Source organism: Nerophis ophidion, linkage group LG05, assembly GCF_033978795.1.
Source record: "Nerophis ophidion isolate RoL-2023_Sa linkage group LG05, RoL_Noph_v1.0, whole genome shotgun sequence".
In the NCBI taxonomy this organism is placed as follows: Eukaryota; Metazoa; Chordata; class Actinopteri; order Syngnathiformes; family Syngnathidae; genus Nerophis; species Nerophis ophidion.
Genome location: NC_084615.1, coordinates 77,043,673 through 77,115,761, shown reverse-complemented (window position 1 = coordinate 77,115,761; position 72,089 = coordinate 77,043,673). Strand labels below are relative to the sequence as shown.

Below are 72,089 nucleotides of genomic sequence, written 5' to 3'. Positions count from 1 at the left end.
TTACATGGCGATTTCAACACAGAAACCCGTGGCTCTAGAGCAGGGGTGTCAAACTCTACCATCAATCAATCAATCAATGTTTACTTATACAGCCCTAAATCACTAGTGTCTCAAAGGGCTGCACAAACCACAACACAAACCACTACGACATCCTCGGTAGAGCCCACATAAGGGCAAGGAAAACTCACACCCAGTGGGACGTCGGTGACAATGATGACTATGAAAACCTTGGAGAGGAGGAAAGCAATGGATGTCGAGCGGGTCTAACATGATACTGTGAAAGTTCAATCCATAATGGATCCAACACGGCCGTGAGAGTCCAGTCCAAAGCGGATCCAACACAGCAGCGAGAGTCCCGTTCACAGTGGAGCCAGCAGGAAACCATCCCAAGCGGAGGCGGATCAGCAGCGCAGGGATGTCCCAAGCCGATACACAGGCGAGCGGGTCCTGACTCTGGATGAACCGTTCATCCTGGGTCTGGACAGCCAGTACGTCATCCATGGCCACCGGATTGGACCGGACCCCCTCCACAAGGGAGAGTGGGACATAGGAGAAAAAGAAAAGAAACGGCAGATCAACTGGTCTAAAAATGAATTGATTAACATGGAAATGTGCGCCACACTGTGAACCCACACCAAACAGGAATGACAAACGCATTTCGGTAGAACAGCCACAACGTAACACAACGTAAACACAACCATGAATTGATTAACGTGGACCCCGACTTAAACAAGGGGAAAAACTTATGCGGGTGTTACCATTTAGTGATCAATTGTAAGGAATATGTACTTTACTGAGCAATCTACTAATATAAGTTTCAATCAATCAATCAATCAATCAATCAATCAATCAATCAATCAATCAATCAGCCTTCCCTTTCCTTTAGCACACATCTATACTTTCGGTCATTCTAAGCCAGTCATTTTCAAGCGTTATCTCTCCCAATGAGAAGCTACAATTTTACTAATGTTTTCCAATGTAGTAAAAATGTGTAGAACAGATATTACATTTGAACGATTCTGTCAAATAAGTTTTGCATCAGATTTGCGCCCATATTAATTTTATTACACCCAATAATACATTACCGACTCATGTTTCTTTCAGCACCAGGCAGGTGGCTGTCGCAAATAAAACAAATACCCGTGCAAAGAGATGCTCTCAAACATGAACAACATCAAATCCTAACACCGCACCCGCCTCACAGGTAAGAGCTTGCAGTCTAATAAAACTAATATAGACACTTACATCATGTGTTGCTTACATTTTAAGACTTATAAGGCTTTTATTTTTGAGCGGCTCCTGACAGATTAGTTTTTTTGTATTTTTGGTACGATATGGCTCTTTCAACATTTTGGGTTGCCAACCTCTGTCCTATAGTAGACATATAGTCAATTCAGCATCCAATCCATCTTCTTCCGCTTATCCGAGGTCGGGTCGCGGGGGCAACAGCCTAAGCAGGGAAACCCAGACTTCCCTTTCCCCAGCCACTTCGTCTAGCTCTTCCCGGGGGATCCCGAGGCGTTCCCAGGCCAGCCGGGAGACATAGTCTTCCCAACGTGTCCTGGGTCTACCCCGTGGCCTCCTACTGGTTGGACGTGCCCTAAACACCTCCCTAGGGAGGCGTTCGGGTGGCATCCTGACCAGATGCCCGAACCACCTCATCTGGCTCCTCTCCATGTGGAGGAGCAGCGGCTTTACTTTGAGTTCCTCCCGGATGGCAGAGCTTCTCACCCTATCTCTAAGGGAGAGCCCCGGAAACTCATTTCGGCCGCTTGTACCCGTGATCTTATCCTTTCGGTCATGACCCAAAGCTCATGACCATAGGTGAGGATGGGAACGTAGATCGACCGGTAAATTGAGAGCTTTGCCTTCCGGCTCAGCTCCTTCTTCACCACAACGGATCGGTACAACGTCCGCATTACTGAAGACGCCGCACCGATCCGCCTGTCGATCTCACCATCCACTCTTCCCTCACTCGTGAACAAGACTCCTAGGTACTTGAACTCCTCCACTTGGGGCAGGGTCTCCTCCCCAACCCGGAGATGGCACTCCACCCTTTTCCGGGCGAGAACCATGGACTCGGACATGGAGGTGCTGATTCTCATTCCGGTCGCTTCACACTCGGCTGCGAACCGATCCAGTGAGAGCTGAAGATCCCGGCCAGATGAAGCCATCAGGACCACATCATCTGCAAAAAGCAGAGACCTAATCCCGTGGCCACCAAACCGGAACCCCTCAACGCCTTGACTGCGCCTAGAAATTCTGTCCATAAAAGTTATGAACAGAATCGGTGACAAAGGACAGCCTATTCCGTTTATATTTACATCTAACACAATTTCCCAACTCATATGGAAACGGGGTTTGTAAATCTGGAGACCCCGAGTCGCTGATGTCAATGTCTCAGGTCTTCTGCGGATCACATTGTGCTGAAAAATTTGCATCTGTTACCTTAGTCTCCTGGAGGCAGACCGCTCCACGACTCATCTGATCTCGGTGGTGTAGAAATTCCCTGTCTTTAATCCATCCACAGATACCCCTGAGTCGTAAACTGGTCTGGATCTGGAAATTGTTAGCGAGTCAGCCAAAATGCTTCGCTCCTTTTCTTCCACATGCTCTGTCTGAGAGTCTTTTGAGAGAAGAAAGCAGCTGTGAGAAGATGTATTACCATCCCGCCCAAAAAGAGAGCACATGTATTTAATTGTTCTCATGATTTGACATTCCTTTTGTTTTATTTTAGCCGGCTAGCCTATTGGAGCTTTTCCAGGTAGCGATAAGGTTTCAACTTCATGCTTCAGTGCTCGGCTCCCTTTTAAAGCCGACGTCCGTATAATGAAGGAAAATACGACGTCCTCCCATCCTAGCATCATGGTGTTACTCTCACCTACCTCTTCTCCATTCCACTGCTTCTTCACGTCCTAATTACATTTATATTTTAATAAGCTGCACGTCCATCCATTCACATTGTAGAGCAGGGGTCACCAACCTTTTTGAAACCAAGAACTACTTCTTGGGTACTGATTAATAAGAAGGGCTACCAGTTTGATACACACTTAAATAAATTGCCAGAAATAACCAATTTGCTCAATTCACCTTAAAACTCATTTGTATACTCTAGCCCAATGGTTCCCAAACTTTTGCAGGCTGGCGCCCCCTTGGCTCCCCAGTGAATTCCTAGCGCCCCCCCCCCCCTCCCCCCACAGACACATATGGAAACAAACACCTCTTTCTTGATATTTGGTATGCTGCAATTTGAAAAGAGAAAGGTTAAACACAAATGTGTATTTCACAAATAAAACTCAATTTAGTAAACCAATTTATTTTTTAGCAGTTTTAACTGTTTCAGCAACATAGAATGGTAAATAAACATTCCACCAGTAATCTTCATTGTCCATCCATCCATCCATCCATCATCTTCCGCTTATCCGAGGTCGGGTCGCGGGGGCAACAGCCTAAGCAGGGAAACCCAGACTTCCCTCTCCCCAGCCACTTCGTCTAGCTCTTCCCGGGGGATCCCGAGGCGTTCCCAGGCCAGCCGGGAGACATAGTCTTCCCAACGTGTCCTGGGTCTTCCCCGTGGCCTCCTACCGGTTGGACGTGCCCTAAACACCTCCCTAGGGAGGCGTTCGGGTGGCATCCTGACCAGATGCCCGAACCACCTCATCTGGCTCCTCTCCATGTGGAGGAGCAGCGGCTTTACTTTGAGTTCCTCCCGGATGACAGAGCTTCTCACCCTATCTCTAAGGGAGAGACCCAAACTCATTTGGGCCGCTTGTACCCGTGATCTTATCCTTTCGGTCATGACCCAAAGCTCATGACCATAGGTGAGGATGGGAACGTAGATCGACCGGTAAATTGAGAGCTTTGCCTTCCGGCTCAGCTCCTTCTTCACCACAAAGGATCGATACAACGTCCGCATTACTGAAGACGCCGCACCGCATCTTCATTGTCTCACACTTAATATTAATGGGATGGATGTGCTTGGTGCAGGGACATAAGCTTCTCAACATCAGGCTGGAACTCACTAAGAAGAAGTCGTAGATCCCCGCGGTCAGTAATTTTCAGTCGGTTTCTTTGCTTGGAAAGAAGCAAGGCGACTGCACTGAAGCCCCGTTCTACTAAATATGATGTTGGCGTGTGGTAACCGGACCCTGATGCGTCGTCCACTGACTCGTCCTGCTTACAAATCGTCAAACAAACGTTCGAACTTCTGACTTCGACTTCGGACTGCCGACCCCCTACCGCCCCCTTCTTCCTCACCGCCCCCCCAGATCTTTCCACCGCCCACTTTGGGAACCACTGCTCTAGCCTTTAAATAGACTCCCTTTTTAGACCAGTTGATCTGCCGTTTCTTTTCTTTTTCTCCTATGTCCCACTCTCCCTTGTGGAGGGGGTCCGGTCCGATCCGGTGGCCATGTACTGCTCGCCTGTGTATCGGCTGGGGACATCTCTGCGCTGCTGATCCGCCTCCGCTTGGGATGGTTTCCTGCTGGCTCCGCTGTGAACGGGACTCTCGCTGCTGTGTTGGATCCGCTTTGGACTGGACTCTCGCGACTGTGTTGGATCCATTATGGATTGAACTTTCACAGTATCATGTTAGACCCGCTCGACATCCATTGCTTTCCTCCTCTCCAAGGTTCTCATAGTCATCATTGTCACCGACGTCCCACTGGGTGTGAGTTTTCCTTGCCCTTATGTGGGCCTACCGAGGATGTCGTAGTGGTTTGTGCAGCCCTTTGAGACACTAGTGATTTAGGGCTATATAAGTAAACATTGATTGATTGATTGATAAAAAAAAAAGGGTATTTCTGTCCGTCATTCCGTCATACATTTTTTTCCTTCTACGGAAGGTTTTTTGTAAAGAATAAATGATGAAAAAAACACTTTATTGAACTGTTTCTAAGAGGAGAAAACAGGAAAAAAATGAAAATTCAATTTTGAAACATAATTTATCTTCAATTTCGTCTCTTTAAAATTCAAAATTCAACCGAAAAAAATGAAGAGAAAAACTAGCTAATTCAAATCTTTTTGAAAAAATTGACAAAACAATTCATGGAACATCCTTGGTCATTTTTCCTGATTAAGATTAATTTTGGAATTTTTGATGACATGTTTTGAATAGTTTAAAATCCACTTTGAAATAAGATTTAATTTTGATTCTACAGATTTTCTAGATTTGCCAGAATATTTTTTTTTTATTTTAATCATCAATCAATCAATCAATCAATCAATCAATCAATCAATCAATGTTTATTTATATAGCCCCAAATCACAAATGTCTCAAAAGACTGCACAAATCATTACGACTACAACATCCTCGGAAGAACCCACAAAAGGGCAAGGAAAACTCACACCCAGTGGGCAGGGAGAATTCACATCCAGTGGGACGCCAGTGACAATGCTGACTATGAGAAACCTTGGAGAGGACCTCAGATGTGGGCAACACCCCCCCTCTAGGGGACCGAAAGCAATGGATGTCGAGCGGGTCTAACATGATACTGTGAAAGTTCAATCCATAGTGGCTCCAACACAGCCACAAGAGTTCAGTTCAAGCGGATCCAAGACAGCAGCGAGAGTCCCGTCCACAGGAAACCATCCCAAGCGGAGGCGGATCAGCAGCGTAGAGATGTCCCCAACCGATACACAGGCGAGCGGTCCATCCTGGGTCCCGACGAGCGGTCCATCCTGGGTCTCGACGAGCGGTCCATCCTGGGTCTCGACTCTGGACAGCCAGTACTTCATCCATGGTCATCGGACCGGACCCCCTCCACAAGGGAGGGGGGGACATAGGAGAAAGAAAAGAAGCGGCAGATCAACTGGTCTAAAAAGGAGGTTTATTTAAAGGCTAGAGTATACAGACGAGTTTTAAGGTGAGACTTAAATGCTTCTAATCATAAGTTTGAAGAAATATTTCACAAATATTCTTCGTTGAAAAAACAGAAGCTAAAATGAAGAATTAAATAAAAATGTATTTATTATTCTTTACAAAAAATAAAAAAAGAAATTTAACTGATTTAAATTGTCAGGAAAGAAGAGGAAGGAATTTAAAAGGTAACAAGTGTTTAAAAATCCTAAAATCATTTTTAAGGTTGTATTTTTCTCTAAAATTGTCTTTCTGAAAGTTATAAGAAGCAAAGTAAAAAAATAAGTGAATTTATTTAAACGAGTGAAGACCAAGTCTTTAAAATATTTTCTTGGATTTTCAAATTCTACTTGAGTTTGGTCTCTCTTAGAATTAAAAATGTCGAGCAAAGCTTGCTAGTAAATAAATACAATTTAAAAAAAATAGAGGCAGCTCACTGGTAAGTGCTGCTATTTGAGCTATTTTTAGAACAGGCCAGTGGGCGACTAATCTGGTCCTTACGGGCTACCTGGTGCCTGCGGGCCCCGCGTTGGTGACCCCTGTTGTAGAGGAACTCTCTCTCTCTCTCTCTCACAGTGAGTTGATATTCTAGGCATGTTTTACCTTATTCAACCCCATAACTGACCTGCAATATTTAAATCCAATTCCTATCAGCACAAGTCCCCCACCACGCAACAAAGGTATGGCTAGAGACCACACCGGTGGTATTAGAGATGATCTCTGCTCAGTCAGCCCTGATCGGTGAAAATACTCAGAATGATTGACAGGCCAATAATGTCAGCGTGTCCTAAGAATAAGCAATCAGTAGCAAAGTATGCTCATTACCTACATTTTAATACAGCTTTTGCATTGAATGTGATTAGATTGTGTCAGTGCAACCCGTCATTGTTTTTAATGAAGGCACCTTTATTTACTATTTCCGTACTGCTGACATTTTCAAATACAAGACTACAACCAATACAACATTTCCAAAAGACCCATCCGTCCATCTATCCATCCATCTTTTTCGGCTTATTGAAGGCCAGGTCGCGGGGGCATCAGTCTAACCAGAGAAGCTCTGTGTCCTGACGAAGACCAGAAGGCGGGCTCACATTACACCAGTTTTAAAATCTCTGCATTGGCTTCCCGTGTGTTTTACGATCAATTTTAAGGTTATTCTTATGGGTTATACATGTTTTTTATGGTACTGGGCCTTCTTATCTTTCAGATTCGCTTTTACCTATGAACCTATACCGGTCCCAGAGATCCTCCGGCACTTATATACAGTATATATATATCAATCAATCAATCAATGTTTACTTATATAGCCCTAAATCACTAGTGTCTCAAAGGGCTGCACAAACCACTACGACATCCTCGGTAGGCCCACATAAGGGCAAGTAAAACTCACACCCAGTGGGACGTCGGTGACAATGATGACTATGAGAACCTTGGAGAGGAGGAAAGCAATGGATGTCGAGCGGGTCTAACATGATACTGTGAAAGTTCAATCCACAATAGATCCAACACAGTCGCGAGAGTCCCGTCCAAAGCGGATCCAACACAGCAGCGAGAGTCCCGTTCACAGCGGAGCCAGCAGGAAACCATCCCAAGCGTAGGCGGACCAGCAGCGCAGAGATGTCCCCCAGCCGATACACAGGCAAGCAGTACATGGCCACCGGATCGGACCGGACCCCCTCCACACGGGAGAGTGGGACATAGAAGAAAAAGAAAAGAAACGGCAGATCAACTGGTCTAAAAAGGGAGTCTATTTAAAGGCTAGAGTATACAAATGAGTTTTAAGGTGAGACTTAAATGCTTCTACTGAGGTGGCATCTCGAACTGTTACCGGGAGGGCATTCCAGAGTACTGGTATATATATATATATATTAGGGCTGAGAATCTTTGGGTGTCCCACGATTCGATTCAATATCGATTCTTTGGGTCGCGATTCGATTATATATCGATTTTTTCCATTCAACGCCATTCTCGATTCAAAAACGTTATTTTTCCGATTCAAAACGATTCTCTATTCATTCAATAAATAGGATTTCAGCAGGATCTACCCCAGTCTGCTGACATGCTAGCAGAGTAGTAGATTTTTAAAAAAAAAAAGCTTTTATAATTAAAAAGGACTATGTTTTATCAACAGATTGCAATAATGTAAATTTGTTTTAAGTATTAAACAAACCAAAAACATGACTTATTTTATCTTTGTGAAAACATTGGACACAGTGTGTTGTCAAGCTTATGAAATGCGATGCAAGTGTGACATTATTGTTCTTTTTTTAATTTTTATAAATGTCTAATGATAATGTCAATGAGGGATTTTTAATCACTGCTATGCTGAAATTATAACTAATATTGATACTGTTGTTGATAATATTCATTTTTGTTTCACTACTTTTGTTTTGTTCTGTGTCGTGTTTGTGTCTCCTCTCAATTGCTGTTTATTGCAGTTCTGAGTGTTGCTGGGTCAGGTTTGGTTTTGGAATTGGATTGCATTGTTATGGTATTGCTGTGTAGTGGTTTGTTGGATTGATAAAAACAATAAATACATAAATAATTTTTAAAAAAACAATTGAAAAAAATATTTAAAAATCGATTTTTGAAAAAATGAGAATCGATTCTGAATCGAACAACGTATTCGATTTGATTCGTATTCGAATTGATTTTTCCCACATATATATGTATATATATGTGTATGTGTGTGTATATATGTGTGTATATATATATATATATATATATATATGTGTGTGTGTATATATATATGCATATATGTATATGTGTATATGTATATATATATGTGTGTTCATATATATATATATGTGTGTGTGTGTGTGTGTATATATATATATATATGTATATACATATATATATATATATATCTCATATATATATATATATATATATATATATATATAAGAGATAGGCGCCAGCGCCCCCCGCGACCCCGAAAGGGAGTAAGCGGTAGAAAATGGATGGATATATATACATATATGTATAGGCTTCACGGTGGAAGAGGGGTTAGTGCGTCTGCCTCACAATACGAACTTCCTGCAGTCCTGGGTTCAAATCCAGGCTCGGGATCTTTCTGTGTGGAGTTTGCATGTTCTCCCCGTGAATGCGTGGGTTCCCTCCGGGTACTCCGGCTTCCTCCCACCTCGATGAGGTGGCGACTTGTCCAGGGTATACACCACCTTCCGCCCGATTGTAGCTGAGATAGACGCCAGCCCCCCCCCCCCCCCCCCCGCAACCTCAAAAGGAAATAAGTGGTAGAAAATGGATATATATATATATATATATATATATATATATATATATATATATATATATATGTCATGGCCATCTTGGGTTTCCAATCATTTTTACAACTCTTATTTTTTTGTCGTGATCAAAAGTTTACATACACTAGTAAAAAACATAATGTCATGGCTATCTTGGGTTTCCAATAATTTCTACAACTCTTATTTTTTTGTGATAGAGTGATTGGAACACATACTTGTTGGTCACAAAAAACATTCATGAAGTTTGGTTCTTTTAGAAATTTTTCATGGGTCTACTGAAAATGTGACCAAATCTGTTGGGTCAAAAGTATACGTACAGCAATGTTAATATTTAAATACACGTCCCTTGGCAAGTTTCACTGCAATAAGGCGCTTTTGGTAGCTATCCAAGCTTCTGGTTGAATTTTTGACCACTCCTCTTGACAAAATTGTTGCAGTTCAGCTCAATTTGTTGGTTTTCTGAATTGAACTTGTTTCTTCAACATTGTCCACACATTTAAGTCAGGACTTTGGGAAGGCCATTCTAAAACCTTGATTCTAGCCTGATTTAGCCATTCCTTTCCCACTTTTGATGTGTGTTTGGGGTCATTGTCCTGTTGGAACACCCAACTGTGCCCAAGACCCAACCTCTGGGATGATGATTTTAGGTTGTCCTGAAGAATTTGGAGGTAATCCTTCTTTTTCATTGTCCCGTTTACTCTCTGTAAATCACCAGTTCCATTGGCGGAAAAACAGGCCCCGAGAATAATCAATCAATCAATGTTTATTTATATAGCCCCAAATCACAAATGTCTCAAAGGACTGCACAAATCATTACGACTACAACATCCTCGGAAGAACCCACAAAAGGGCAAGGAAAACTCACACCCAGTGGGCAGGGAGAATTCACATCCAGTGGGACGCCAGTGACAATGCTGACTATGAGAAACCTTGGAGAGGACCTCAGATGTGGGCAACCCCCCCCTCTAGGGGACCGAAAGCAATGGATGTCGAGCGGGTCTAACATGATACTGTGAAAGTTCAATCCATAGTGGCTCCAACACAGCCGCGAGAGTTCAGTTCAAGCGGATCCAAGACAGCAGCGAGAGTCCCGTCCACAGGAAACCATCCCAAGCGGAGGCGGATCAGCATCGTAGAGATGTCCCCGACCGATACACAGACGAGCGGTCCATCCTGGGTCTCGACTCTGGACAGCCAGTACGTCATCCATGGTCATCGGACCGGACCCCCTCCACAAGGGAGGGGGGGACATAGGAGAAAAAAGAAAAGAAGCGGCAGATCAACTGGTCTAAAAAGGAGGTCTATTTAAAGGCTAGCGTATACAGATGAGTTTTAAGGTGAGACTTAAATGCTTCTACTGAGGTAGCATCTCGAACTGTTACCGGGAGGGCATTCCAGAGTACTGGAGCCCGAAATGAAAACGCTCTATAGCCCGCAGACTTTTTTTGGGCTTTGGGAATCACTAATAAGCCGGAGTCCTTTGAACGCAGATTTCTTGCCGGGACATATGGTACAATACAATCGGCAAGATAGGATGGAGCTAGACCGTGTAGTATTTTATACGTAAGTAGTAAAACCTTAAAGTCACATCTTAAGTGCACAGGAAGCCAGTGCAGGTGAGCCAGTATAGGTATATATGTATGTATATATGTATATAAAGGTATATACAGTATAGGTATATATGTATGTATATATGTATATAAAGGGTATATACAGTATAGGTATATATGGTATGTATATATGTATATAAAGGTATATACAGTATAGGTATATATGTATGTATATACGTATATAAAGGTTATACAGTATAGGTATATATGTATGTATATATATTGTATATAAAGGTATATACAGTATAGGTATATATGTATGTATATATGTATATAAAGGTATATACAGTACAGGCGTAATGTGATCAAACTTTCTTGTTCTTGTCAAAAGTCTAGCAGCCGCATTTTGTACCAACTGTAATCTTTTAATGCTAGACATGGGGAGACCCGAAAATAATACGTTACAGTAATCGAGTAATACTACCATCACCATGCTTGATGGTAGACCTGGTGTTCCTGTGATTAAAGGCCTCATTTTTTCACCTCCAAATATATTGCTGGGTATGGTGGCCAAAAAGCTCAACTTTCCTCCAGAAGGTCTTATCTTTGTCCATGTGATGGCCTAAGTTTAGTCCTGGTACTTAGATCTTCGTCGATCAGGCCCTATGTGTATGTAATAGTAAATATGTCAGACTTTTTTTTATTTTTTTTTCATCGGTTTCTTGCAGGCTACTGCAGGTTTGTAAACCTTAAATCATTTTCACTGCAAGTTTAGATAAGTTGTTTGCTTGATAGACATTTTTTTTTTCGTCAGCCCCCTTCCAAAGATTATGGTTGCCCATAAAACTGTTTCAAGATGTGAAATAAATGTATGCTTATGATTAAAAGTCAACCTTCTGGTAAATGTTCTGGATACTAAATATCCTCTGTAATGACTTCACAAGGAAGGAAAAAGCTTCAAGCGTCAACCTAAGTTGCGTAATGTCCTGTATTTGCTTTTCCTTCAAGCTTTTCCACCTATTTCTTTCCTGCTCGGAGTAAATGTGAAGTTTTCTTGCAACGTGACTCCTCCTCCTCTTCCTCCTCCTCGCTAAGCTTTATAAGTCAGACGGCCCGTGTCAGCCGACAGAACCGCCTTCACCCTGCTCTTTAGTTCTTCTCCACAATTGTGCCTCCATGACCTCAGGAGTGACTGCAGGTGAGTCCAGCATCTACAGTTTTTGAGTCACTAGTATCAAGTAGTGCACGGAAACAGCAGCTACTAGTAAAAGTGCTTTTTAGAGCGGCTATTAGTGTTGGAACGATACCAATATTTCGGTACAGGTACTGGTACTAAAATTATTTCGATACTTTTCGGTACTTGTCGGTACTTAGTGATTCCTAGAGCTCAAAAAAAGTCTGCGGGCTATAGAGCGTTTTCCGTTCGGGCTCCAGTACTCTGGAATGCCCTCCCGGTAACAGTTCGAGATGCTACCTCAGTAGAAGCATTTAAGTCTCACCTTAAAACTAATTTGTATACTCTAGCCTTTAAATAGACTCCCTTTTTAGACCAGTTGATCTGCCGCTTCTTTTCTTTCTCCTATGTCCCCCCCTCCCTTGTGGAGGGGGTCCGGTCCGATGACCATGGATGAAGTACTGACTGTCCAGAGTCGAGACCCAGGATGGACTGCTCGTCGGGACCCAGGATGGACCGCTCGCCTGTATCGGTTGGGGACATCTCTACGCTGCTGATCCGCTTGAGATGGTTTCCTTTGGACGGGACTCTCACTGCTGTCTTGGAGCCACTATGGATTGAACTTTCACAGTATCATGTTAGACCCGCTCGACATCCATTGCTTTCGGTCCCCTAGAGGGGGGGTTGCCCACATTTGAGGTCCTCTCCAAGGTTTCTCATAGTCAGCATTGTCACTGGCGTCCCACTGGATGTGAATTCTCCCTGCCCACTGGGTGTGAGTTTTCCTTGCCCTTTTGTGGGTTCTTCCGAGGATGTTGTAGTCGTAATGATTTGTGCAGTCCTTTGAGACATTTGTGATTTGGGGCTATATAAATAAACATTGATTGATTGATTGATTTTCTTAATAAAGGGGACCACAAAAAATTTGCCTTATTGGCTTTATTTTAACAAAAAAATCTTAGGGTACATAAAACATTTTTCTTATTACAGTTAAGTCCATAAATAAAATAGTGAACATACAAGACAACTTGTCTGTCATTTATCATTCTATTATTTTGTCCAAATTAGTAAGGACAAGTTGTCACGTCTATGGGATCATGTTTTGTTTTGGTCATGTTGGGTTTAGTTTTTTGGACAATAAGAATCTATTTTTGCACTTCCTGGTTGGTTTTGTTGCCATAGCAACTCATTCGTTTCACCTGTCATGTCACGCACCTGTTCAATCACCTGTATTATTTAAACTCAAAGTTGCCAGGGAGTCAGCCTGGCGACTTTATCTCTACTCCCTTCTGCCCATGCCGTGTAAGTTTTTTTTATTTTTATGTCACAGTTATTGAGTTTTGTCTGTTGTCCATAGTCATGCCTTTGTGCTAGTTTTGGTTTTCAGTGGTCAAGTTTGTTCTCCGCCACTGTGTGCGCCTTTTGTTTGCCTTTTGTTAGTTATAGTGTTAAAAATAAAGGATGTACTTACATTCATGTCTTGCTCGTGCCAACTTTCCTTTGTTTTATGTCACAGTTATTGAGTTTTGTCTGTTGTCCATAGTCATGCCTTTGTGCTAGTTTTGGTTTTCAGTAGTCAAGTTTGTTCTCCGCCACTGTGTGCGCCTTTTGTTTGCCTTTTGTTAGTTATAGTGTTAAAAATAAAGGATGTACTTACATTCATGTCTTGCTCGTGCCAACTTTCCTTTGTTTTATGTCACAGTTATTGAGTTTTGTCTGTTGTCCATAGTCATGCCTTTGTGCTTGTTTTGGTTTTCAGTGGTCAAGTTTGTTCTCCGCCACTGTGTGCGCCTTTTGTTTGCCTTTTGTTAGTTATAGTGTTAAAAATAAAGGATGTACTTACATTCATGTCTTGCTCGTGCCAACTTTCCTTCGTTTTATGTCACAGTTATTGAGTTTTGTCTGTTGTCCATAGTCATGCCTTTGTGCTAGTTTTGGTTTTCAGTGGTCAAGTTTGTTCTCCGCCACTGTGTGCGCCTTTAGTTTGCCTTTTGTTAGTTATAGTGTTAAAAATAAAGGATGTACTTACATTCATGTCTTGCCCGTGCCAACTTTCCTTTGTTTTATGTCACAGTTATTGAGTTTTGTCTGTTGTCCATAGTCATGCCTTTGTGCTAGTTTTTGTTTTCAGTGGTCAAGTTTGTTCTCCGCCACTGTGTGCGCCTTTTGTTTGCCTTTTGTTAGTTATAGTGTTAAAAATAAAGGATGTACTTACATTCATATCTTGCTCGTGCCAACTTTCCTTTGTTTTATGTCACAGTTATTGAGTTTTGTCTGTTGTCCATAGTCATGCCTTTGTGCTAGTTTTGGTTTTTAGTGGTCACGTTTGTTCTCCGCCACTGTGTGCGCCTTTTGTTTGCCTTTTGTTAGTTATAGTGTTAAAAATAAAGGATGTACTTACATTCATGTCTTGCTCGTGCCAACTTTCCTTTGTTTTATGTCACAGTTATTGAGTTTTGTCTGTTGTCCATAGTCATGCCTTTGTGCTAGTTTTTGTTTTCAGTGGTCAAGTTTGTTCTCCGCCACTGTGTGTGCCTTTTATTTGCCTTTTGTTAGTCATAGTGTTAAAAATAAAGGATGTACTTACATTCATGTCTTGCTCGTGCCAACTTTCCTTCGTTTTATGTCACAGTTTTTGAGTTTTGTCTGTTGTCCATAGTCATGCCTTTGTGCTAGTTTTGGTTTTCAGTAGTCAAGTTTGTTCTCTGCCACTGTGTGCGCCTTTTGTTTGCCTTTTGTTAGTTATAGTGTTAAAAATAAAGGATGTACTTATATTCATGTCTTGCTCGTGCCAACTTTCCTTTGTTTTATGTCACAGTTATTGAGTTTTGTCTGTTGTCTATAGTCATGCCTTTGTGCTAGTTTTGGTTTTCAGTAGTCAAGTTTGTTCTCTGCCCCTGTGTGCGCGCCTTTTGTTTGCCTTTTGTTAGCCTTTTGTTAGTTATAGTGTTAAAAATAAAGGATGTACTTGCATTCTTGTCTTGCTCGGTGCCAACTTTCCTTTGTTTATGTCACAGTTATTGAGTTTTGTCTGTTGTCCATAGTCATGCCTTTGTGTTAGTCTTTGTTTTCAGTAGTCAAGTTTGTTCTCTGCCCCTGTGTGCGCCTTTTGTTTGCCTTTTGTTAGTTATAGTGTTAAAAATACAGGATGTACTTACATTCATGTTTTACTTGTGCCAACTTTCCTTTGTTTTATGTCACAGTTATTGAGTTTTGTCTGTTGTCCATAGTCATGCCTTTGTGCTAGTTTTGGTTTTCAGTAGTCCAAGTTTGTTCTCCCGCCACTGTGTGCGCCTTTTGTTTGCCCTTTTGTTAGTTATAGTGTTAAAAATAAAGGATGTACTTACATTTTGTCTTGCTTGTGCCAACTTTCCTTTGTTTTATGTCACAGTTATTGAGTTTTGTCTGTTGTCCATAGTCATGCCTTTGTGCTAATTTGGTTTTCAGTAGTCAAGTTTGTTCTCCGCCACTGTGTGCGCCTTTTGTTTGCCTTTTGTTAGTTATTAGTGTTAAAAATAGAGGATGTACTTACATTCATGTTTTGCTTTGTGCAACTTTCCTTTGTTTTATGTCACAGTTATTGAGGTTTGTCTGTTGTCCATAGTCATGCCTTTGTGCTAGTTTTGGTTTTCAGTAGTCAAGTTTGTTCTCTGCCACTGTGTGCGCCTTTTGTTGCCTTTTGTTAGTTATAGTGTTAAAAATAAAGGATGTACTTATATTCATGTCTTGCTCGTGCCAACTTTCCTTTGTTTTATGTCACAGTTATTGAGTTTTGTCTGTTGTCTATAGTCATGCTTTGTGCTAGTTTTGGTTTTCAGTAGTCAAGTTTGTTCTCTGCCCCTGTGTGCGCGCCTTTTGTTTGCCTTTTGTTAGCCTTTTGTTAGTTATAGTGTTAAAAATAAAGGATGTACTTGCATTCTTGTCTTGCTCGTGCAAACTTTCCTTTGTTTTATGTCACAGTTATTGAGTTTTGTCTGTTGTCCATAGTCATTGCCTTTGTGTTAGTCTTTGTTTTCAGTAGTCAAGTTTGTTCTCTGCCCCTGTGTGCGCCTTTTGTTTGCCTTTTGTTAGTTATAGTGTTAAAAATACAGGATGTACTTACATTCATGTTTACTTGTGCCAACTTCCTTTGTTTATGTCACAGTTATTGAGTTTTGTCTGTTGTCCATAGTCATGCTTTGTGCTAGTTTTGGTTTTCAGTAGTCAAGTTTGTTCTCCGCCACTGTGTGCGCCTTTTGTTTGCCTTTTGTTAGTTATAGTGTTAAAAATAAAGGATGTACTTACATTTTGTCTTGCTTGTGCCAACTTTCCTTTGTTTTATGTCACAGTTATTGAGTTTTGTCTGTTGTCCATAGTCATGCCTTTGTGCTAATTGTTTTCAGTAGTCAAGTTTGTTCTCCGCCACTGTGTGCGCCTTTTGTTTGCCTTTTGTTAGTTATAGTGTTAAAAATAGAGGATGTACTTACATTCATGTTTTTGCTTGTGCCAACTTTCCTTTGTTTTATGTCACAGTTATTGAGTTTTGTCTGTAGTCCATAGTCATGCCTTTGTGCTAGTTTTGGTTTTCAGTAGTCGTTTGTTCTCCGCCCACTGTGTGCGCCTTTTGTTTGCCTTTTGTTAGTGTTATAGTGTTAAAAATAGAGGATGTACTTACATTCATGTTTTGCTTGTGCCAACTGTCCTTTGTTTTATGTCACAGTTATTGAGTTTTGTCTGTAGTCCATACTCATGCCTTTGTGCTAGTTTTGGTTTTCAGCAGTCAAGTTTGTTCTCCGCCACTGTGTGCGCCTTTTGTTTGCCTTTTGTTAGTTATAGTGTTAAAAATAGAGGATGTACTTACATTCATGTTTTGCTTGTGCCAACTTCCTTTGTTTTATGTCACAGTTATTGAGTTTTGTCTGTAGTCCATAGTCATGCTTTGTGCTAGTTTTGGTTTTCAGTAGTCAAAGTTTGTTCTCCGCCACTGTGTGCGCCTTTTGTTTGCCTTTTGTTAGTTATAGTGTTAAAAATAGAGGATGTACTTACATTCATGTTTTGCTTGTGCCAACTGTCCCTTTGTTTTATGTCACAGTTATTGAGTTTTTCTGTAGTCCATACTCATGCCTTTGTGCTAGTTTTGGTTTTCAGCAGTCAAGTTTGTTCTCCGCCACTGTGTGCGCCTTTTGTTTGCCTTTTGTTAGTTATAGTGTTAAAAATAAAGGATGTACTTACATTCATGTTTTGCTTGTGCCAACTGTCCTTTGTTTTATGTCACAGTTATTGAGTTTTGTCTGTAGTCCATAGTCATGCCTTTGTGCTAGTTTTGGTTTTCAGTAGTCGTTTGTTCTCCGCCACTGTGTGCGCCTTTTGTTTGCCTTTTGTTAGTTATAGTGTTAAAAATAGAGGATGTACTTACATTCATGTTTTGCTTGTGCCAACTTTCCTTTGTTTTATGTCACAGTTATTGAGTTTTGTCTGTAGTCCATAGTCATGCCTTTGTGCTAGTTTTGGTTTTCAGTAGTCGTTTGTTCTCCGCCACTGTGTGCGCCTTTTGTTTGCCTTTTGTTAGTTATAGTGTTAAAAATAGAGGATGTACTTACATTCATGTTTTGCTTGTGCCAACTGTCCTTTGTTTTATGTCACAGTTATTGAGTTTTGTCTGTAGTCCATACTCATGCCTTTGTGCTAGTTTTGGTTTTCAGCAGTCAAGTTTGTTCTCCGCCACTGTGTGCGCCTTTTGTTTGCCTTTTGTTAGTTATAGTGTTAAAAATAGAGGATGTACTTACATTCATGTTTTGCTTGTGCCAACTTTCCTTTGTTTTATGTCACAGTTATTGAGTTTTGTCTGTAGTCCATAGTCATGCCTTTGTGCTAGTTTTGGTTTTCAGTAGTCAAGTTTGTTCTCCGCCACTGTGTGCGCCTTTTGTTTGCCTTTTGTTAGTTATAGTGTTAAAAATAGAGGATGTACTTACATTCATGTTTTGCTTGTGCCAACTGTCCTTTGTTTTATGTCACAGTTATTGAGTTTTGTCTGTAGTCCATACTCATGCCTTTGTGCTAGTTTTGGTTTTCAGCAGTCAAGTTTGTTCTCCGCCACTGTGTGCGCCTTTTGTTTGCCTTTTGTTAGTTATAGTGTTAAAAATAAAGGATGTACTTACATTCATGTTTTGCTTGTGCCAACTGTCCTTTGTTTTATGTCACAGTTATTGAGTTTTGTCTGTAGTCCATAGTCATGCCTTTGTGCTAGTTTTGGTTTTCAGTAGTCGTTTGTTCTCCGCCACTGTGTGCGCCTTTTGTTTGCCTTTTGTTAGTTATAGTGTTAAAAATAGAGGATGTACTTACATTCATGTTTTGCTTGTGCCAACTTTCCTTTGTTTTATGTCACAGTTATTGAGTTTTGTCTGTAGTCCATAGTCATGCCTTTGTGCTAGTTTTGGTTTTCAGTAGTCGTTTGTTCTCCGCCACTGTGTGCGCCTTTTGTTTGCCTTTTGTTAGTTATAGTGTTAAAAATAGAGGATGTACTTACATTCATGTTTTGCTTGTGCCAACTGTCCTTTGTTTTATGTCACAGTTATTGAGTTTTGTCTGTAGTCCATACTCATGCCTTTGTGCTAGTTTTGGTTTTCAGCAGTCAAGTTTGTTCTCCGCCACTGTGTGCGCCTTTTGTTTGCCTTTTGTTAGTTATAGTGTTAAAAATAGAGGATGTACTTACATTCATGTTTTGCTTGTGCCAACTTTCCTTTGTTTTATGTCACAGTTATTGAGTTTTGTCTGTAGTCCATAGTCATGCCTTTGTGCTAGTTTTGGTTTTCAGTAGTCAAGTTTGTTCTCCGCCACTGTGTGCGCCTTTTGTTTGCCTTTTGTTAGTTATAGTGTTAAAAATAGAGGATGTACTTACATTCATGTCTTGCTCGTGTCAACTTTCCTTTGTTTTATGTCACAGTTATTGAGTTCTGTCTGTTGTCCATAGTAATGCCTTTGTGCTAGTTTTTGTTTTCAGTAGTCAAGTTTGTTCTCTGCCCCTGTGTGTGCCTTTTATTTGCCTTTTGTTAGTTATAGTGTTAAAAATAAAGGACGTACTTACATTCATGTCTTGCTCGTGCCATTTTTCCTTTGTTTTATGTCACAGTTATTGAGTTTTGTCTGTTGTCCATAGTCATGCCTTTGTGCTAGTTTTGGTTTTCAGTAGTCAAGTTTGTTCTCTGCCCCTGTGTGCGCGCCTTTTGTCTGCCTTTTGTTTGCCTTTTGTTAGTTATAGTGTTAAAAATAAAGGATGCACTTACATTCTTGTCTTGCTCGTGCCAACTTTCCTTTGTTTTATGTCACAGTTATTGAGTTTTGTCTGTTGTCCATAGTCATGCCTTTGTGTTAGTCTTGGTTTTCAGTAGTGAAGTTTGTTCTCTGCCCCTGTGTGCGCCTTTTGTTTGCCTTTTGTTAGTTATAGTGTTAAAAATAGAGGATGTACTTACATTCATGTTTTGCGTGTGCCAACTTTTCTTTGTTTTATGTCACAGTTATTGAGTTTTGTCTGTTGTCCATAGTCATGCCTTTGTGCTAGTTTTGGTTTTCAGTAGTCAAGTTTGTTCTCCGCCACTGTGTGCGCCTTTTGTTTGCCTTTTGTTAGTTATAGTGTTAAAAATAAAGGATGTACTTACATTCATGTCTTGCTTGTGCCAACTTTCCTTTGTTTTATGTCACAGTTATTGAGTTTTGTCTGTTGTCCATAGTCATGCCTTTGTGCTAGTTTTGGTTTTCAGTAGTCAAGTTTGTTCTCCGCCACTGTGTGCGCCTTTTGTTTGCCTTTTGTTAGTTATAGTGTTAAAAATAAAGGATATACTTACATTCATGTCTTGCTCGTGCCAACTTTCCTTTGTTTTATGTCACAGTTATTGAGTTTTGTCTGTTGTCCATAGTCATGCCTTTGTGCTAGTTTTGGTTTTCAGTAGTCAAGTTTGTTCTCTGCCCCTGTGTGCGCCTTTTGTTTGCCTTTTGTTAGTTATAGTGTTAAAAATAGAGGATGTACTTACATTCATGTTTTGCTTGTGCCAACTTTCCTTTGTTTTATGTCACAGTTATTGAGTTTTGTCTGTTGTCCATAGTCATGCCTTTGTGCTAGTTTTGGTTTTCAGTAGTCAAGTTTGTTCTCCACCACTGTGTGCGCCTTTTGTTTGCCTTTTGTTAGTTATAGTGTTAAAAATAGAGGATGTACTTACATTCATGTTTTGCTTGTGCCAACTTTCCTTTGTTTATGTCACAGTTATTGAGTTTTGTCTGTAGTCCATAGTCATGCCTTTGTGCTAGTTTTGGTTTTCAGTAGTCAAGTTTGTTCTCCGCCACTGTGTGCGCCTTTTGTTTGCCTTTTGTTAGTTATAGTATTAAAAATAAAGGATGTACTTACATTCATGTCTTGCTCGTGCCAACTTTCCTTTGCTTTTCGGAAAAACAAACCCCAAAGTCCACGTCTTGACACACGTGATAGAAAATGAAATATTAATCTACTTATTCATTTACTGTAAGTATCTGCTTACTTTCTCTTTTAACATGTTCTATCTACACTTCTGTTAAAATGTATTAATCTTTTATTCTTCTGTTGTTTGATACTTAACATTAGTTTTGGATGATACCACAAATTCGGGTATCAATCTGATACCAAGTCGTTACAGGATCATACATTGATCAAATTCAAAGTCCTCATGTGTCCAGGGACATTTTTCCTAAGTTTATAAACATAATAATGTTGTGATGCCAAATCATAGTAGTGTTGGCTAGGTACGCTCCTGTACTTGATATCATTACAGTGGATGTCAGGTGTAGATCCACCCATGACGTTTGTTTACATTTTGATGCCGGTGAGCTACGGTGTGTAGTAAAGCATGTTTAGCTATTCCTCGTCCTGCAGGGATGATACTTGTAAGGAACTCACTTTATTTGGGGACCAGGATTAGTCATTTAGAAGTAGCTAAAACACTGGATGGATGTTAGCCGTTAGCTAGCTAGCCGTGACTTAAAGCACCTTTTCCTAAAGGCGTTTCAGTGTTACAACTTCACCTTTATCATTAGTTTTTAAGCCAAAATGCGTCCGTTCTCCCTTTTCTGTGTACAAACTGTGTCTGCATGTAAGTACTCTGTGAGTATGCGCTGCCGAACATGCTCATCTGCTCGTAAACCAGCAATGATTTGACGTGACTTTGACGAGGGCGCAGGGGAGTGCGGGACAGGTACGCTTCAGAAGTGGTATAGTACCGAAAATGCTTCATTAGTGTTGCAATACTATACGAATTCCGGTAAAAACAAAAATACAACCTAATTCCTCCCCTGTCATATTATATTTAAATACTGATGCACCTTGTCATTTTTCATATTCAGATATTCCCATTCTATGCCTGATAGCCACAGTTCTTCAACAAGTGCTGTTTTTTTTTTCCTAATACCCACTCATAAAATGCACTTATTGTTGTCTCAAAGGCCGCCACAGTGTTTTATAGATATTGCAAAAAAACAACAAAAAAAACTTTTTACCGCTGGCCAAAGTTTAGAGTTCAGATGTACTTAATTGTATTGATTTCGTCACAATCACACTTTGCAGTTTGGTAGTTTTACCACCGCTAAGAGGTTTTATTTCTTATTTCCTGTTTATTCTTAAGCCTCTAAATTGTTCAGCACTGTAATAATAATAATGATGCTAATAATAATAATAATATTAATAATAATAATAATAATAAAGTGCTACAGAATATAAACAAAAAAATAGTTAGAATATATAATACAAAATGAACAGTGACTCTAAACTATGGCTCCATCTAGTGAATGACCAAAGAATCACTTGATTAAAGTACAGTATTTTATTTCCTGTATCTAAACACAGTGTTACTGTTCAAACTGTTACAGTGGCCAAAATATTGCATATATGCTGGATAAAACCTCTGCCTTGGTTTTAATAAATACTTGGGCCTACTATGCTACTGTACTTTAACGTCAGTGGAAAGCCAAGTGTTTTCATCAATCAATCAATCGATCAAAGTTTATTTATATAGCCCTTAATCACAAGTGTCTCAAAGGGCTGCACAAGCCACAATGACATCCCTGGCTCAGATCCCACATCAGGGCAAGGAAAAACTCAATCCAATGGGATAACAATGAGAAACCTTGGAGGGGACCGCAGATGTGGGGACCCCCGCCCGCTGGGCTACCGGTGCAATGGATGTTGAGTGGATCTAGGCAATGATGTGAGAGACTAGTCCATAGTGGGGCCAGCAGGAGATCATCTTGGGTGGAGACAAATAAGCAACGCAGAGACGTCTCTAACTTATGCACAGATGAGTGGTTCACCCCGGGTCCCGACTTTGAACAGCTAGCGCCTCATCTGTGGTCATCTAATAACTTCTCCACGCAGGAGAGGGGGGCAGACCAGAAAAGAGACGGCAGATCAACTGGTCTAAAAGTGGGGTCTATTTAAAGGCTAGCGTATACAAATGAGTTTTAAGATGGGACTTAAAATGCTTCTACTGAGATAGCATCTGTTACCGGGAGGGCATTCCAGAGTACTGGAGCCCGAATAGAAAATGCTCTATAGCCCGCAGACTGTTATTGGGCTCTGGGAATCACTAATAAGCCGAAGTTCTTAGAACGCAGATTTCTTGCCGGGACATATGGTACAATACAATCGGCAAGATACGATGGAACTAGACCGTTAAGTATTTTATACGTATGTACTAAAACCTTAAAGTCCCATCTTAATTGCACAGGAAGCAGTATAGGCGTCACATGATCAAACTTTCTTGTTATTGTCAGAAGTCTTCATTTCAGTTTTCTGAAATTAATGTTTACAGACCCACTGGTTTAGTATATTTAGCAGAAAAGAGACGGCAGATCAACTGGTCTAAAAGGGGGTTCTATTAAAAGGCTAGCGTATACAAATGAGTTTTAAGATGGGACTTAAATGCTTCTACTGAGGTAGCATCTCGAACTGTTACCACTAGAAAATGCTCGATATTCCGCAGACTGTTTTTGAGCTCTGGGAATCGCTAATAAGCCGGAGTTCCTAGAACGCAGATTTCTTGCCAAGACATATGGTACATTACAATCAGCAAGATACGATGGAACTAGACCGTTAAGTATTTATACGTAGGTACTAAAACCTTAAAGTCGCATCTTAATTGCACAGGAAGCAGTATAGGCGTCACATGATCAAACTTTCTTGTTATTGTCAGAAGTCTTCATTTCAGTTTTCTGAAATGAATGTTTTTAGACCCACTGCTTTAGTATATTTACTATATTTAGCAGAAAAGAGACGGCAGATCAACTGGTCTAAAAGGGGGGTCTATTAAAAGGCTAGCGTATACAAATGAGTTTTAAGATGGGACTTAAATGCTTCTACTGAGGTAGCATCTCTAACTGTTACCACTAGAAAACGCTCGATATCCCGCAAACTTTTTTGGGGCTTTGGGAATCACTAATAAGCCGGAGTTCTTAGAACGCAGATTTCTTGCCAAGACATTTGGTACATTACAATCAGCAAGATACGATGGAACTAGACCGTGTAGTATTTTATACGTAGGTACTAAAACCTTAAAGTCGCATCTTAATTGCACAGGAAGCAGTATAGGCGTCACATGATCAAACTTTCTTGTTATTGTCAGAAGTCTTCATTTCAGTTTTCTGAAATGAATGTTTTTAGAAACACTGGTTTAGTATATTTACTTTATTTAACCGAAAAGAGACGGCAGATCAACTGGTCTAAAAGGGGGTCTATTAAAAGGTTAGCGTATACAAATGAGTTTTAAGATGGGACTTAAATGCTTCTACTGAGGTAGCATCTCTAACTGTTACCACTAGAAAATGCTCGATATTCCGCAGAATGTTTTTGGGCTTTGGGAATCGCTAATAAGCCGGAGTTCTTCGAACGCAGATTTCTTGCCAAGACATATGGTACATTACAATCAGCAAGGTGCGATGGAACTAGACCGTTAAGTATTTTATACGTATGTACTTACACCTTAAAGTTGCATCTTAAGTGCACAGGAAGCAGTATAGGCGTCACATGATCAAACTTTGTTGTTCTTCTCAGAAGTCTTCATTTCAATTTTCTGAAATTAATGTTTACAGACCCACTGCTTTAGTATATTTACTATATTTAGCAGAAAAGAGACGGCAGATCAACTGGTCTAAAAGGGGGTCTATTAAAAGGTTAGCGTATACAAATGAGTTTTAAGATGGGACTTAAATGCTTCTACTGAGGTAGCATCTCTAACTGTTACCACTAGAAAATGCTCGATATTCCGCAGAATGTTTTTGGGCTTTGGGAATCGCTAATAAGCCGGAGTTCTTAGAACGCAGATTTCTTGCCAAGACATATGGTACATTAAAATCAGCAAGGTGCGATGGAACTAGACCGATAAGTATTTTATACGTATGTACTAAAACCTTAAAGTCACATCTTAAGTGCACAGGAAGCAGTATAGGCGTCACATGATCAAACTTTCTTGTTATTGTCAGAAGTCTTCATTTCAGTTTTCTGAAATTAATGTTTACAGACCCACTGGTTTAGTATATTTAGCAGAAAAGAGACGGCAGATCAACTGGTCTAAAAGGGGGGTCTATTAAAAGGCTAGCGTATACAAATGAGTTTTAAGATGGGACTTAAATGCTTCTACTGAGGTAGCATCTCTAACTGTTACCACTACAAAACGCTCGATATCCCGCAGACTGTTTTTGGGCTTTGGGAATCACTAATAAGCCGGAGTTCTTAGAACGCAGATTTCTTGCCAAGACATATGGTACAATACAATCAGCAAGATACGATGGAACTAGATCGTTAAGTATTTTATACGTAGGTACTAAAACCTTAAAGTCGCATCTTAATTGCACAGGAAGCAGTATAGGCGTCACATGATCAAACTTTCTTGTTCTTCTCAGAAGTCTTCATTTCAGTTTTCTGAAATGAATGTTTTTAGACCCACTGCTTTAGTATATTTACTATATTTAGCAGAAAAGAGACGGCAGATCAACTGGTCTAAAAGGGGGGTCTATTAAAAGGCTAGCGTATACAAATGAGTTTTAAGATGGGACTTAAATGCTTCTACTGAGGTAGCATCTCTAACTGTTACCACTACAAAACGCTCGATATCCCGCAGACTGTTTTTGGGCTTTGGGAATCACTAATAAGCCGGAGTCCTTTGAACGCAGATTTCTTGCCGGGACATATGGTACAATACAATCAGCAAGATACGATGGAACTAGACCGTTAAGTATTTTATACGTATGTACTAAAACCTTAAAGTCGCATCTTAATTGCACAGGAAGCAGTATAGGCGTCACATGATCAAACTTTCTTGTTATTGTCAGAAGTCTTCATTTCAGTTTTCTGAAATGAATGTTTTTAGAAACACTGGTTTAGTATATTTACTTTATTTAACCGAAAAGAGACGGCAGATCAACTGGTCTAAAAGGGGGTCTATTAAAAGGTTAGCGTATACAAATGAGTTTTAAGATGGGACTTAAATGCTTCTACTGAGGTAGCATCTCTAACTGTTACCACTAGAAAATGCTCGATATTCCGCAGAATGTTTTTGGGCTTTGGGAATCGCTAATAAGCCGGAGTTCTTCGAACGCAGATTTCTTGCCAAGACATATGGTACAATACAATCGGCAAGGTGCGATGGAACTAGACCGTTAAGTATTTTATACGTATGTACTTACACCTTAAAGTTGCATCTTAAGTGCACAGGAAGCAGTATAGGCGTCACATGATCAAACTTTGTTGTTCTTCTCAGAAGTCTTCATTTCAATTTTCTGAAATTAATGTTTACAGACCCACTGCTTTAGTATATTTACTATATTTAGCAGAAAAGAGACGGCAGATCAACTGGTCTAAAAGGGGGTCTATTAAAAGGTTAGCGTATACAAATGAGTTTTAAGATGGGACTTAAATGCTTCTACTGAGGTAGCATCTCTAACTGTTACCACTAGAAAATGCTCGATATTCCGCAGAATGTTTTTGGGCTCTGGGAATCGCTAATAAGCCGGAGTTCTTAGAACGCAGATTTCTTGCCAAGACATATGGTACATTACAATCAGCAAGATACGATGGAACTAGACCGTTAAGTATTTTATACGTAGGTACTAAAACCTTAAAGTCGCATCTTAAGTGCACAGGAAGCAGTATAGGCGTCACATGATCAAACTTTCTTGTTATTGTCAGAAGTCTTCATTTCAGTTTTCTGAAATGAATGTTTACAGACCCACTGGTTTAGTATATTTAGCAGAAAAGAGACGGCAGATCAACTGGTCTAAAAGGGGGGTCGATTAAAAGGCTGGCGTATACAAATGAGTTTTAAGATGGGACTTAAATGCTTCTACTGAGGTAGCATCTCGAACTGTTACCACTAGAAAATGCTCAATATTCCGCAGACTGTTTTTGGGCTCTAGTTTTCTGAAATTAATGTTTTTAGACCCACTGCTTTAGTATATTTACTATATTTAATGTGGTCTTTTTAAGACAAACCCACGCTATGAGACCTGACCTTCTGTTTGCCGAAGATTGAAGTAACCTCACGCAGTTAAGTGTGGTCATGTGATTGCTCCTAAACTGCCGTCACATTTTCCGAGCAGAGATGGAAATGGAGCTTCACGACTTGCTGCAAGAGTTCCAGGATGTGGTGGAGGAACTGCAGGCCCCCCCGAAACGAAGCCTGCATGCGTACCAGCACGTGCTGACGGGGGCCAAGAGTCGCGTTGTGCTGGGAGATGACAGCGGGGTCGAGGACTCGGATTACAGTAAGCTATATTTCGAATAAAGACTCAGATGACGTTTATTAGTGGTATGTGGCTCCTCCAGGCGTTCAATTTCCTAATTTGCATTAAATTACACGTACCAGAGGACAACATCCTTCTATGTATCTTGAATAAAAGTGACATTTCAAAGCACTTTTGACCTCTGATGTTTCGCAAAGGAGGCTGCGCCTTAAAAAAAATCCAAAGCCTGAGATTCGCTGGAAACATTTGCATTCATTTTTTTTTTTTTTTTTTGCCCGCAGCTTTTTAGAGTTTGAGTTGAGTTGTTGATCATTTGCATGTCCTTTTACACTTCCCGGCCAAATATGAGGTCATATCAGCATAACCTAATGAGATGCAATGCTGTGCTGTATGAAAAATATAACCTAATTATAGATAGTACTGGCAGAGAAAACCCCCTCAGCCCTGCAGTAAAATGCAATATGATTAAATCCAATTAAATTAAATCAAATTAAATGAAAAAGATTGTAGACATAACTTAGTAAATTATGCTTATTAAATAATTTAACACTACAACTCAATTTCTAAGTGTTGAGTCTCAATTTTTGGGTTTTTTTTTTGTAAAGAAAGGAACTCTTTACTTATTTTCTTTACTGCACACACACACCTACATGTAAACAACTACAAGTACAAACCCCGTTTCCATATGAGTTGGGAAATTGCGTTCGATGTAAATATAAACAGAATACAATGATTTGCAAATCCTTTTCAACCCATATTCAATTGAATTCAATTTGCATCAGTCCATCTTAGATGATCTCGGGCCCAGAGAAGCCGGCGCCGTTTCCGGATGTTGTTGATAAATGGCTTTCGCTTTGCATAGTAGAGCTTTAACTTGCACTTACAGATCTCCCGTCCAAAGGCAAAACCCAGTAACTCCATTTTGGTCAAAACTGAGCTGATAATAATTTTGGAGTTCCTAGGTGATATCCTTTACATTAGTGTATGCGATATTGTAATTTTGTTCCGTAAGTAAGCTGTTACGCGCATGGCAGGACCTAGCAACTACCACATAACCGCGTAGATACAACAGAAAAACCTAGTATCTCAAGGGACCAATCGGAGCTTCTTTGTCAGTCGCCTTATTGTCTTTAATGAGACATTTGCACGAATGGGGGCCGACGGTCAACCTGATGATGTGATATTATGGCAGGAGGGGAAATTTGGAAGATTGGCCCAGGACGTTGCAAGCACCTTCATTAAATGTATTGTTCTTGATTCTTCCCCTTGCATACTCTTTTGGGCAGATAACTGTGGAGGTCAAAATAAAAACTGGACTCTTGCCCAATGTGCAAACGCAGAATGGGGCCCACCCGAGATTGTGATAAAATATCTGGAGGAAGGGCACACGTTCAAGAGAGCAGATTCAATCCATGGCTCGATCGGCAAGAAAATGAAAGCTCAAGAAAACATCTATACGTTTGATGACTTTGTAGATCTTTGTAAGACAGTATCAAGATAGATTGGTTTCCCTCTGTTTTCTCAAAATCAGCTAGAAGTGAGTTACTGGGTTTTGCCTTTGGACGGGAGAGATGTAGCGACAAACTGTATTTAGTGACAGTGGTTTTCTGAAGTGTTCCTGAGCCTATGTGGTGATATCCTTTAGAGATCGATATCGGTTTTTGATACAGTGCCGTCTGGGGGATCGAAGGTCACGGTCATTCAATGTTGGTTTCCGGCCATGCCGCTTACGTGGAGTGATTTCTCCAGATTCTCTGAACCTTTTGATGATATTATGGACCGTAGATGTTGAAATCCCTAACTTTCTTGCAATTGCACTTTGAGAAACGTTGTTCTTAAACTGTTTGACTATTTGCTCACGCAGTCGTGGACAAAGGGGTGTACCTCGCCCCGTCCTTTCTTGTGAAAGACTGAGCATTTTTTGGGAATCTTTGGGCGGCGTTTCTGGGTGTTGTTGATGAATGGGTTTTGCTTTGCATAGTAGAGTTTTAACTTGCACTTACAGATGTAGCGACCAACTGTAGTTACTGACAGTGGTTTTATGAAGTGTTCCTGAGCCCATGTGGTGATATCCTTTACACACTGATGTCACTTTTTGATGCAGTACCACCTGAGGGTTCAAAGGTCTGTAATATCATCGCTGACGTGTAGTGATACCTCCAGATTCTCTGAACCTTTTGATAATTTTACGGACCGTAGATGGTAAAATCCCTAAATTTCTTCCAATAGCTCGTTGAGAAATGTTGTTCTAAAACTGTTCGACAATTTTCTTACAAATTGGTGACCCTCACCCCATCCTTGTTTGTGAATTACTTAGCATTTCATGGTAGCTGCTTTTATACCCAATCATGTCACCCACCTGTTCCCAATTAGCCTGCACACCTGTGGGATGTTCCAAATAAGTGTTTGATGTGCATTCCTCAACTTTATCAGTATTTATTGCCACCTTTAAATGATAAATGGGTTGTACTTGTATAGCGCTTTTTTACCTTCAAGGTACTCAAAGCGCTTTGACACTACTTCCACATTTACCCATTCACACACACATTCACACACTGATGGAGGGAGCTGCCATGCAAGGCGCCAACCAGCACCCATCAGGAGCAAGGGTGAAGTGTCTTGCTCAGGACACAACGGACGTGACAAGGTTGGAACTAGGTGGGATTTGAACCAGGGACCCTTGGGTTGCGCACGGCAACTCTCCCACTGCGCCACGCCGTCCCTTTCCCAACTTCTTTATCACATGTACCTGGCATCAAATTCTAAAGTTAATGATTATTTGCAAAAAAAAAAAGTTTATTAGTTTGAACATCAAATATGTTGTCTTTGTAGCATATTCAACTGAATATGGGTTGAAAAGAATTTTCAAATCATTGTATTCTGTTTATATTTACATCTAACACAATTTCCTAACTCATATGGAAACGGGGTTTGTAAATCAGTCATCTATGGAATAATTTGCCCTGGCTATAATCGCCAAATGAAGTTATTTTTCCTATTTCTTTTTCGGACAAGTTAGAATGTGATATTGACAACTTGTTCAACCATCATTCTGTCGTTATTTTCTTTTGTTAATAGTTTTGTTGTTGTTGTTGTTATTGATTTTTTCTTCTTTTTTTATTTCGTCCAAAATAAATATTTACAATACAATACAAAAATAAAAAAAATGCAAATGCATTCTTTGAAAAGAAATACCGAAGAGAACTTATTTGAACCAACCCCTTAATCTGCCTTGTCAATATTTTATTACTCACAGAGAGACACATCGCGTAATACTGGAATTCACAAACTATTAGAGTTGCTTCCTAACAAAGCATATGGATTAAAATAAATTAAGGAAAATTACGACGTTTCGGAAATACAAGTGTTCTGTTCAGTAATTTTTATGGTTTAGGTTGCAAGCAAACTTTGGGTGACAAGATTCTCCAATCCGAGTTGCATAGCGAATATTTTTGTGAACCAAGTGAGAGCCAACAAAAACCTCCAATGTCTCACTCACTAGCATTATCTAATACTTAGACCAGGGGTGCCCACACTTTTTCTGCAGGCGAGCTACTTTTCAATTGACCAAGTCGAGGAGATCTACCTCATTCCTATTTATAATTTATATTTATTTATTTATGAAAGAGACATTTTTGTAAACAAGTTAAATGTGTTTAATGATAATACAAGCATGTGTAACACATATAGATGTCTTTCTTTCACAAAGACAAGAATATAAGTTGGTGTATTACCTGATTCTGATGACTTGCATTGATTGGAATCAGACAGTAATGATGATAACGCCCACATTTTCAAATGGAGGAGAAAAAAAGTTGTCCTTTCTGTACAATACCACATGAAAGTGGTTGGTTTTTGGCATCTAATTCATCCAGCTTCCATACACTTTACAAGAAAAACATTGGCGGCAAATTCCGTAGCTTGCTTGATTGACATTCACGGCACCCGAGGGTCTTGTGAGATGACGCTGGCTGCTGCCAGTTCATTATTATGAAAAAATGACAGAGAGGAAGGCGAGAAACACTTTTTATTTCAACAGACTTTCGCGCCGTCCCTTCCGTCAAAACTCTAAAGGCCGACTGCACATTTCCTATCTTCACAATAAAAGCCCTGCTTCATGCTGCCTGCGCTAACAAAATAAGAGTCTCGGAAAGCTGGCGTGCACAAGTGATGTGCACGCCAGCTTTCTGAGGGATCGCTTGTGCACGCCAGTTTTCTGAGACTCTGTATTTAGTTAGCGCAGGCAGCATGAAGCAGGGCTTTTATTGTGAAGATAGGAAATTTGCAGTCGGCCTTTAGAGTTTTGACGGAAGGTACGGCGCGAGAGTCTGTTGAAATAAAAAGTGTTTCTCGCCTTCCTCTCGGTCATATTTTCATAATAATGATCTTGCAGCAGCCAGCGTCATCTCACAAGACCCTCCGGTACCGTGAATGTCATTTAAGTGACGTCTTGGTGAAGATTGATGATCACTCATTTTTAGGTCTATTTTTTTTAAAAGCCTGGCTGGAGATGGACTGACACACCCCCCGCGGTCGACTGGTAGCTCGCGATCGACGTAATGGGCACCCCTGACTTAGACAATAGACAAAATAGTTTTCCAAACATGGGAAAGAAGAAAGTTACTGTAAGAAAGAAGCGTGCTGAGAAGTGTATGTATTCATTGAATTAAAATAAACATAAAATGAGTAATTACAAGCAAAGAATGCAATGTTTTCCAAGTAAAATGCTGTCCATTATTATTATTATATTACCAAATAAAAACACGGTCCTTGTTTATAGTACTTTCTATTATATTGTTTTTGTTAAAATATTCGTTATCGAGAAGTAATGTTTTCTCATTAAAAAGTAGGGCTGGGTATTGTTCACATCAGTACTTGACATTGGTGCTAAAAAAAAGTGCCTAAACCTGTGCTAAAAAACCCTGAAAATCAAGCAAATTTTTGTAAAAAAAAAAACAAAACAAAAAAAACGTAACACTTATATTTTGTGACATACAAGTTGAAAAGACCAGTAATTAAAATCTTAGCATAAACATTTTCCTTAGAACTGTTCCTCTTTAAATTATGCCGTAGTTTTTTTGGTGTTTTCGGAATAACCTGCATGCCAACAATAAAATAGCTGCAGGTATGTAATATTCAGAAATATTTCATTGCCTTTTCCTGAGTCGATATTGTAAATTGCCCAGATATCAGCAAAACAACAATTATCTGAATACACTGGCTTCCGTGTAAAATGTTCAATACCAGCAGTCCTGCAGCATGTTTACTTGCACAAAGTGAGGCCGTTAACTTATAAATGTCCTCTAAAGTTGGTATTTACTTGTAAGTCATTTACAAAAGGTAAACATGGTGGGTTACAAGAAGCTAGCGGCTACACAACAGCTGAATGCAAAATACCATACAAGCCTGACATACACACATTATATGTGTCTAAGTGAACAATATTGCAGTCTAAAACATGACATGTGTCCATATAAACAAGTGTTAAATAATTATAAATGCATATTACTTAAGCAGACAAAATCTCCAAGTTAGAAGTGCAGTATAAAGTATCTACTATCAAGTGTGTTCAAATCTGTTAACTTCCTGTATCATGATCTTAACTTCATGATTTATTGTGACCACTAAATGTTGCTAAAAAACAAAAAACACTCCACTTCAGTTTAAAGACAGCATGAGTCCATTCCAGACAGTTAATAATATAAACCCCGTCTCCATATGAGTTGGGAAATTGTGTTAGATGTAAATATAAACAGAATACAAGGATTTGCAAATCCTTTTCAACCCATATTCAGTTGAATATGCTACAAAGACAACATATTTGATGTTCAAACTCATAAACTTTATTTTTTTTTTTGCAAATAATCATTATCTTTAGAATTTGATGCCAGCAACACGTGACAAAGAAGTTGGGAAAGGTGGCAATAAATACTGATAAAGTTGAGGAATGCTCATCAAACACTTATTGGGAACATCCCACTTGGTGCAGGCTAATTGGGAACAGGTGGGTGCCATGATTGGGTATAAAAACAGCTTCCCAATAAATGCTCAGTCTTAAGAAAGGATGGGGCGAGGTACACCCCTTTGTCCACAACTGCGTGAGCAAATATTCAAACAGTTTAAGAACAACGTTTTTCAAAGTGTAATTTCAAGAAATTTAGGGATTTCAACATCTACGCTCCATAATATCATCAAAAGGTTCAGAGAATCTGGAGAAATCACTCCACGTAAGCGGCATGGCCAGAAACCAACATTGAATGACCGTGACCTTCGATCATTGTATCAAAAAGTGACATCAATCTCTAAAGGATATCACCACATGGGCTCAAGAATACTTCAGACAACCACTGTCATTAAATACAATTCGTTGCTACATCTGTAAGTGCAAGTTAAAGCTCTACTATGCAAAGCGAAAGCCATTTACCAACAACATCCAGAAACGCTGCCGGCTTCTCTGGGCCCGAAATTATCTAAGAAAGACTGATGCAAAGTGGAAAAGTGTTCTGTGGTCTGACGAGTCCACATTTCAAATTGTTTTTGGAAATATTCAACATCGTGTCATCCGAACCAAAGGGGAAGCGAACCATCCAGACTGTTATTGACGCAAAGTCAAAAAGCCAGCATCTGTGATGGTATGAGGGTTCATTAGTGCCCAAGGCATGGGTAACTTACACATCTGTGAAGGCACCATTAATGCTGAATGGTCCATACAGGTTTTAGAGCAACATATGTTGTCATCCAAGCAACGTCATCATGGACGCCCCTGCTTATTTTAGCAAGACAATGCCCAGCTACGTGTCACAACAGCGTGGCTTCGTAGTAAAAGAGTGCGGGTACTTTCCTGGCCTGCCTGCAGTCCAGACCTGTCTCCCATCGAAAATGTGTGGCGCATAATGAAGCGTAAAATACGACAGCGGAGACCCTGGACTGTTGAAGGACTGAAGCTCTACATAAAACAAGAATGGGAAAGAATTCCACTTTCAAAGCTTCAACAATTAGTTTCCTCAGTTCCCAAACGTTTATTGAGTGTTGTTAAAAGAAAAGGTGATGTAACACACTGGTGAACATGCCCTTTCCCAACTACTTTGGCACGTGTTGCAGCCATGAAATTCTAATTTAATTATTATTTGCCAAAATAAAAAATAAAGTTTATGAGTTTGAACATCAAATATCTTGTCTTTGTAGTGCATTCAACTGAATATGGGTTGAAAAGGATTTCCAAATCACTGTATTCTGTTTATATTTACATCTAACACAATTTCCCAACTCATATGGAAACGGGGTCTGTATATATATATATATATATATATATATATATATATATATATATATATATATATATATATATATATATATATATATATATATATATATATATATACATATGAGGTGGCGACTTGTCCAGGGTGTACCCCGCCTTCCGCCCGATTGTAGCTGAGATAGGCGCCAGCGCCCCCCGCGACCCCGAAAGGGAATAAGCGGTAGAAAATGGATGGATGGATGGATATATATATATATATATATATATATATATATATATATACATATATATATATGTAAACACGGTAGTGGTATAGCTTGGTTGGTTGAGCGACCGTGCCAGCAACTTGAGGGTTGCAGGTTCGATCCCCGCTTCCGCCATCCTAGTCACTGCCGTTGTGTCCTTGGGCAAGACACTTTACCCACCTGCTCCCAGTGCCACCCACACTGGTTTATATGTAAAAATTAGATATTGAGTTTCACTATGTAAAGCGCTTTGAGTCACTAGAGAAAAAACGCTATATAAATATAATTCACTTCACTCCATATATGTGTATGTATATAAGTACAGTACATACATACATACATATATACTTACATATATTGTAAGTATATATGTATTTATACACAATGTTAAAAAAAATCATTACATTTTCAGTGTTTTGATATGCTTTGTTTTGTTTTGGTTGTCATCAGATTGTGCAGGTGTGCCTCAAACGTGTCTGCTGAGTGTTGTCTTCTAATTATTCTCCCCTCCAGGTAGCGAAGCATCTTTGGGAAACAGTTTGAATGCCAGTGAGGAGGAGCTCCACACAGCAGGCCTAACGCTGCGACCAAAAGGTACCGTGGTGCATATCTTCATGTAGATGCGGCGGTCGTCCTTCTGTCTGTGATCGTTATCACGTTCGCCTCCCGTCGCCGTCTCAGCTGCTCGACGTTGGCTTTTGTTTCGAACACAACAATACCCCTCCTTCCGTGTCGCCGCATGCATGTGTGTGTCTCCTTTTGTGTGGTTCACTTTGCTCCGGTGCAAGCAAATGCAGATGTACTCGCTGCCACGTCTGCACTTTTACATGTCAATAGAAACTAAAGCAAATGGGTGATCAGGAAGGACCTCTGACTGTGAACAAACTTCATCCCTGTGGGAGATTGCATGCTGTCAAGTTTGTGGGTGAACTTTAGCTCAGTTTGTAAAAAAAAAAACTAAGATTATTTTCCTTGTCTAATAGCAGTTGATCTAAAATTCTGTAACTTCTCAGGAGTGGAACCAAAGGAAATACCACAGAAATCTTTCCATTGTGATGTTTTTTTTTCCTCTAATTCCTTTACTCTCTGTCCTCTTTTTGCAGCCAAGCTGGGAGACACGAGGGAGCTGGAGAACTTTATTGATGTGTTGGACCGGGAACTTGCTGGTGCGTAGTTAAGGAAATTAGAACTTCCATCAATCTTTTTTTTTTTTTTCTTTACTGACACACTTCCGCCACATTGCTTCCGCTTGTACTTCACCGAGCACATCCTGTGTATCGACACCATTTTCCGGCCTTTTAGTGATAACACTATAGTGCAACCTCGAGAGTCAAAGTTCCATGACATTGGTTGACTTTAAAGGAAACTGCATTTCTTAGAATTTATTTTACCAATCATTCCCAAATCTTATGTAAGACAAAAACACTCATTTTTTAAACGCACTTTCTAACTAGTAACTAAATGCGAGAAAAAGTCCACTTAAAATGGAGCCTATGCAAGACATTATTTTGCGGCCCCCACCTTAAAATGAAAGTTTAATGTTATTTTCGGCCCGAGATTTTTATATAAATGGCACTTGACAGCGTTGTGTGCGGAGCTGAAGTAATCTGCCAATCACGGTGTGGTATGTGGCTCTCGAGGGCCGAACATTGACGTCAATTGCGTGATGCAAGCAGAGAAACGTCTTGCCGCTGTTCCACTAGTGAATTATATTTATATAGCGCTTTTTCCTCTAGTGACTCAAAGCGCTTTACATAACTAAATTTTACAATTAAACCAGTGTGGGTGGCACTGGGAGCAGGTGGGTAAAGTGTTTTGCCCAAGGACACAATGGCAGTGACTAGGATGGCGGAAGCGGGGATCGAACCTGCAACCCTCAAGTTGCTGGCACGGCCGCTCTACCAACCGAGCTATACCACGGACCAGAATGGATTTTTCAACGTTCTGGGTTGCCTACCCCTGCGTTAGTGGAAAAGCGGCAAATGAGTGAAAGCGACAGAAACGTTGCCATGGAGACACGGGTTTTCTTACGTGCCTGGCTGCGGTCACACCGCGACACCTCTCTGTCAATAATAACGGTCCCCGATAACCTGGACCAATTCAAATCGTTATTTTATTATTTTTTTTAATTGTTTAATTTACGTTGCCTCACACATTGTTGCTGACTGGAGAAATCACATTTATATTGTTATTACTTATGACAGATTTATTTACTTAATTCTCATTTTGTTCATTTATATTTGGATTTTATTTTGTGTTGAAAATAAAACTAAACACATTTGAGTTTGAGACCCCTGCTTTAGTCTGACGATAAAATGCTCAAGGGGAATATTATTACAATTTGTTGTTGGCTTGTTGTATTTTTTGAAATTTTTTTCCAAAATTTTACCGGTCCCGGAATATTCCTAAGAAAAGCTTTAAAGTGCCTTTTTTTTTCCGCTCTCTGCCAAGACTGTTCATTTTCTTGTGACGTCACACAGTGCTGCCAAAGTAAACAAACAATGGCGAATACCACAGCGAGATATTGCGACATTAGCTCGGATTTCAGCGGCTTAAGCGATTTAACAGATTACGCATGTATTGAAACAGATGGTTGGAGTATGAAAGTATTGAAGAAGAAACTGAAGCTATTGAGCGAATAGCTATGACGCTATTCATAGCCATAGCATTACTGAATAGCTGCGTTAGCATCGCCGGTAAAATGTGCGGACCAAACGATCAGGACTTTCGCATCTTTTGACACTGGAGCAACTTAAATCAGTCGATTGGTAAGTGTTTGTTTCGCATTAAATGTGGGTGGAAGGAAACGTAATATAGTTGCAAATGCATCTGCAGGTTATCCATACATCTCTGTGCCATGTCTGCTTTAGCACCGCCGGCAAATAGCATGTTAGCATCGGTTAGCGTAGCATGTTAGCATCGATTAGCTGGCAGTCAACATCAACAAAACTCACCTTTGTGATTTCGTTGACTATCGTTGCAAATGCATCTGCAGGTTATCCATACATCTCTGTGCCATGTCTGCTTTAGCACCGCCGGTCAAATGTGGAGACACTCTGGCACATTCAATGGGGGTCTGGCGGCAGACACTTTTGCATCTTCGGGCCAGTGGTGCAACTTGAATCCCTCCCTGTTAGTGTTGTTACACCCTCCGACAACACACTCACGAGGCATGATGTCTCCAAGGTTCCAAAAAATAGTCAAAAAAATGGAAAATAACAGAGCTGAGACCCGGTGTTTGTAATGTGTTGAAAAGGAAAATGGCGGCTGTGTTACCTCGATGACGTCACATTCTGACGTCATCCCCTCCAGAGCGATAAACAGAAAGGCGTTTAATTCGCCAAAATTCACCCATTTAGAGTTCGGAAATCGGTCAAAAAAATACATGGTCTTTTTTTCTGCAACATCAAGGTATATATTGACGCTTACATAGGTTTGGTGATAATGTTCCCCTTTAAAGGGGAACATTATCACAATTTCAAAAGGGTTAAAAACAATAAAAATCAGTTCCCAGTGGCTTGTTGTATTTTTTGATGTTTTTTTCAAAATTTTACCGGTCTCGGAATATCCCTAAATAAAGCTTTAAAGTGCCTTATTTTCGCTCTCTGTGAAGACACTGGCCATTTCCCTGTGACGTCACACAGTGCTGCCAATGTAAACAAACAATGGGAATACCACAGCAAGATATAGCGACATTAGCTCGGATTCAAACTCGGATTTCAGCGACTTAAGCTATTCATCAGATTACGCATGTATTGTAACAGATGGTTGGATTCTGAAAATATTGAAGAAGAATCTGAAGCTATTCAGCGAATAGCTATGACGCTATTCATAGCCATAGCATGGCCGAATAGCTGCGTTAGCATCGCCGGTAAAATGTGCGGACCAAACGATCAGGACTTTCGCATCTTTTGACACTGGAGCAACTTAAATCCGTCAATTGGTAAGTGTTTTTTTCGCATTAAATGTGGGTGGAAGGAAACGTAATATAGTTGCAAATGCATCTACAGGTTATCCATACATCTCTGTACCATGTCTGCTTTAGCACCGCCGGTAAATAGCATGTTAGCATCGATTAGCTGGCAGTCAACATCAACAAAACTCACCTTTGTGATTTCGTTGGCTTTATCGTTGCAAATGCATCTGCAGGTTATCCATACATCTCTGTGCCATGTCTGTCTTAGCATCGCCGGTCAAATGTGGAGACACTACGGCACATTCAATGGGGGTCTGGTGGCAGACACTTTGGCATCTTGGGGCCAGTGGTGCAACTTGAATCCCTCCCTGTTAGTGTTGTTACACCCTCCGACAACACACCCACGAGGCATGATGTCTCCAAGGTTCCAAAAAATAGTCGAAAAAACGGAAAATAACAGAGCTGAGACCCGGTGCTTGTAATGTGAAAATGAAAATGGCGGGTGTGTTACCTCGGTGACGTCAGAACGCTACAAGACCGATAAACAGAAAGGCGTTTAATTCGCCAAAATTAACCCATTTAGAGTTCGGAAATCGGTTAAAAAAATACATGGTCTTTTTTCTGCAACATCAAGGTATATATTGACGCTTGCATAGGTCTGGTGATAATGTTCCCCTTTAAAGAACAAACTTGCAATAAGATACGTATGTTTAATGTACTTTAGATTAAAATAAAGCCAATAGTGCGACTCTTGCGACTGTGTTGGATCCATTATGGATTGAACTTTCACAGTATCATGTTAGACCCGCTCGACATCCATTGCTTTCCTCCTCTCCAAGGTTCTCATAGTCATCATTGTCACCGACGTCCCACTGGGTGTGAATTTTCCTTGCCCTTATGTGGGCCTACCGAGGATGTCGTAGTGGTTTGTGCAGCCCTTTGAGACACTAGTGATTTAGGGCTATATAAGTAAACATTGATTGAGTGCAATTTTTTGTGCTCCCCTATTATTTAGAAAAGCATAGAAAATTAACAAAATAATTTTGGTACCGGTACCAAGATATTGGTGTCGGTAGAACACTACAGTATAGTTGACTGTGGTTGTGCATCACATTGCTAAACCAGGACACGCACACTATCATCACAAAGAAATGGAACATTACAAATCAATCCAAAAAAAATTTCCGTTTTACTTCAAAAGGCTGACGTCTTCCTCCTCTCACATTTGCATGTGATCTAATTTGCCCGTCGCCACAACCGCCTCCTGAGCTTTCGTATTTTCATCTCCTCTCTTGCAGAGATGTAAAAAGCCCCGTCGTGGGGGGAAGAAAACAGGCCGGAGGAGAGGCGGCCGGACCGAGTGCCGCCGAGCAGACGGACGGATCTCCACCAGAGCACATTGGAGGGAGAGCTTCAGGCGTAAAGGTTTAGATCAGCCTCAAACGGGGCTTTTCATTTCTATTAGAAAAGGCCCGAGACACCCCCCCCCCCCCCCCATTGATGATGATGCGGCGTCCTTGTCCACGAGAAAGAGGAGCCTGCAGCATCATCTTCAAGATGTCTGACATATTCCCAAATCTAGATAAAACCTCCATCTGTCTGAGAGAAGGAGGCCTCCAGTGCTCAGAATCTGTTTATGCCTCATTTCAAATTCCCTTAAGTACTAAACCAGGAAATAGCATCAATTCCTTCGGCATGCTTTTTATTTTTTTTATTTTAAAGAGGCTTTGTGTAGCACAACTCTGCAGCACTTTACTTTAACTCCAAGTCCCTGCTGTGTAATATCAAAAAGTCATTTATGTCTTCACTGTGCAATTCTTGTGGGGTTTTTTTTTTTGCCCCAACCAAATGTCATGCAGGTGAATGCATGTGTTGTATAAATAAAGCTCCAGTTGATAAAGGTTGGCTTTTTCCTGCCCTTTAAGTTGATATAAAAACACATTGGAAGCAGTTTCTAATATAGAGAGTGTGACATTTGCCGGACACTTGATTGTTGAACGCCAACACAGGTCTTTTATTTGAAATATATATATATATTTATCGTATATTTCGGACTATAAGTCGCAGTTTTTTTCATAGTTTGGCCGGGGGTGCGACTTATACTCCGGAGCGACTTATGTGTGAAATTATTAACACATTACCGTAAAACAGGGGTCACCAACCTTTTTGAAACCAAGAGCTACTTCTTGGGTACTGATTAATGCAAAGGGCTACCAGTTTGATACACACTTAAATACATTGCCAGAAATAGCCAATTTTCTCAATTTACCTTTAATAAATAAATCTATATATGTATAAAAAAATGGGTATTTCTGTCTTGTAATTCCGTCGTACATTTTTTTTCCTTTTACGGAAGATTTTTTGTAAAGAATAAATGATGAAAAAAAACACTTAATTGAATGGTTAATAAAAGGAGAAAACACACAAAAAAGGAAAATTCAATTTTGAAACATTTTTTTTTTTTCAATTTCGGCTCTTTAAAAATCAGACTTCCACCGAAAAAAATGAAGACAAAAACTATCTAATTCGAATCTTTTTGAAAAAATTACAAAAATAATTTATGGAACATCCTTTGTAATTTTTCCTCATTAAGATTAATTTTAGAATTTTGATGACATGTTTTGAATAGGTTAAAATCCACTTTGAAATAAGATTTAAATTTGATTTTACAGATTTTCTAGATTTGCCAGAAATATTTTTTTTAAATTTTAATCATAATAAGTTTTTTGTCGAAAAAACAGAAGCTAAAATGAAGAATTAAATTAAAATGTATTTATTATTCTTTACAATAAAAAAAAAAAAAATACTTGAACATTGATTTAAATTGTCAGGAAAGAAGAGGAAGGAATTTAAAAGGTAAAAAGGTATATGTGTTTAAAAATCCTAAAATCATTTTTAAGGTTTTATTTTTTCTCTAAAATTGTCTTTCTGAAAGTTATAAGAAGCAAAGTAAAAAATAAATCAAAATGAATTTATTTAAACAAGTGAAGACCAAGTCTTTAAAATATTTTCTTGGATTTTCAAATTCTATTTGAGTTTTGTCTCTCTTAGAATTAAAAATGTCAAGCAAAGCGAGACCAGCTTGTTAGTAAATAGATACAATTAAAAAATAGAGGCAGCTCACTGGTAAGTGCTGCTATTTGAGCTATTTTTAGAACAGGCCAGCGGTCAACACGTTGGTGACCCCTGCCGTAAAATATCAAATAATATTATTTATCTCATTAGCGGAAGAGACAAAGAAAATGTCAGCAATCGTCACACACACGTCAACCAATAAGAATTCGGTGTGGGAGGGTCATGGCAGAAGTGTATTGTGGGTCATGGAATGCTAACTGCTATATGCTATATGCTACTGCCGTAGCTATTAAAATGGATCATTTCAACGTTGGCGGTAACTTATAAGAACTGAGAAGGGCTGAACAAAAATGGCACCGAAAAGGAAATCATGTACTGCAGATTACAAGCTGGACGTAGTGAAATATGCAGCAGAAAACGACAAGAGGAAGCGGCGTATACCTTTGGAGTTGGCAGAGTTGTTTAGAAGCGACATCGAGTGAGAACAATTCATGGGATTTATCGATCAGGAGTGACAGATTGTTTGGTAATCGTCAGAGGTGGGTAGTAATTCGCTACATTTACTCCGTTAAATGTAACTTTTGGGATAAATTGTACTTCTAAGAGTAGTTTTAATGCAACATACTTTTACTTTTACTTGAGTATATTTATAGGGAAGAAACGCTACTTTTACTCCGCTCCATTTATCTACATTCAGCTCGCTACTCGCTACTTTTTTTTATCGATCTGTTAATGTTAGTTTTGTTTTGTGAGACAGACCTTCAAAGTAGGATCTACGCATGCCTGCGTTTCACCAATCACATGCAGTCACTGGTGACGTTTGACTCCGTTTCACCAATCGAACAGAGCCAGGCAGTCACATCAATCAATCAATCAATCAATGTTTATTTATATAGCCCCAAATCACAAATGTCTCAAAGGACTGCACAAATCATTACGACTACAACATCCTCGGAAGAACCCACAAAAGGGCAAGGAAAACTCACACCCAGTGGACAGGGAGAATTCACATCCAGTGGGACGCCAGTGACAATGCTGACTATGAGAAACCTTGGAGAGGACCTCAGATGTGGGCAACCCGCCCCCTCTAGGGGACCGAAAGCAATGGATGTCGAGCGGGTCTAACATGATACTGTGAAAGTTCAATCCATAGTGGCTCCAACACAGCCGCGAGAGTTCAGTTCAAAGCGGATCCAAGACAGCAGCGAGAGTCCCGTCCACAGGAAACCATCTCAAGCGGAGGCGGATCAGCAGCGTAGAGATGTCCCCAACCGATACAGGCGAGCGGTCCATCCTGGGTCCCGACGAGCGGTCCATCCTGGGTCTCGACTCTGGACAGCCAGTACTTCATCCATGGTCATCGGACCGGGAGGGGGTCACATAGGAGAAAGAAAAGAAGCGGCAGATCAACTGGTCTAAAAAGGAGGTCTATTTAAAGGCTAGAGTATACAGATGAGTTTTAAGGTGAGACTTAAATGCTTCTACGGAGGTGGCATCCAGAGTACTGGAGCCCGAACGGAAAACGCTCTATAGCCCGCAGACTTTTTTTGGGCTCTAGGAATCACTAATAAGCCGGAGTCCTTTGAATGCAGATTTCTTGCCGGGACATATGGTACAATACAATCGGCAAGATAGGATGGAGCTAGACCGTGTAGTATTTTATACGTAAGTAGTAAAACCTTAAAGTCACATCTTAAGTGCACAGGAAGCCAGTGCAGGTGAGCCAGTATAGGTATATATGTATGTATATATGTATATAAAGGTATATACAGTATAGGTATATATGTATGTATATATGTATATAAAGGTATATACAGTATAGGTATATATGTATGTATATATGTATATAAAGGTATATACAGTATAGGTATATATGTATGTATATATGTATATAAAGGTATATACAGTATAGGTATATATGTATGTATATATGTATATAAAGGTATATACAGTATAGGTATATATGTATGTATATATGTATATAAAGGTATATACAGTACAGGCGTAATGTGATCAAACTTTCTTGTTCTTGTCAAAAGTCTAGCAGCCGCATTTTGTACCAACTGTAATCTTTTAATGCTAGACATGGGGAGACCCGAAAATAATACGTTACAGTAATCGAGACGAGACGTAACAAACGCATGGATAATGATCTCGGCGTCTTTAGTGGACAAAATGGAGCGAATTTTAGCGATATTACGGAGATGAAAGAAGGCCGTTTTAGTAACGCTTTTAATGTGTGCCTCAAAGGAGAGAGTTGGGTCGAAGATAACACCCAGATTTTTTACCGAGTCACCTTGTTTTATTATTTGGTTGTCAAATGTTAAAGTTGTATTATTAAATAGAGGTCGGTGTCTAGCAGGACCGATAATCAGCATTTCCGTTTTTTTGGCGTTAAGTTGCAAAAAGTTAGCGGACATCCATTGTTTAATTTCATTAAGACACGCCTCCAGCTGACTACAATCCGGCGTGTTGGTCAGCTTTAGGGGCATGTAGAGTTGGGTGTCATGATTAACTGCACACTTTTTAAAAAAAATAAAACTTTATTTATAAATTTCAACATTTATATACCGTTGAAAATAATTAAAGTAAGTACAAAACAGTATAAAAACCGTAAAAAACAGAGCCAGGGGGTTGTAAATTCAAAGTAACTAAAATAGAATGCATACAAATTTTTATATAAAATAAACAAAGTGCAAAGCCATAGGCTCACTCAATCTCAGTAAATAACTTAAATTTGGAATCGTTTTCACAGCTTTCTGGTTGTTAGAGGTAGAATGTTTTAATGTAGAGTTCTAAATCTTTTTTAAAGGCACAAAACACAGGTTGGGTATTGAGAAACTTACATTTATGAATATAAAACTTAGCCAATAGTATAATGAGGTTGCAAAGGAAAATTCATTTTCCAATTTTTTTTCAAAACAGTGTAAAACCAAATATATATTATTTAATATATATTAATGTTTTAGTTGCTTAAGAGATATACCTAGCTCTGAATTTGTTCATTGCTATTTTTATGTTTTTGTGCATTACTTGTTGCCGTCATCATTAAACAAACAGGTTACTCATCAGTTACTCAGTACTTGAGTAGTTTTTTCACAACATACTTTTTACTTTTACTCAAGTAAATATTTGGGTGACTACTCCTTACTTTTACTTGAGTAATGAATCTCTAAAGTAACTGTACTTTTACTTGAGTACAATTTCTGGCTACTCTACCCACCTCTGTATATATATATATATATATATATATATATATATATATATATGCACATTCTGACAAGAAAAGTCATCCGTTGGGGCGGATGTGTGCCGTTGTATAATAACAAAGTTGATGTCTGACTGAAGCACCCCCTCAGCCATTCTCCATTGTGTGCACTGTACCTTCGTTTCCTGTACGTCTGCTCTGATCGTGCTTTGAGTTTCGCTTCTGCCACATCGGGAAAGCCACAAATTTAGCTCAGACACCGAGCTCAGACAGCTTGAAGGGGAAGTGCGTCAAAGGCCTCCGCCAAACAACAATGCTCACTTTAACTTTGTTTTGCAAGTCAGCGCCGGGGCCGCGACCCCCCCAGCCAGAACTCTCGCTATAAGAAGTTTGTAAAAACTGCTCTGTAATCAGTGAAACAACATACATACGGTTTGAAATGCAACACACAGTGCAGTGAGGCACTTTGGATAAAAAAAAAAAATGGATCGATAAAAAAATCATATGCTTTCATCAATGTTAATACAAACTGCTCATTAAGAGGAGAACAAAAACATGCTTTTGTAAACATGTTATATAAATCTATCCCCCCCAAAAAAACATTTTTTTTTCAAGTGCATGCACCTTATCCTCTTCCAGGAAAAGCTCTGACAAATGCACTTTGATTTTTAAAGTCTGATTACCTTCCATTTGGTCTAAAATATCAGTTTAAATGGGTTGTACTTGTATAGCGCTTTTCTACCTTCAAGGTACTCAAAGCGCTTTGACACTACTTCCACATTTACCCATTCACACACACATTCACACACTGATGGAGGGAGCTGCCATGCAAGGCGCCAACCAGCACCCATCAGGAGCAAGGGTGAAGTGTCTTGCTCAGGACACAACGGACGTGACGAGGTTGGTACTAGGTGGGAATTGAACCAGGAACGCTCGGGTTGCGGACGGCCACTCTTCCACTGGACCACGCCGTCCCCAAGTTTGACATTTTTGAGCTTGTATTCTGCAGTGGCGGGTCGTGCGTTTCCCCACTTCAATAAATACCTCTCAAAATACCACAATTTATGTCACCGCATGACAATTTCTGGATAAATACTATACAGGTACACTTTTACGTAGTACTGGTCATTGAAACAAATGAACAGTGTACAAAATGAGTAAAAAAAAATCAATAAATCCGCATCAGCAATTAAAACATCCATCCATCCATCCATTTCCTACCGCTTATTCCCTTTCATATCTGTCAAAATTAAAATTGCAAAAACATATTAAATGTAAAAAAAAATCAAGAAATTAAATATTTGAACTCACAATTTCTTGTGAGTCTTGTTCACGAGTGGGGGAAGAGTGGATCGTGAGATCGACAGGCGGATCGGTGCGGCGTCTTCAGTAATGCGGACGTTGTACCGATCCGTTGTGGTGAAGAAGGAGCTGAGCCGGAAGGCAAAGCTCTCAATTTACCGGTCGATCTACGTTCCCATCCTCACCTATGGTCATGAGCTTTGGGTCATGACCGAAAGGATAAGATCACGGGTACAAGCGGCCCAAATGAGTTTCCAGGTCTCTACCTTAGAGATAGGGTGAGAAGCTCTGCCATCCGGGAGGAACTCAAAGTAAAGCCGCTGCTCCTCCACATGGAGAGGAGCCAGATGAGGTGGTTCGGGCATCTGGTCAGGATGCCACCCGAACGCCTCCCTAGGGAGGTGTTTAGGGCACGTCCAACCGGTAGGAGGCCACGGGGAAGACCCAGGACACGTTGGGAAGACTATGTCTCCCGGCTGGCCTGGGAACGCCTCGGGATCCCCCGGGAAGAGCTAGACGAAGTGGCTGGGGAGAGGGAAGTCTGGGTTTCCCTGCTTAGGCTGTTGCCCCCGCGACCCGACCTTGGATAAGCGGAAGATGATGGATGGATGGAACTCACAATTTTGGGCATTTTTCCATTTCATCGCCGGATTAGCTGAGCTAGCTTCCGGGGTTTGGCCGACGTGGTCTCACAAATGTAGTTTCTCTTTAAATATCTTTCTTGAAAATATATACCTGGCTCTTAATCAACCTTTTGTTCTCCTTCTTTGTGGGTCAACACTTCTCGCTTCCTGCTAATTTACTACTTGTGATTGGATACTTCATTTGGAATGACAAGTGAGTATCCAATCACAGTCTCGTTAACATCAGCCTACCAAGATAGGCTACTGTCAACAACTTGTGATCTGATGGGCTATGGCAACTGTCTATCAACTGTATGTGTTCTCAAACGTATCCGCTAAGGGACCTGGCTGTGGCTCTGCTGATCTGCATCGCATCAGTGAGTATCCAATCACAGGCCGCGTAAATGTCACGTTCGAGAAGGCCTAACTGACAAGAACTCGTGATCTGATTGGCTATTGCAATTATCTATCAACTGTATGTGCCCGGGCAGATTTCGTACAGCATGGCAACATAAGCCAGCTGAATTCTGATTGGATAAAAACTCAAACCTAAAAACCACAGCACTGGAAGTAGCATACATTAAAAAAAAAACTACATCGGTGTGTAAAGGATATCACCACATGGGCTCAGGAAGACTTCAGAAAACCACTATCAGTAACTACAGTTTTTCGCTACATCTGCAAGTGCAAGTTAAAACTCTTTAGACCAGTTGATCTGCCGTTTCTTTTCTTTTTCTCCTATGTCCCACCCTCCCTTGTCGAGGGGGTCCGGTCCGATCCGGTGGCCATGTACTGCTTGCCTATGGATCGGCTGGGGACATCTCTGCGCTGCTGATCCGCCTCCGCTTGGGATGGTTTCCTGCTGGCTCCGCTGTGAACGGGACTCTCGCTGCTGTGTTGGATCCGCTTTGGATCCATTTTGGATTGAACTTTCACAGTATCATGTTAGACCCGCTCGACATCCATTGCTTTCCTCCTCTCCAAAGTTCTCATAGTCTTCATTGTCACCGACGTCCCACTGGGTGTGAGTTTTCCTTGCCCCTTATGTGGGCCTACCGAGGATGTCGTAGTGGTTTGTGTTGTGGTTTGTGCAGCTCTTTGAGACACTAGTGATTTAGGGCTATATAAGTAAACATTGATTGATGATTGATACTATGCAAAGCCAAGGCCGTTTATCAACAACACCCAGAAACGCCACCACCTTCGCTGGGCCCGAGCTCATCGAAGATGGACTGATGCAAAGTGGAAAAGTGTTCTGTGGTCTGGCGAGTCCACATTTCAAATTGTTTTTGGAAACTGTGGACGTTTTGTGTCCTCCGGACCAAATTAATATATCGGATAATTATATTTATTGGGAAATTACCTGAGTTCAGGCTAACATACACCAGGACAGGTAAAACAAATCATTTGCAAATCCAGCAGTGTACAAATGACCAGGTGTAAGATTTCCTTAAAGGCCTACTGAAATGAGAAGTTCTTATCTAAACGGGGATAGCAGGTCCATTCTATGTGTCGTACTTGATCATTTCACGATATTGCCATATTTTTGCTGAAAGGATTTAGTAGAGAACATCGACGATAAAGTTCACAACTTTTGGTCGCTAATAAAAAAGCCTTGCCTGTACCGGAAGTAGCAGACGATAAGCGCGTGACATCACGGGTTGTGGAGCTCCTCACATCCTCACATTGTTTACAATCATAGCCACCAGCAGCGAGAGCAATTCGGACCGAAAAAGCGACGATTTCCCCATTAATTTGTGCGAGGATGAAATATTTGTGGATGAGGAAAGTTAGAGTGAAGGACTAGAAAAAAAAAAGACTATACAGTGGGAGCGATTCAGATGTTATTAGAATAATTTAATAGGATAATTCTGGAAAATCCTTTATCTGCTTATTGTGTTACTAGTGTTTTAGTGAGATTATATGATCATACGGCGTGGCGTAGTGGGAGAGTGGCCGTGCGCAACCCGAGGGTCACTGGTTCAAATCCCACCTAGAACCAACCTCGTCACGTCCGTTGTGTCCTGAGCAAGACACTTCACCCTTGCTCCTGATGGGTGCTGGTTGGCGCCTTGCATGGCAGCTCCCTCCATCAGTGTGTGAATGTGTGTGTGAATGGGTAAATGTGGAAGTAGTGTCAAAGCGCTTTGAGTACCTTGAAGGTAGAAAAGCGCTATACAAGTACAACCCATTTATCATTTATTTTATACCTGTACAACTTGAAGGTCGGCCTTGCACCTTTCTTCAGCACCAGTCGACAGGTGGTGGCGATGCCCATCTCTGCCCTTTGCAAGGGACCCTCTTCGAAACACGATCTTTCGAAATGATCGCTGCATAATACACTGTACTTTGTGTGTGTGATCCAATCCAACCGTGTTCGCTTGACCGCTCTGTTCCATAGTAAAGCTTCACCGTCATCTTTCGGGAATGTAAACAACGAAACACCGGCTGTGTTTGTGTTGCTTCCCACCTACAGCTTTCTTCTTTGACGTCTCCATTATTCATCGAACAAATTGCAAAATATTCAGCAACTACTGAGGAATTATGCGATGAAAAGAGACGACTTATAGATCTGAACGGTTCCGGAACAAAATGTCCTCTACAATGCGTGACATCACGCGCACGTGTCATCATACCGCGACGTTTTAGCATGATACTTCCGCACGAAATTTAAAATTGCAATTTAATAAACTAAAAAGGCCGTATTGGCATGTGTTGCAATGTTAATATTTCTGCATATCTCAGACTGCATGGTCAGTAGTAGTGACGTCATAAATTATTCATCTGGCTATTAGCCAAAAGGTTGCATACTATATACCGAACGTAGAAAACAGAAAATGATCAGCGAGCACATAATCAGTTGTGCAACATGGTGAGATGAAATAACCCTCAATACCTGCAGATGGCAAACGACTGCATTAGTCCTTTCGGACAGTGGTCCCCAACCACTGGGCCGCAGAATAATTTTTTATTCATTTTTATTTAAAAAAAAAAAAATAAAATAAATAAATAAATGATAAATGGGTTGTACTTGTATAGCGCTTTTCTACCTTCAAGGTACTCAAAGCGCTTTGACACTACTTCCACATTTACCCATTCACACACACATTCACACACTGATGGAGGGAGCTGCCATGCAAGGCGCCAACCAGCACCCATCAGGAGCAAGGGTGAAGTGTCTTGCTCAGGACACAACGGACGTGACGAGGATGGTACTAGGTGGGATTTGAACCAGGGACCCTCGGGTTGCACACGGCCACTCTTCCACTGCGCCACGCCGTCCCCAATAATAATAATATATATATATATTTAATAAAACAACATAAAAAAACACAATATACACTTACAATTAGTGCACCAACCACAAAAACATCCCTTTTTCATGACAAAAAAAACCCAAAAAAATTTGTCCCGGGCCGTGGGACAAATTATTAAGCGTTGACCGGTCCGCGGATACAAAAAGGTTGGGGACCACTGCTTTAGGATGTAAAAACTCGGACTACAATAGAACAATGGATGGACCGCTCGCCTGTGTATCGGTTGGGGACATCTCTACACTGCTGATCCGCCTCCGCTTGAGATGGTTTCCTGTGGACGGGACTCTCGCTGCTGTCTTGGATCCGCTTTGAACTGAACTCTGGCGGCTGTGTTGGAGCCACTATGGATTGAACTTTCACAGTATCATGTTAGACCCGCTCGACATCCATTGCTTTCGGTCCCCTAGAGGGGGGGGGTTGCCCACATCTGAGGTCCTCTCCAAGGTTTCTCATTGTCAGCATTGTCACTGGCGTCCCACTGGATGTGAATTCTCCCTGCCCACTGGGTGTGAGTTTTCCTTGCCCTTTTGTGGGTTCTTCCGAGGATGTTGTAGTCGTAATGATTTGTGCAGTCCTTTGAGACATTTGTGATTTGGGGCTATATAAATAAACATTGATTGATTGATTGAAAAAAGGACTTTTTCTATCACAAGTATACTGCAATGATATAAACACTGTTTACTCAACCTCGTTAGGATGCATTTTTAATTCACCCGAGCAATTCAGAACTATTTGGATCCAATAACACGTGTGTGCAGTATTTATTTATAGCGTGAATATAGCTGCAATTATCATTAAACACCCCCCCTAGGGACTGCTTGTCATTTGAAGTAGCACCTCTTCCAAGTGACCAATTTGGGATGACAAGCATTTTGCATAAATGCAATGTCTTCACTGAAGGACACCGGGTCGGCCACAGGAGGTTAGAGCTGCCCGACAATTCCGGAGTAATTCCGGAACAGAAGGCCTCTGCCAATGACTCACAGTCAATTGGCCAGAACAAAAAAAGCTCCCATTAAAGGCCTACAAGGATGTAAAAACAAGGTAATGGTCCAAAACTGACGTGTGACAACGGTTAAATAAGTGAATTAGCCAGGGGAATAAAAGCTTTCATTCGGTGAATGTGTGCAAAATAAAAAAAAAATTGAATAAAATGGAACACAATTGAATACAATAGAATAAAATAAAATAAAATAAAATAGGTTGATTGGCAACACTAAATGGTCCCTAGTGTGTGAATGTGAGTGTGAATGTTGTCTGTCTATCTGTGTTGGCCCTGCGATGAGGTGGCGACTTGTCCAGGGTGTACCCTGCCTTCCGCCCGATTGTAGCTGAGATAGGCGCCAGCGCCCCCCGCGACCCCGAAAGGGAATAAGCGGTAGAAAAATGGATGGATGGAATAAAAGCTTTCATTCAGTGAATGTGTGCAAAATAAAAAAAATAGAATAAAATGGACCAAAATTGAATACAATTGAATAAAATTAAATAAAACTAAATAAAATAGGTTGATTGGCAACACTAAATGGGCCCTAGTGTGTGAATGTGAGTGTGAATGTTGTCTGTCTATCTGTGTTGGCCCTGCGATGAGGTGGCGACTTGTCCAGGGTGTACCCTGCCTTCCGCCCGATTGTAGCTGAGATAGGCGCCAGCGCCCCCCGCGACCCCGAAAGGGAATAAGCGGTAGAAAAATGGATGGATGGAATAAAAGCTTTCATTCAGTGAATGTGTGCAAAATAAAAAAAATAGAATAAAATGGAACAAAATTGAATACAATTGAATACAATTAAATAAAACTAAATAAAATAGGTTGATTGGCAACACTAAATGGGCCCTAGTGTGTGAATGTGAGTGTGAATGTTGTCTGTCTATCTGTGTTGGCCCTGCGGTGAGGAGGCGACTTGTCCAGGGTGTATCTTGCCTTCCGCCCGATTGTAGCTGAGATAGGCGCCAGCGCCCCCCGCTACCCCAAAAGGGAATAAGCGGTAGAAAAATGGATGGATGGATGAATAAAATTAAATAAAACTAAATAAAATAGGTTGATTGGCAACACTAAATTGCCGCTCTACCAACCGGCATAGCTCGGTTGGTAGAGCGGCCGCGCCAGCAACTTGAGGGTTGCAGGTTCGATTCCCGCTTCCGCCATCCTAGTCACTGCCGTTGTGTCCTTGGGCAAGACACTTTACCCACCTGCTCCCAGTGCCACCCACACTGGTTTAAATGTAACTTAGATATTGGGTTTCACTATGTAAAGCGCTTTGAGTCACTAGAGAAAAGCGCTATATAAATAAATAAATATAAATATACTTCACTAAATTGGCCCTAGTGTGTGAATCCATCCATCCATTTTCTACCGCTTATTCCCTTTTGGGGTCGCGGGGGGCGCTGGCGCCTATCTCAGCTACAATCGGGCGGAAGGCGGGGTACACCCTGGACAAGTCGCCACCTCATCGCAGGGCCAACACAGATAGACAGACAACATTCACACTCACATTCACACACTAGGGACCATTTAGTGTTGCCAATCAACCTATCCCCAGGTGCATGTCTTTGGAAGTGGGAGGAAGCCGGAGTACCCGGAGGGAACCCACGCATTCACGGGGAGAACATGCAAACTCCACACAGAAAGATCCCGAGCCTGGATTTGAACCCAGGACTGCAGGAACTTGTCTGTCTATCTGTGTTGACCCTGCGAAGAGGTGGCGACTTGTCCAGGGTGTACCCTGCCTTCCGTCCAATTGTAGCTGAGATAGGCTCCAGCACCCCTGCGACCCAAAAGGGACAAGCGGTAGTAAATCGATGGATAGAAAATAACATTTCAGTTTAGCTACACGAGGCGTGCAAACTATATTGTTTAATTGATCCCGCGTCAACAGTGATACGCAACACATGGCAGTTCTCATACAGCAGGGGTCGGGAACCTTTTTGGCTGAGAGAGCCAAGAAGCCAAATATTTTAAAATGTATTTCCCTAAGAGCCATATAATATATTTTTTAACACTGAACACAACTAAACGTGGAAATTTTTAGGAAAAAACAACATTTCTAGAGTAAAATAAGTCTGTTATTCTTTGTAATAACATTGTTATTCTAAAGCTAACTGTGGAGGGGGCGTGGCCTGCTGGCCTGCAGCGAAGCGAGGTGTTGCCAGGACCGGCCTCGAAATCAGCGACAGGTGCGTAGAAGGCCCACCTGGGCCTTGTTATCTAATCACCTGTCGCTCTGTTATAAGCAGCAGCCAGGAAGAGAGACGGGGTTGGGGCTGGAGCCAGAGCCAGGTGAGGACAATAGAGAAAAAGACAATTGCTGGAAAGCAACTGAGAGACTTATTGAAAAATAAAACAATATTGTAACCCTGAAACAGGCTCTCATGTCGGTGCTTGGTGGTCTGAAGAACGCCCAGGGGGCCAAGCCCCACACTAACCAATAATAAATAAATGACTTCTTACCATTAACGCAACTTCTTGAAGATAAAAAAGCATGAGAGTGTTTGATATTTGAACGTTATTTTTAACACTGTGATTTCAAGTGGAATTATTCATTACTTATCGTGTTAGGCAATGTCAGCTCAGATTTATCAGAGAGCCAGATGCAGTCATCAAAAGAGCCACATCTGGCTCTAGAGCCATAGGTTCCCTACCCCTGTCATACAGGATGTGTTGTACCTAATAAAAAGTATAGCTCCCTTGGTAGAGTAGCCGTGACAGCAACTTGAGTACAAAGTTGGTACAAAATGCGGCTGCTAGACTTTTGACAAGAACAAGAAAGTTTGATCACATTACGCCTGTACTGTATATACCTTTATATACATATATACATACATATATACCTATACTGTATATACCTTTATATACATATATACATACATATATACCTATACTGTATATACCTTTATATACATATATACATACATATATACCTATACTGTATATACCTTTATATACATATATACATACATATATACCTATACTGTATATACCTTTATATACATATATACATACACATATACCTATACTGTATATACCTTTATATACATATATACATACATATATACCTATACTGTATATACCTTTATATACATATATACATACATATATACCTGTACTGTATATACCTTTATATACATATATACATACATATATACCTATACTGTATATACCTTTATATACATATATACATACATATATACCTATACTGTATATACCTTTATATACATATATACATACATATATACCTGTACTGGCTCACCTGCACTGGCTTCCTGTGCACTTAAGATGTGACTTTAAGGTTTTACTACTTACGTATAAAATACTACACGGTCTAGCTCCATCCTATCTTGCCGATTGTATTGTACCATATGTCCCGGCAAGAAATCTGCGTTCAAAAGACTCCGGCTTATTAGTGATTCCTAGAGCCCAAAAAAAGTCTGCGGGCTATAGAGCGTTTTCCGTTCGGGCTCCAGTACTCTGGAATGCCCTCCCGGTAACAGTTCGAGATGCTACCTCAGTAGAAGCATTTAAGTCCTTAAAACTCATTTGTATACTCTAGCCTTTAAATAGACCTCCTTTTTAGACCAGTTGATCTGCCGCTTCTTTTCTTTCTCCTATGTCCCCCCCTCCCTTGATGACCATGGATGAAGTACTGGCTGTCCAGAGTCGAGACCCAGGATGGACCGCTCGTCGGGGACCCAGGATGGACCGCTCGCCTGTATCGATTGGGGACATCTCTACGCTGCTGATCCGCCTCCGCTTGAGATGGTTTCCTGTGGACGGGACTCTCGCTGCTGTCTTGGATCCGCTTTGAACTGAACTCTCGCGGCTGTCTTGGAGCCACTATGGATTGAACTTTCACAGTATCATGTTAGACCCGCTCGACATCCATTGCTTTCGGTCCCCTAGAGGGGGGGGGGTTGCCCACATCTGAGGTCCTCTCCAAGGTTTCTCATAGTCAGCATTGTCACTGGCGTCCCACTGGATGTGAATTCTCCTGCCCACTGGGTGTGAGTTTTCCTTGCCCTTTTGTGGGTTCTTCCGAGGATGTTGTAGTCGTAATGATTTGTGCAGTCCTTTGAGACATTTGTGATTTGGGGCTATATAAATAAACATTGATTGATTGATTGATTAAGGGTTCTCGGTTCGAGTCCCGCTTTCGCCATCCTCGTCACTGCCGTTGTATCAGGACTAGGACTTGGGCCTGAATTGTTTTCCTGAGGTGCAAAGCGATTGGAGTGGACTTTGGAGTTTGTTTTTCCATAAGGCAAAGGAAAGTATGTATATGTATGAAATACTTGACTTTCAGTGAATTTTAGCTATATATCCATCCATCCATTTTCTACCGCTTATACCCCTTTTGGGGTTGCGGGGGGCGCTGGCGCCTTCTCAGCTACAATCGGGCGGAAGGCGGGGTACACCCTGGACAAGTCACCAGCTCATCGCAGTTAGCTATATATATTTATTTTATTATATATATGAATAAAAGAAATAGTTGAATTTCAGACGGCTCCTATCAAATACACAGTAATAAAAACACAGTTGTTCTACTAACTGTACTGTGCTTGCTGGTTACCAAAAAAAAAACAACCAACAACACTTACCTTTCATTATTTGAGCAACTTTTGTTCTTCCATTTATTTCTTCATTTTGCTCGTCGACGGTGTAATATATTGGGTTGGAGTCAATAACCAGGCGAGGTGATGAAGTTCCGTCTCTTTACTGTGGGCTTCAGAACTGGCGCAACTTGGGCTAAGGAACAAAGTTAACGCATAAACAGACTAAGAACATAAATCAAACAAAAATTACTTGACATGGCATGAAGCACCAAACTATGGCAAGGCATGAAACAAGTCAGCACAAGGCGACTGACTGGCAAAGACGAGCTTAAATACTGCCTCTGATTAGTGCTCGGGAAGCAGGTGAGTGGGCATTTTGTCCATCAGAGACAGGTGGACAAAATGAGTAACCAAGGAAACCAGACAAGGGAGTGGAAAAAAACAGGAACTTAAAGAGTCCAAAGGACAAACAGCACATGGCCAAACAAAAACATGATCAACAGACATGACATTTGATTTATTATTGGTTAGCTTCAGAATAACAATGTTATTAAGAATAATAAAAGACTTATTATACTCTAAAAATGTTGGTCTTACTCAAAAATGCACACATTTGGTTGTATTCAGTGTTCAAAAATATTATATGGCTCTCACGGCAATTCATTTTGAAATATTTGGCTTTCATGGCTCTCTCAGCCAAAAAGGTTCCCGACCCCTGGGCTAGAGTAAAAGTAAGACCATAATAACATTTTTTTTAATTAAACGTGCTTTTCATGATGGTGTCCTTCAATCATACTCATATTTAGAAGCGCAGGCCTACATTTACCGCATGCCTTTGGTAAACGCCGGAGTGAGAAGAGGTTTTAAATTAATTAGAAGAACCCAAGAACCTCTCGGCAGGGTTCTTGAGGGTGCATGGGAGTTGGCCCAACCAGTCTACATGTGCTTTGTGGACTTGGAGAAGGCATTGGACCGTGTCCCTCGGGAAGTCCTGTGGGAGTGCTCAGAGAGTATGGGGTATCGGACTGTCTTATTGTGGCGGTCCACTCCCTGTATGATCAGTGTCAGAGCTTGGTCCGCATTGCCGGCAGTAAGTCGGACACATTTCCAGTGAGGGTTGGACTCCGCCAAGGCTGTCCTTTGTCACCCATTCTGTTCATAACTTTTATGGACAGAATTTCTAGGCGCAGTCAAGGCGTTGAGGGGTTTCCGGTTTGGTGGCTGCAGGATTAGGTCTCTGCTTTTTGCAGATGATGTGGTCCTGATGGCTTCATCTGACCGGGATCTTCAGCTCTCACTGGATCAGTTCGCAGCCGAGTGTGAAGCGACCGGAATGAGAATCAGCACCTCCAAGTCCGAGTCTATGGTTCTCGCCCGGAAAAGGGTGGAATGCCATCTCCGGGTTGGGGAGGAGACCCTGCCCCAAGTGGAGGAGTTCAAGTACCTAGGAGTCTTGTTCACGAGTGAGGGAAGAGTGGATCGTGAGATCGACAGGCGGATCGGTCTTCAGTAATGCGGACGTTGTACCGATCCGTTGTGGTGAAGAAGGAGCTGAGCTGGAAGGCAAAGCTCTCAATTTACCGGTCGATCTACGTTCCCATCCTCACCTATGGTCATGAGCTTTGGGTCATGACCGAAAGGATAAGATCACGGGTAACAAGCGGCCGAAATGAGTTTCCTCCGCCGTGTGGTGGGTCTCTCCCTTAGAGATAGGGTGAGAAGCTCTGCCATCCGGGAGGAACTCAAAGTAAAGCCGCTGCTCCTTCACATCGAGAGAGCCAGATGAGGTGGTTCGGGCATCTGGTCAGGATGCCACCCGAACGCCTCCCGAGGGAGGTGTTTAGGGCACGTCCAACCGGTAGGAGGCCCCGGGGAAGACCCAGGACACGTTGGGAAGACTATGTCTACCGGCTAGCCTGGGAACGCCTCGGATCCCCCGGGAAGAGCTAGACGAAGTGGCTGGGGAGAGGGAAGTCTGGGCTTCCCTGCTTAGGCTGCTGCCCCCGCGGCCCGACCTCGGATAAGCGGAAGAAGATGGATGGATGGATGGATAGAAGAACCCGGCGGAAATTCAAGGAAATACGGTAATTCCTTTTGGACCATCAAAGTAAGATTTTCATTGTACGGCAAACTGTGCATATGATAATAAACAATCTTGAATCTTGTTTTGTTTATTTCAACTATTTCCCCTATTATAAGCACTTTTTTTTTTTTTAATCAGATAACTCGATTAAGCGGACTAACTAATCAACTGCATATATTACATTCCCATTGTCGTTCGGAATTGTTTACCTGCTACATACAACCCAACTACAATTTGATTGGCAGACCCTGAAAAGAAGAGGTCACCGGGTCAACCACTCATCGTGTTTGGAGACAGCCTATAATAAATGATGAAGGCACTGACTTCATCAGCGCTTGTATTAAAATAAATTGATTCCATGATGAGAGTGGGGACTGCGGCCGAGGCGCTGAATGGTCCTGAGGGGCGAGGGTATAATAAGTATCATGTTTTAGTCCTCACCGCCTTCACCTAGTGACTCAGCCGTCTTGGTAATTAATGTCACATAGTCTTAAAATCTGCACGCACATCGACGGTTTGTTTGAAGCAAGTTAGCAACCTAATGACGACGTAATTGAGTATAGCAGAGAGGAGACACTTATTATTATCAGACAATGAATAAATGAAGTGGAGATATGGCCTGAGTTGTGGGCCTATTACATGGGTGTCAAACTCTGGGCCGTGGGCCAAATTTGGCCCGCCGTGTGATTTCATTTGGCCTTGAGACAATATCAATTTAACATTCGACCTGGCCCGCCGTTATTATACACACTGCCGCTGTAACGCCGCAAATTCTCATACTTGCCAACCCTCCCCATTTTCCCGGGAGACTCCCGAAGTTCAGTGCCCCTCCTGAAAATCTCCCGAGCCATCCATTTTCCCCAATTTCTCCTGATTTCCACTTGGACAACAATATTGGGGGCGGTTCTTAAAGGCAATGCCTTTAGCGTCCTCCACAACCTGTCGCCCACGTCCGCTTTTCCTCCCAGTAACATAATATATGCGTTTTTTACACACAGACACAAGTAAATGCAAGGCATACTTTGTCAACAGCCGAGGGTGGCCGTATAAACAACTTTAACACTGTTACAAATATGCGCCACACTGTGAACCCACACCAAACAAAAATGACAAACACATTTCAGGAGAACATCCGAAACACCGTAACACAAGATAAACACAACAGAACAAATAACCATACTCGCTTGCAGCACTAACTCTTCCGGGACGCAACAATATACGCGTTTTCCACAACCTGTCGGCCACGTCCGCTTTCCCTCCATACAAACAGCATGCCGGCCCAGTAACATAATATATGCGTTTTTTTACACACAGACACAAGTAAATGCAAGGCATACTTGGTCAACAGCCGAGGGTGGCCGTATAAACAACTTTAACACTGTTACAAACATGCACCACACTGTGAACCCACACCAAACAAAAATGACAAACACATTTCAGGAGAACATCCGAAACACCGTAACACAAGATAAACACAACAGAACAAATAACCATAACCCCTTGCAGCACTATCTCTTCCGGGACGCAACAATATACACCCCCCCTCGCTGTAACGCCGCAAATTCTCATACTTGCCAACCCTCCCCATTTTCCCAGGAGACTCCCGATGTTTAGTGCCCTTCCTGAAAATCTCCCGAGCCATCCATTTTCCCCAATTTCTCCAGATTTCCACCCGGACAACAATATTGGGGGGCGGTTCTTAAAGGCACTGCCTTTAGCGTCCTCCACAACCTGTCGTCCACGTCCGCTTTTCCTCCCAGTAACATAATATATGCGTTTTTTACACACAGACACAAGTAAATGCAAGGCATACTTGGTCAACAGCCGAGGGTGGCCGTATAAACAACTTTAACACTGTTACAAATATGCACCACACTGTGAACCCACAACAAACAAAAATGACAAACGCATTTCAGGAGAACATCCGAAACACCGTAACACAAGATAAACACAACAGAACAAATAACCATACTCCCTTGCAGCCTTAACTCTTCCGGGACGCAACAATATACGCGTTTTCCACAACCTGTCGGCCACATCCGCCTTCCCTCCATACAAACAGCATGCCGGCCCAGTAACATAATATATGCGTTTTTTTACACACAGACACAAGTAAATGCAAGGCATACTTGGTCAACAGCCGAGGGTGGCCGTATAAACAACTTTAACACTGTTACAAATATGCACCACACTGTGAACCCACACCAAACCAAAATTACAAACACATTTCAGGAGAACATCCGAAACACCGTAACACAAGATAAACACAACAGAACAAATAACCATAACCCCTTGCAGCACTATCTCTTCCGGGACGCAACAATATACACCCCCCCCCCGCTGTAACACCGCAAATTCTCATACTTGCCAACCCTCCCCATTTTCCCAGGAGACTCCCGAAGTTTAGTGCCCCTCCTGAAAATCTCCCGAGCCATCCATTTTCCCCAATTTCTTCAGATTTCCACCCGGACAACAATATTGGGGGCGGGCCTTAAAGGCACTGCCTTTAGCGTCCTCCACAACCTGTCGTCCACGTCCGCTTTTCCTCCCAGTAACATAATATATGCGTTTTTTACACACAGACACAAGTAAATGCAAGGCATACTTGGTCAACAGCCGAGGGTGGCCGTATAAACAACTTTAACACTGTTACAAATATGCGCCACACTGTGAACCCACACCAAACAAAAATGACAAACACATTTCAGGAGAACATCCGAAACACCGTAACACAAGATAAACACAACAGAACAAATAACCATAACCCCTTGCAGCACTATCTCTTCCGGGACGCAACAATATACGCGTTTTCCACAACCTGTCGGCCACGTCCGCTTTCCATCCATACAAACAGCATGCCGGCCCAGTAACATAGTATATGCGTTTTTTTACACACAGACACAAGTAAATGCAAGGCATACTTGGTCAACAGCCGAGGGTGGCCGTATAAACAACTTTAACACTGTTACAAATATGCACCACACTGTGAACCCACACCAAACCAAAATGACAAACACATTTCAGGAGAACGTCCGAAACACCGTAACACAAGATAAACACAACAGAACAAATAACCATAACCCTTTGCAGCACTATCTCTTCCGGGACGCAACAATATACACCCCCCCTCGCTGTAACACCGCAAATTCTCATACTTGCCAACCCTCCCCATTTTCCCAGGAGACTCCCGATGTTTAGTGCCCTTCCTGAAAATCTCCCGAGCCATCCATTTTCCCCAATTTCTCCTGATTTCCACTTGGACAACAATATTGGGGGCGGTTCTTAAAGGCACTGCCTTTAGCGTCCTCCACAACCTGTCGTCCACATCCGCTTTTCCTCCATACAAAGTCACATAATATAGGCGTTTTTTACACACAGACACAAGTAAATGCAAGGCATACTTGGTCAACAGCCGAGGGTGGCCGTATAAACAACTTCAACACTGTTACAAACATGCACCACACTGTGAACCCACACCAAACAAAAATGACAAACACATTTCAGGAGAACATCCGAAACACCGTAACACAAGATAAACACAACAGAACAAATAACCATAACCCCTTGCAGCACTAACTCTTCCGGGACGCAACAATATACACCCCCCCCACCCCCACCCCCAACCCTGCCCACCTCAACCCCCCCATGCACTTTCTCTTGCCACTTCAAGGCTTGAATTTTTGATTCATTCCTTATTGTTATTTTATTTTCAAATGTATTATTAGCCTGTTGAAAAAGTTTATTTGGATAATTACCTCAGAAGGCTGCAAATACAAAAGAGGCATTGAATTTTTATTTAAATTTTATTTGATATGCCATTGATATTTTTTTATTATTATTATTATTATTGGAAACTTGATTTTGCATGTCACTTTAAAGTTATATAAGCCTTTCTTGTTCAATATTTTCTCCTATGTCCCACTCTCCCTTGTGGAGGGGGTCCGGTCCGATCCGGTGGCCATGTACTGCTTGCCTGTGTATCGGCTGGGGACATCTCTGCGCTGCTGATCCGCCTCCGCTTGGGATGGTTTCCTGCTGGCTCCGCTGTGAACGGGACTCTCGCTGCTGTGTTGGATCCGCTTTGGACTGGACTCTCGCGACTGTGTTGGATCCATTATGGATTGAACTTTCACAGTATCATGTTAGACTCGCTCAACATCCATTGCTTTCCTCCTCTCCAAGGTTCTCATAGTCATCATTGTCACTGACGTCCCACTGGGTGTGAGTTTTCCTTGCCCTTATGTGGGCCTACCGTAGTGGTTTGTGCAGCCCTTTGAGACACTAGTGATTTAGGGCTATATAAGTAAACATTGATTGATTGATTGAATATTTAATGCAAAACTTGTTAGGGTCCCTATTAAAAGGTTCATTTGTTCAACCTTGGCCCGTGACTTTGTTCAGTTTTAAATTTTGGCCCACTCTGTATTTGAGTTTGACACCCCTGGCCTATTATGTCTCAGCATAACACACACACACACACACACACACACGCACACACACACACACACACACACACACACATACCCATACACCACACAGTTGTCCCTGAAGCTTCTTTCTTGAACCCTCAGAAAGCGAGCATGGGGATTTAAAAAGAGTAAAAAAAAAAAAAATTGTGTAAATGTGCCGTGTGAAATTTACAGCGACGTCCAAAACGTCTTTGAGGGACGAAAATCCCTTTTTGTGTAGATGTTTCACTCCAGTGACATGGCAGCAACGTCATGTTGTGATCCACAGCAGAACTAAAGGCCTGGCTGTGGCTTCTACCACACATAACACTATTGGATGGATGGCTTGCTTTGAAATAGAAAGACGGTGTCCTCATGTAATGAATCCTCTTGACTTGTACCCCGGCTCATCCTAAAGAACACAGCGTCACTTGCCTGGTGACACGTCTCACCTTTTGGTGGCTAACACAACTGTGGAGAGGCGGAGTCGACGGTCCGACAGAGCGGCAGGGCACGCTGGAGATGGCGGCAAGGAGGCGGAGATGGCGGGCGAGTGGCGAGGCGGGGCGTGCCGGGAGCGACGCCACAAGCGAGATCATGTGCGTGGATCCGGCCCCTGGACACAATTAATGAATCCGCTACTACCTGTTGGGGCGCACCTTTAGTCTCTGCTCGGACCGTGGCTCCACCGCATGAAGGACGCCAACGCGCGGCTCACCCGGTGGTACCTTGCGTTGCAACCCTACAACTTCCGGGTGGTGCACCGGCCGGGTACGCAGATGGCCGTAGCCGACTTGCTCTCTCGCCCCTCTATGGACGGCTGCCCGATCTGAGTCGGGCGGTGGAGGCATGTGGAGAGGGGCGTGGTGTGTGCAGGGGCCGGCCATGAAGCAGCAGACAGGTGAGTGGATATCTCATCTGGAATGAGTTATCTAATCACCTGTTCCCTTTATTTCAGCGTTGGAGACCATGAGGGGGGGGAAGCTGGGGAACGAGTCGCCTGGAGAAAGCGGACAAGCCAAAACACTTTGTGAAATTGTGTCATTAAAACAGTGCGAGAGGATTCATCAAATGTGTCCAGGTGCGCGATCCACGCACCTGATCTCGCTTGTGGCGTCGCAACAGGCACGCCCCACCTCGCCGCTCACCCGCCATCGCCGCCTCCTTGCCGCCATCTTGAGCCGGGCTCCAGCGTGCCCTGCCGCTCTGTCGGACCGTCGGCTCCGCCTCTCCACAACATTTCCTTGTGGTGATTATTGATCTATTTTTCCATCTGGGATCTTATCAAAGTCCATTCAATCAATCAATCAATCAATGTTTACTTATATAGCCCTAAATCACTAGTGTCTCAAAGGGCTGCACAAACCACCACGACATCCTCGGTAGGCCCACATAAGGGCAAGGAAAACTCACACCCAGTGGGACGTCTGTGACAATGATGACTATGAGAACCTTGGAGAGGAGGAAAGCAATGGATGTCGAGCGGGTCTAACATGATACTGTGAAAGTTCAATCCATAATGGATCCAACACAGTCGCGAGAGTCCAGTCCAAAGCGGATCCAACACAGCAGCGAGAGTCCCGTTCACAGCGGAGCCAGCAGGAAACCATCCCAAGCGGAGGCGGATCAGCAGCGCAGAGATGTCCCCAGCCATTGGTAGTGTTTTTTTTTTCTTCTTCTACACAGAAATTTCCAGGACTTTTTGTGCAGCTGCAACCACGGCCGATTGCCACTATGTGGCGCACCCAAGGTGATTTTTTTATTTATTTTGCCCCCTTCCATCGGCAATTGACATACCGTATTTTCCGGACAATAAGGCGCACCTAAAATTCTTCTTTTGATAAGTGTGACCAGTAGATGGCAGTCAAACATAAGAGATACATGTAGACTGCAATATGATGTCAATATGACTCAAGTAAACAACACCATCCATCCATCCATTTTCTACCGTTTATTCCCTTTCGGGGTCGCGGGGGGCGCTGGCGCCTATCCCAGCTACAATCGGGCAGAAGGCGGGGTACACCCTGGACAGGTCGCCACCTCATCGCAGGGCCAACACAGATAGACAGACAACATTCACACTCACATTCACACACTAGGGCCCATTTAGTGTTGCCAATCAACCTATCCCCAGGTGCATGTCTTTGGAAGTGGGAGGAAGCCGGAGTACCCGGAGGGAACCCACGCATTCACGGGGAGAACATGCAAACTGCACACAGAAAGATCCCGAGCCTGGATTTGAACCCAGGACTGCAGGACCTTCGTATTGTGAGGCAGACGCACTAACCCCTCTGCCACCCTGAAGCCTAGAAAACAACACCAATATTTTAAATGTTCCATTGAAAATATTGAACATTCAGTAACATAAAGCGCACAAATGTTTTAGTATGACTTTGGTAAGCTATGAGGCCGCACCGCTCGATATGCTTCAACATACAAGTATTATTATGGTGTGTGTATCGGGTAAGACATATTACCTGCCGTTTTGTTTCGGAGTTGGGAAAATGGCCGTGCCAGCAACCTGAGGGTTCCCGGTTCGATCCCCACTTCCGACCAACCTCGTCACCTCCGTTGTGTCCTTGAGCAAGACACTTCACCCTTGCTCCTGATGGCGGGTGGTTAGGGCCTTGCATGGCAGCTCCCGCCATCAGTGTGTGAATGGGTGAATTTGGAAATAGTGTCAAAGGGCTTTGAGTACCTTGAAGATAGAAAAGCGCTATACGTGTATAACCCATTTACCGTATCTTTCGGATTATAAGTCGCTCCGGACGAAAATGCATAATATAGAAGGGAAAAAACATATATACGTCGCACTGGAATATAAGTCACATTTTTGGGGGTAATTTATTTGATAAAATCCAACACCAACAATAGACATCTATTTATATGACATATAAAAATATATGTCAGTTGGGGTTGATGATGTTTTAACTATTATACATTCCGAAAAAAAATGGTGTCTTTATATGCTATGTCTTGGCTGTAATGCCGTATTGTGGCTGTTTTCCAAGTAAGGCGGCTAGAACAACAATCCAGCTGCACACCAGTTCCAGGCCATCTTCCGTCGTCTAATGGTTTGTTGTAATATCTCATGAAGTGACACCGGCAATGTGGCAGACCAAGATGACACGTGTCCCTCTGAGCAGTAGAGTTGTCCTCTGCTGAAACTGCAGAAGGACACTCATCTCCATTGGCCAACCTTTTGTTACCTTCCTACATTTACATATATATATATATTTCCATCCATTTCTACTCAGTATTCTTCTTCCTCCAAACACAAAGAGTTGAGTTTAAACCGAAAAGTTCTATTTTGGTTTCATCTGACCACATGACATCCTCCCAATCCTCTGCTGTATCATCCATGTATCCATTTTGGTATAAACTCAACTCGTCGTGTTTGGAGGAAGAAGAATACTGCCGGGAGCGACGCCGCCGCAATCTGAATCAGTCTGCCTTTATTTGAAAAAAATAAGAGTCAAACCTGCTCAAAGCATGTCCTTCCTGGGTGGTCCACTGAACCCGAACGGCGACAGGGAAAGTCGTCCACACCCCGATTTAAATCTTCCTCTAATTTTCGACTTATACAGTAATTGCCTATATTGTAGGTCACATATCAATCACAGTTCGAAACAAAAAAAAGGATTACGCAACTTTCATTTCGAGTATTTATTTTCAAGTTGTGCCTGTCATACTCAATAACAAATAAATATATAAATAAATAAATGATAAATGGGTTGTACTTGTTTAGTGCTTTTCTACCTTCAAGGTACTCAAAGCGCTTTGACACTACTTCCATATTTACCCATTCACACACTGATGGAGGGAGCTGCCATGCAAGGCGCTAACCAGCACCCATCAGGAGCAAGGGTGAAGTGTCTTGCTCAGGACACAACGGACGTGGCGAGGTTGGTACTAGGTGGAGATTGAACCAGGGACCCTCGGGTTGCGCACGGCCACTCTCCCACTGCGCCACGCCGTCCCTGTTTAAGAACCACCCTAGTTCGCAAAACGGGGTTCCATTGTACATTTTGACGTACGTAACCACAAAAATAAATATTGTCAGTGTGTAATTTGCATGTTCTGGCACATGGGCTTGAAACCAATAGAACCTGATGGCTTTAGAAACAATTTCCATTGCATGTTGACACCAGAGAATAATCTAATCTAGATGTGTATTACATGCACCCATTCGAACAATCCTAATAGTTATTTTTGACGGATGGCACTACGACTAGTACATAGTATCATATTACGTCACCTGAAGGCAACGTGATAAAATACACCCTCGATCTGTTTTGCAAAGCGGTCCGTCACACTAAATTTAGGCAAAAAGTCAGAATTGAAAAAAAAGATTTAAATTGGAAAAAAAAACATCTAAATATATGCAAGTAAATATATTCAAAATAATTGCCAAAGTGGATCATAATGTATGCACTTGTTTTAATTTTAAATACACTGATGCATTTGTCAAAATTCGACGTCACAGCATTTTTTTTTTTCAGTTATTCCTGCCCCTTATTCAGACTATCAGGAGGGCAGATATGGGCGGACGGTTCTTTTGTTTTCCCGTTCGGGAAAAAAAGGTGAACACGTTCTTGAAAGCGTTTAGGTCAGGTGAGGAAGGGGGCCATGACCTTATTTGTATCTCTATTGCAATGGAGCATTGTCCTGCATAAAAATCTTCTTAAAAGAAGAAGAAAGAAAGAAGATTTTTCCCTCTGTAGGTGCTTGAAGAAAATGTATTTTAAAACTTCAAGGAGGTATATTTGAAAGTCCATCTTCAACAAAATACATCCGACTCGCTCTTGCCCCCTGAAATAATATTGGTATGGCCCCACTACCCCCTTTAGTGCCAGGGTGGGCCCTAGAATTGCCTTTAAAATTGTCATCACTTTCTCTCCTTTACGACGGCACAGCCTACTGTAGCAGATGGTGTTGACCGTCCCTGATCCAGTCGATGGCTCATTCATCTGATCCAGGGGTGCCCATTACGTCGATCGCGAGCTACCAGTCGACCGCGGGGGGTGTGTCAGTCGATCTCCAGCCAGGCTTTTAAAAAAAATAGACCTAAAAATGAGTGATCATCAATCTTCACCAAGACGTCACTTAAATGACATTCACGGTACCGGAGGGTCTTGTGAGATGACGCTGGCTGCTGCAAGATCATTATTATGAAAATATGACCGAGAGGAAGGCCAGAAACACTTTTTATTTCAACAGACTCTTCCGTCAAAACTCTAAAGGCCGACTGCACATTTCCTATCTTCACAATAAAAGCCCTGCTTCATGCTGCCTGCGCTAACTAAATACAGAGTCTCGGAAAACTGGCGTGCACAAGCGATCCCTCAGAAAGCTGGCGTGCACATCACTTGTGCACGCCAGCTTTCCGAGACTCTTATTTTGTTAGCGCAGGCAGCATGAAGCAGGGCTTTTATTGTGAAGATAGGAAATGTGCAGTCGGCCTTTAGAGTTTTGACGGAAGGGACGGGGCGAAAGTCTGTTGAAATAAAAAGTGTTTCTCGCCTTCCTCTCGGTCATATTTTCATAATAATGAACTGGCAGCAGCCAGCGTCATCTCACAAGACCCTCGGGTGCCGTGAATGTCAATCAAGCAAGCTACGGAATTTGCCGCCAATGTTTTTCTTGTAAAGTGTATGGAAGCTGGATGAATTAGATGCCAAAAACCAACCACTTTCATGTGGTATTGTACAGAAAGGACAACTTTTTTTCTCCTCCATTTGAAAATGTGGGCGTTATCATCATTACTGTCTGATTCCAATCAATGCAAGTCATCAGAATCAGGTAATACACCAACTTATATTCTTGTCTTCGTGAAAGAAAGACATCTATATGTGTTACACATGCTTGTATTATCATTAAACACATTTAACTTGTTTACAAAAATGTCTCTTTCATAAATAAATAAATATAAATGATATATATAAATGAGGTAGATCCCCTCGAGTTGGTCAATTGAAAAGTAGCTCGCCTGCAGAAAAAGTGTGGACACCCCTGATCTGATCCCTCATGAGTCATTATTATCTCATCAGTACCTAAAACCTTTTTTTTCATATTTCTTGACCCAGTCTTTGAACTCTGTCTCGTTTAGTAGTGGATGGTTTTTAACCTCCATTACTACCACAGCCTCTCCAAGTATGTTGCAGTTAGGAAAAATATGACACCAGTGAAGTATATGGCTTCCGGCTAACTTAATCTTTGATTATTTTTAAATTTGCATCTTTTTTCTAAATATTTTCTTACCCTGGTCAGTACTTTCAACACATAGTTTGAAGAAGCCCTTTTAGATAAATGTTTTAAGGAAAAAATAAAACTTTGCCTAGTAAACCTGCACATCTTGATACAGGGTGAGGATCTCTTTTGGCCAAAACCTCCCTCATCACACAAATACGTTATATATATATATATATATATATATATATATATATATATATATATATATATATATATATATATATATATATATATATATATATATATATATATATATATATATTTTTTTTATGCCTCAAAACTTGAAAGTGCGCCTTACAACCCGGTGCGCCTGATGTACGGAATAATTCTGGTTTTGCTTACCGACCTCGAAGCAATTTTATTTTTGTACATGGTGTTATGATAAGTGTGACCAGTACATGGCAGTCAAACATAAGAGATACGCGTAGACTGCAATATGATGGTAATATGACTCAAGTAAACAACATGTTCCAACAAAAATATAGATCAGGGGTCACCAACCTTTTTGAAACCAATACTTCTTGGGTACTGATTAATGCGAAAGGCTACCAGTTTGATACACACTTAAATAAATTGCCAGAAATAACTAATTTGCTCAATTTACCTTAAATTAAAAAATATATATATATATATATATATATATATATATATATATATATATATATATATATATACATGTCTTGATTGGATTATCCAGAGAATCGTGTTCGATACCATGGTAGAGCGCAATATGTAGGTGTGGGAAAAATCACAAGACTACTTCATCTCTACAGAACTGTTTCATGAGGGGTTCCCTCAATCATCAGGAGATTATATATAAATATATATATGTATATATATATATATATATATATATATATATGTATATATATATATATATATATATATATATATATATATATGTTGTTTGTCATTCCGTCATACTTTTTTTTTTCCTTTTACGGAAGGTTTTTTTGTAGAGAATAAATGATGAAGAAAACACTTAATTGAACGGTTTAAACGAGGAGAAATCAGGAAAAAATGAAAATAACATTTTTAAACATAGTTCATTTTCAATTTCGACTCTTTAAAATTCAAAATTCAACCGAAAAAAAGAACAGAAAAACTAGCTAATTCAAATCTTTTTGAAAAAATTAAAAAAATTATTTATGGAACATCATTAGTAATTTTTCCTGAGTAACATTAATTTTAGAATTTTGATGACATGTTTTAAATAGGTTAAAATCCAATCTGCACTTTGTTAGAATATATAACAAATTGGACCAAGCTATATTTATAACATCCATCCATCCATCCATTTTCTACCGCTTATTCCCTTTCAGGGTCGCGGGGGGCGCTGGCGCCTATTTCAGCTACAATCGGGCAGAAGGCAGTGTACACCCTGGACAAGTCGCCACCTCATCGCAGGGCCAACACAGATAGACAGACAACATTCACACTCACATTCACACACTAGGGACCATTTAGTGTTGCCAATCAACCTATCCCCAGGTGCATGTCTTTGGAAGTGGGAGGAATATTTATAACAAAGACAAATATTTATTTCTTCTAGATTTTCCAGAACAAAATTTTTTAAAAGAAATTCAAAATACTTTGAAATAAGATTTAAATTCTATTCTACAGATTTTCTAGATTTGGCAGAATATGTTTTTTGATTTTAATCATGATAAGTTTAAAGAAATATTTCACTAATATTCTTCGTCGAAAAAACAGAAGCTAAAATGAATAATTAAATTAAAATATATTTATTATTCTTTACAATAAAAAATAAATACTTGAACATTGATTTAAATTGTCAGGAAAGAGGAGGAAGGAATTTAAAAGGTAAAAAGGTATATGTGTTTAAAAATCCTAAATTCTTTTTTAAGGTTGTATTTTTTCTCTAAAATTGTCTTTCTGAAAGTTATAGGAAGCAAAGTAAAAAAATACATGAATTTATTCAAACAAGTGACGACCAAGTCTTTAAAATATTTTCTTGGATTTTCAAATTCTATTTGAGTTTTGCCTCTCTTAGAATTAAAAATGTCAAGCAAAGCGAGACCAGCTTGCTAGTAAATAAATACAATTTAAAAAAATAGAGGCAGCTCACTGGTAAGTGCTGCTATTTGAGCTATTTTCAGAACAGGCCAGCGGGCGACTCATCTGGTCCTTACGGGCTAGCTGGTGCCAGCGGGCACCACGTTGGTGACCCCTGATATAGATCATTACACACGGCGCTCAAAAATCTATCAAAATGTTTTAGTACGACTTTGGTAAGCTATGAAGCCGCTAGCTTGATGGATTGTCGGCACATTAAAAACACAAGTGGTGTGTGTATAAGGTAACACAAATTATCTGGTGTTTTGTTTCGGAACATTATGCAAAAGCAACTTTTCTTACCGTCTGGTACATGCTAATCCGTATTTGGGATTTGCATAAATCCTGAAAAATTGCCCGAGTCCACCTTTGTAGTCCGTGCTGACACCGTAGTCGATAAGCTTCTTCTTTTTCCTCTCTCTTCTTGTTATGCGACATTCAACCTCCGCTGTTGCCATTTCTAATATAAAGTAGTGTAAAGTTGTAACGTACATCCGTCAGTAAACTCGCCATGAAAGCGTTAAAACACACCGGTGTAGTGAGTTTACATTATTCACCCAAGGAACTTTTGTTTTTGGAGAGTTGCGGTCGGACGGTTTTTCACGGGACACCTTGTTGTTGTTTCCGGATGAGGAGATGCTACTTTGTTATTTGGCAAAAAGCCTTACAAGCGACAGTTGTTGATTTGTTTGCGAACATGAAAGTGTTCATTGACCATATTGAAAACAATTTCAAACGTTTTGACTCATTATTAGTACATACTGAGGAGATTTGCACAGTGTGTTATGTAACAGAGACCCTTGCTTGAGTGGCACTGCTGCAGTGGAAACATTCATCTCATTTGGATTTTTGTGGCCGCCCTCGCATAAATCTAGCCTCCACCTACTGCACGTTGTTTCCTGTTTTGCTCTCAGACTGCACAGACTTCATTGTGCGCAACAGGAAACCAGCGTACTCCTTTCGGAGTGGATCATTCCCAAGGAATGTTAGTCACGCAGCCTTCCATGCACTTGAACTGTATCATTACATCACTGCAGAGTGGATGGACACGTCACTCCGCTTCTTCTTTTATAAAGAACAGATGCTTGCAATCTTTAATACTATTGTTAAAATGCCTCTTTTAGATCTTATAAAACATTGCCTTTGCTGTGTCAAATATGCACAATTTGCTTCGAACAACAACATGAACGTGTCATTAACGTGTCATTAGAACAGCTCCAGTGCACAAAGCAATGTTCTGAAAGTGTCGCTGTGATGAGTTTTGTGTGCAAAAACCTAAGCGCTGCCTAAACCCATCAAAAACTAAACCAAAGACATGACCTAGCATTGGGTTAAATTAAGCGGTTATGAATCTCTTGGGAAAGATTGAATTAAAGGTTAAGGTATGGTTAATTGTAAAGGTTAGGTTTGAGTTTGAGTTTATTTCGAACATGTCGGGACTTTGACTTGGATTGGTTTTGCTTCTTCGATGCAGAGGGAATTTGGAACAAGCCAGGCGAGAATGTGAGTACATGATGCATTTATTTATATACTATAATACAAAAAGGGAAAACAAAGAGCGGGCTCAGTGGCGGATAATAACCTAGACTAAACTCAAACGAAACTGCACAATGGCGTGTCTTTATACAAATAAACAAAAGATACTCTCAAAGGTACTAAACAAATCCAAAACTTGCACAGAGGCATAAATACAAATTAAAGCTGCAAGCGGCGTTGGCCGGGCCCGCCTTTGGCTGCTGCCCCCGCGACCCAAACCCGGATAAGCGTTAAAAGATGCATGGATAGTAGCTACTATTATTATAGGGTATTGTGTGTAGAATTTTAAAGACAAAAAAGATTTAATTCCATTTCACATTGTCATTGTCTACTATTAGTCCTAAGTGTCCCAATACTTTTGCATAGTGTTAGTCCTAAGTGTCTCAATACTTTTGTCCAGTGTTAGTCCTAAGTGTCCCAATACTTTTGTCCAGTTTAGTCCTAAGTGTCCCAATACTTTTGCCTAGTGTTAGTCCTAGGTTTCCCAATACTTTTGTCCAGTGGTAGTCCTAAGTTTCCCAATACTTTTGCCTAGTGTTAGTCCTAAGTTTCCCAATACTTTTGTCCAGTGGTAGTCCTAAGTGTCCCAATACTTTTGTCCAGTGTTGGTCCTAAGTGTC

At 41.1% G+C, this 72,089-nt stretch overlaps 1 protein-coding gene across 1 annotated transcript; it reads left to right on the top strand.

Annotated features, from left to right (window-relative positions):
* The first annotated feature begins 11,723 nt into the window (after nucleotides 1-11,723).
* si:dkey-27i16.2 (regulator of cell cycle RGCC-like) lies at nucleotides 11,724-39,905 on the top strand. Its single transcript, XM_061901995.1, has 5 exons — nucleotides 11,724-11,874; nucleotides 26,440-26,604; nucleotides 34,603-34,683; nucleotides 35,193-35,255; nucleotides 39,304-39,905. The coding sequence occupies exons 1-5, from the start codon at nucleotides 11,853-11,855 to the stop codon at nucleotides 39,309-39,311; spliced, it is 339 nt and encodes a 112-aa protein (XP_061757979.1). The 5' UTR covers nucleotides 11,724-11,852; the 3' UTR covers nucleotides 39,312-39,905.
* Nucleotides 39,906-72,089: the final 32,184 nt, after the last annotated feature.

Excerpts from the sequence above, each read along its gene's own strand:
- si:dkey-27i16.2 (XM_061901995.1), top strand. The coding sequence starts at position 11,853 with ATGACCTCAGGAGTGACTGCAG. Across the intron at positions 11,875-26,439 it reads GACCTCAGGAGTGACTGCAG|AGATGGAAATGGAGCTTCAC; the intron begins GTGAGTCCAGCA and ends TTTTCCGAGCAG. Across the intron at positions 34,684-35,192 it reads CCTAACGCTGCGACCAAAAG|CCAAGCTGGGAGACACGAGG; the intron begins GTACCGTGGTGC and ends CTCTTTTTGCAG.